Consider the following 72,089-nt stretch of genomic DNA (forward strand, 5'->3'; position numbering starts at 1 on the left):
CCGCATCTCCTGGTGGACTAATATAGACAACAACCAGGGGCTCGTTGAAGTCAAATGTCCAAAAACTATAGAAAAAATGACCAAGCAAGAGGCACCCGAGTTTTTATCAAACTTTTTTTGTAAACTAGAAAATGGGAATTTTTGAAGGATTTTCTTTTAGTAATTGAGGGTTCAATTTCCACCCCTAATCCTTAATAGTGGGAGAGAGTAATGGCACTGTGACGTCTTAGTACCTCACCCATGTTCGCATGCTCCTTCATATTTATAAAAAAAATGCGCCCAAAATGGTGGCCATGACCACAGCTACGGACTGCTACTACTCTATAGGCTGATAGTTTCTACTTTGAAAATATCGTTATTATTATTTAGAAAATAATATAACCGAATTACATTTGGTTCTTCTTGTTTAAATTAATATGGGATATCCGTTTTTCTTCATTTTTTCAGAATTTGGTTCATTAAATTATTTGATTCTGAGCTGCAAGAAGCATTTTTGGGGGGGGGGGGCAATTGCTTAGCGCGCGGGGAAATTTCTAGAGTGACACCTCTTGTGAAGTGACGAAATTTTAACCCGATAACTTTCGGAATCGATCTCTAGAAGGAAGTTTCTCAAGTGACTATAGTAATGTGATTATTTCATCATGTACGATCTGAGATAAATTGAAATAATATAAAACCACTCTTGCGCAGTACAAATGTTTTATTTAAAAACTACTACAGCTGTTTCGGCTCCTTTACCGGAGCCGTCGTCAGGTATCATCTACCTGACGACGGCTCCGGTTCGTGTACAGGACGTCCTCCGATCTGTGCCATATTCATCCTAAAGGTCAATAAATTCAAACTTATAAATATAATTTAATAGTATTTTCAAAATTTTAATTGTTGAGTGGACACAAATAAAAAGTTGAAGACAAATTGACTCGTGTACATTGATATTGCATTCCGTAAATATTAATTTCGACGAGTGGGAGTCTTGATCGGCTTAAGACTAGATGTGGTAATAGTGTATCCTAGCGAAATCATTTCCACTTCTAGCACAAAAATGGAAGCGGCTTCAAATTGTCTAAATATTAAATAAAACCATGACGATAAAATTCCATTTATTTATCTTGAACGTTATTTGGAATAACTGTATAAGTTTCTCAATTTTTTGTGGAATTTGAATATTTATCTAAGTGAAATCTGCATTGTATCGCGTAGATTGGTACATTCGTAATAAGGTTCCAATACGGCTGTTGATATAATAAAAGATAATACGCGTTCATTGTTATTTCCTCTCGGAACACCTTCTCTCGCTATCACGAATAAAGCTTACTCTAAACAATTAAACGTTGGATATCACCACGCAATCCGACGACCCTGAAGTTCTTGATGATCTCCGATTGTTATTTGCCTTTTCTCTTGAATCTCATTCTCTCTTCCATCTTTATATCGGTCTAGAGCGGGTAAACACCTGTTTCAAATTCGTCCGCGCGTTCTTTGGTATTTGTCTCAAAATGTCTTCTACGTCAATCTGGACGAGAATTAAAAATGATAGAATTAGAGTTTTTCGAACCGCTAACTTGTATCTCGGTTTCTTCTGTTTGGTAAGGCATCGTTTAAGAGTGATTTCACTTCGTTATTTTAATATTATTTAATTACAAGGGGCTGACCATGTCCATTCCTGGACCGACTCTGCCCGACCTCGAGACGAAGGTTCGCGGTAACTCCACTCAAATGGGATATGTCCTAGCCGCAAAGTTCGCCGGTTATTTTGCCGGATCAGTTTTAGGTATTTCTGGTTTTAGTCGGGATACCGACTACGGATTTGAAATGGTCTTTCTGATATTGTTTTGATAATGGATTTTCAATAACAGGAGGTATTCTTTTCGGTCGCTACAATCGTCAGTTTTTATTTTTTCTGAGTCTGTTGGGTATGAGTTTATCTAACTTGGCCATACCGTTCCAAACGGATCTTTGGCTTCTGATTTTGATGATGGTCATATGCGGGATTGTCAGTGGGGCCGTTGATACTGGTAATTTTTTTAAAACAATTGGTATTAAGCAACGGTTAAGTGTCTATAATAACTACAGGATCCAACGTGTTTTGCTTGGATCTTTGGTCCTCGAATCCCGGACCTTTTCTTCAGGCGCTACATTTTTCTTACGGCTTGGGAGCCGTGATAGGACCTTTGATTGCCGAACCATTCTTGTCACCGGAGGACGAGAAGCAGACCAATTCGAGCAACGGTACCGCGACGACAATATTCCCCGAAGTTACGACGACAATCTCTCCAAAAGGGTCTAAGGACGAAGGTCACGTGGAAATTTCGTATCTGATCATATCATGCATGGTATTGTTAGTTGCCATCTCGATCATCGTGTCCTTCTTCATTGATCGAAGCGAGGTCAAAAGCAACACTGAGAAGCAACGAGACTCTGACAAAGTACCGGGAACAGTCTTGCCTCGATGCCTAATCGGTTTCGCGATGATGTTTTTGGCCATGTACGCTAGTTTGGAAAACGCGTACGCCCAATTTTTATCCACTTTCGTTATTAAGAGCAAACTGCAGATGACCAAGAGTGACGGGTCATTCATGACCTCCGTCTTCTGGGGAACTTACTGTTTCATCAGGGGCTGTTCCATCTACGGCGCCACCAAGGTCAAGCCACTTCACATGCTATTCTTCAACGTAACGGTCATGGCCATTACAGCGGTTATGTTGGCCATTTGGGGTGATAGCAGTCGCACTCTTATGTGGGTCGGTTCGGCCTTGTTGGGTTTGGGTGCCGCTTCGACCTACCCTTCCGGCATCGCCTGGACCGAAACTTACGTGGGCATCTCGAACTTGGTGTCGGCCCTTTTTCTGGTGTCCACTTCTTCAGCCTCTTTCTTGGTGGCTTTTATCGTGGGTTACTTCATGGATATTGATCCTCACATTTACCCGTACATTATTTGCATTTTGGTGGGCCTTTCGGCCAGCGCTTTTATCGGACAATTGAGGGTTGTATCCTTGATTAAACAGAAAAGGAGAATGGATGTCTCCGCAAGCAGCATACAGTACTTGGATAAAAGTGAACATTTTAATTGAAATTTTAAGACTTACCATTTATGTTTCTGATAATTATTTATTTGCAATTTAATAAAAAAAAATATCGATACAGCTTTTTAATCTCCTGAACCAAATCTCAAATCAAACAACATGGTTTAAATTTATAATAGTTTTCCATTTGACGTAATTGATCTCACTTCGATAGAGCGAGAAATGGAACATATCTTTAGTATTCGAGCGATTTTCATTTTGAACTAAATAGGAATACGCTCCAAGAGCGATTTCGAACTGATAATGATTAATCTGTCGAAATTGGTAGATCGTTTTCGAGCGATTTCAGAGGGGCCGAGAACAATAAATGGAACACGCGAAAATGGTTTCGAGAAGATTCGAGCACGCAAATGTAACGTGAAAAGTTGATCTGGCGATCTGGAGCAGTCAAATGGTAAAAGCTATTACAATCCTGTTTTCACACCAGTAAAACAGACTCTATGTCCAAAAATTGTCTGCTTCTCCGAGCGATGACTCGTTTTTAACGTAACTACAGCCGAGCTTCTGATAAATTTAGTGGAAGAAACAAGGATTAATTAATAAAATAACGAACTTTGAAACCCTTAAATTTTTAATTCACAAATATTGTCAAATTTTAATTAGTATTGTAAGCTAATTTATTACAAAGAAATACGGTATTTGAAATTCATGTTTCCCGCCTTAAAATTCAAGGTGAGACGTGGTAGATGTATATCGTATACAATTTCGTATGTGGGAACGCCGTCAAAGGGAAGACATTTTTGTAGGATTTCCACGTTGTAATGACAAGGATTTGCCGACTCCTGTTTTCATTCTCAGTAAGTTCAGAGATTGCGAGAAATGTCGTGAAAGGTATTGTTTCACCTAATCCTTTCCACAACGTGTATTAAACTCAAATATCGTGGGCGGCGTTTCAGTAAGCCTTGGCTTTACCACAGGTTTCTATATATTTATTATAGTCAAGATAACTCTATACAAAAGGATTTGAAACTTATCTTACGAGTGAAATATGCAATTTTAACTTGAATCGTCATTTAATATTTTATAATTAACCGTGGTAATTATTATATTTAGTTTGTAAGATATCTTAGTATTTCTAAATATTTAATGACTGAATTGGATTTTTAACGGCGAAATATTTATTCCTTCGTGCCTATCGCGGGCGGTATTTATTCAAGGGTAAATATAGATTTTCGAATTTCGGACCGCTTCACGATGCAATATCGCCATCTGTGGTCAAAATTTTATCTCAGTTTAGAAGCGGGAAATTGATTTAGATTTAAATGGGATTAGGCCCTACTATCAAAATATTTATTTAAATATTAAATGGAGTTGACTGTTTTCAACTATTTGCAATTTCTTCAGTTTAGAGGCCACTTATTGACTTAGATGCAAGAGACTGATTCGGAATCGGAAATGCCACCGAACTTTTTCTTAACCAGGATGTTGAATGCGCGGATACGAATTCTGCGTACAGCGAACCTGTACCTGAGTTACTTCAGTTTGGTAAGATGCAAAAGAAAGAAAAAGTGGGAGACACTCAAGGTTTCTAATTACGTCTGAAACGTTAAGGGACTGACCATGTCAATTCCTGGACCAACTTTACCCGACCTCGAGAGGAAGGTACAGGGTAACTCGACCCAAATGGGATACGTCCTAGCCGCAAAGTTCGCCGGGTATTTCATTGGATCAGCTCTAGGTATTCTTGATCCATCTTACTTCCATAGCTGTCGCATTTGATTTTTATGAATGTCGCTTTAACAGGGGGCATTCTCTTTGGTCGTTACAACCGGCAACTTCTTTTCTTTTTGTGTCTGTTGGGCATGAGCTTATCCAACTTGGCCATACCCTACCAGACCGACCTTACCTTTCTGATTTGGATGATGGTAATGTGCGGAATTGCCAGCGGGGCCATTGATACTGGTATTGTCAAATGATCGGTCAATCGATGGTTCGCTTCATTAAATTATAATTCAATAGGAGCCAACGTTATGTGTCTGGATCTATGGTCTTCGAATCCGGGACCATTTCTTCAGGCGCTACATTTCTCCTACGGCGTGGGAGCCGTGGTAGCGCCTCTGATAGCCGAACCATTCCTTTCTCCGGAAGACAACAAAGACGCTCCGCCCAACGTCGGTACCACGACGGACGCGGGTCAAGTGGAGACTTCCTATTTAATCCTTTCCTGCATCGTCTTGCTGGTGGCCATCTCGACCATCGTGTCTTTCTACATCAACCAAAGCGAGGTCAGGAGCAATACGGAGAAGCGGCGAGACTGTGACCAAGTGTCGGGGAGAGCCCTTCCACGGTGTTTACTCGGCTTCGCGATGCTCTTCCTGGCCGCGTACGCCAGTTTGGAAACCACATGTGGTCAGTTTTTAACGACCTTCGTAATCAAGAGCAGACTAAAGATGACCAACAGTGAAGGGTCATTCATCACCTCCGTCTTCTGGGGGACGTTCTGTTTCGTCAGAGGCTGCTCCATTTACGGCGCTACTAGGGTTAAACCCATTCGTATGTTGTACTTTAACTTATCGGTTCTCGCTGTTACCTCCACCATCTTGGCCATTTGGGCTGATGCCAATTCCGCCTTGATGTGGTTCGGCTCGGCCATGTTGGGGCTGGGTTGCTCTTCTACCTACCCTTCTGTTATGGCCTGGACCGAAATCTACGTGGGCATCTCGAATTTAGTGTCCGCCCTAATCCTACTGTCCACCTCGTCGGCGGCCTTCGTCACGGCCCTGATTGTCGGTTATTTCATGGACCTTGATCCGCACGCCTTTTTGTACGTTATTTGCGTCTTAGTTGCCATTTCGACCGCCGCCTTTGGCGGACAGTTGAAAGTGGTGTCCTTGATAAGGAGAGAGTTTCGTAGGGACTCGTTGATAAATACTAGACTTATTGATTAATAAGAATACGTTCAAGTCGAACGTTTAAATTGTTCGAAAAATTGGCGGGTTGTATCATTACTTCTGGCAGGAATCTATATGGCTACTAGGAATGAGTCAACGCGCGCGGCACAAATTTTAAATTTAGGAATAGTGGAAAATTCCTGTCTATAGGTAGTTCCTACCGATCCCAAAACCTTCTATTTAAGAGATATTTTTTAATGAACTTTTTTACTTTTCAAACAGTACTATCTAGATAGAAGATTCTAAATTCTGGAAGGAATTCGGTGAACAAACGAATCGGGGTTTCTTAAAGGGCCTCAGAATCATTTCAAAAATTTGGCCCGAATTTTAGCTAGCTCCTCCCCTTGATCGTTATAGCAGATTCGACCAATCATAATCTGGCATTTTTCCTGCCCTATTTCTGGAGACTAGCACGCGAATCAAGTAAAATTTCAACGATTTTGAACCCCTTTAAATCCCTTTTCTGTTATGTTTATTTTTAGAGTCAGCTAGACGAAATCGGTACTCTATTAACAGACAGTCAAAATTTAATAACATCTACGTCACCAGCGTTGCCAGACGTACCATAATTATGTTATAATTCAATAATTCTAGCTAGGAATTTGGAACGTATTATAGTTTCACCAGCGTGCCATATTGTACGCCTTTTTGCAATAATTTTAACAGACAGTACCATATTTTCAATAATTCTGATAGGCCTTACCATATTGTAAATAATTTTCAGCCCAAAAAGGTTACTAGCCGCCTTTGTTTAAATTCAATCTTGAGGTCGATAACGGCAATTTTTGGTTTGATCTTTAAAATAAACTTTTAATTTTTCAAAATTATCGAAACTATAAGCCTACATAATTATAGGAAATAATTTGGTCAATAATTCAATAACTTTTGAGTTCGTATACCATAATTTCATTTTTTACATCAGGCAACGCTGTATGTCACATTTTTACAACAATTATCGCAATCCACGGCGAAAAAATACCATAATCTATTTGTGCAGATGATCATTCCAAGTCGCATTATGAATTTCTTTTACTGGTGATAATAAAATATTTATACATGCTAGTTAGACTATTCTTATCAGGAAATTATATATACACTGGGAATGCCTAAGGAAGACTGTGGTGGCTCTGATGATTCCATAGAAACCGATGGTGGTTTATAGCCAAGATGCTCGGTAGTTTCGTGGACTCGTATTACGCTAAACTCGTACAAGCGCCGAGTTTAAAATTAAGCCTTAGCTCAAATATAAACTCAGCAGCTATTCGACTTGGCTTGTGGGCCATCTAAATACGAGGTTTTATACGTAACTAAACCAATTTCGCAAACATTTATAAATTGTTCAAAAACTTCTTTGTGAGCACGAATCGTGGTTTCTTGTATACATTTTCTGATGAATTTATTTTCCGAGTAAACGCCTTCCATTTTTTTTCTGAAAATACTTGTTATTCCCTAATTTTAACGTGGTTTAAACCCGTCCGTTTCTCTGAGTGGAAATGAGCCTTAAACATACCAAGTGCACGCATATATAATTTCCTGGCCTTACTTGAAATTCCACAAATATATTTGAACTAGCTAGTATGATAAGGATGCTTAAAGATAAAGAGCGATAGTTCAATTGTTAAGTTCCATAATTATTTTTGTTATTACTAAATTAAAGAAAATCATTTTAAAATTTTATTTTATTCACTTCTATTATCTTTACTCATTTTAGCCAGGATTTTGTTTCGTGGGGGGGGGGCACGCCATTGAAAAAAAATAAAAATATTTGTACGTACGACCATACGTTTCGGGGGGGGCATGTGCACCCTGTGCCCCCCCTGGCTACACCACTGTATAAGACTGACCCGAAGAAAATGTAAAATATGAATACAATGTGGTCCCCTTTTCTGTCTCAGGGATGGTACACCACTGAAAAAAGTCCTCCCCCCCCTCAATACGCAACTGGCAAGGCCTATTTTGAAGATTTTTCAATACTACCCGAAATTCCCGAATGCGGTTCTGCTTTCGCCCTTCTCCCAGGAAAAAAAAACAAACCTAAGCTTACTTCCAGTGTTGTTAAAAGTAAAGGAATCTGCAATATCACTATTAGCTACTAGATGATGGTGTTACACGTTTCTGCATCTTTAAAATTCGTGATCATAAAATTTTAAAAAGAATAACTTACATGTAAATGTCAAAACTCAATTTTTGAACTACCCAAAATTACTAAAATTCAGAATTATTCACTATAATAGGCCCTGATGCTCAGTCTGCAACAATAACAATGATACTAGACACAGGATTGTTTCCTAAATAACTTGTTCCTATTGCCTGATGATGCAATTTAATACAGGGTTGCACATTTTTTTCACAATTAAATTTCCTGACTTTTCCAGATTATCCCCGACTTATTTTGAGCCAAGGTTTTGTAATTTGTACCCTATATTTCAGTAAATGTTTTTTATTTGCAACCGAAATTAAATTCCCTGATTTTTAGACTAGTTTTTAAAATTCCCTGACTGTCCCCTGATTTTTATACCCATATTCAAATTCCCTGACTTTTCCAGGAATTCTATGTACTGTGGCAACCCTGTAATAAGAAAATGAGCTAATAGCAGATTTGGTTAGTAGCAATAACTGCATCACAAGGGTAAAGTGTCAATTCCTCTCCCTTGAATTAACTATTATTTATTTGCGTTGATTGTGATGAACTCTCCATAATTACTATACTCTCCACACTCTGAAATTTCTGAAAAGTTTTCATCACAGAAATGAGATTGTTTACTTATTGTATGATTCTTATTAAACAGCGTACGGGAAGAAGGTAATAGTATAGCACCAGATTTCTTCAACACATCGTAGCATGATTTTGACTGGTTTTTGATGTAGGAACACCACGTGAGAAACCCTCGATCCCATCACATTCCGTGTTTCGATGTGGTCATCGCTTTGAGCTGCTTTTCTATGAAAGTTGCCATGAAGGAGTTTGTAGGTTCATCCTTTAGTTTCTCTTTTAAAATTGAAGTAAGCGCCTCTTTATCTTGATGGGTCTTCTTGATTTTTGCAAAAGTTTCTTTGACCGTAAGGTTATTTTCCTCGCCTTCAGTTGTACGCCGGGTTTTATTTTTCTTAATGTAGCTCTGTATAATGAGCATTCGGGGCATCTTCTTCTCACTCCATTTAATTTAATCATGGTCTGGCATTTACTACTGTGAACTGAGTTACGTTTCTCACAATAATAGCTCTTTTCAGTCTTGTCATTCCGATTTTTTAATTTATACAATTTAACTAAATCGGCATCAGAATTTCCAGGGCATACAACGAATTCACCAAGTTTCAAGAGGATATCTAATATGTCACCGTTGGACTGTATATCGAAATTTGGAATAACTTGTTCAATTGCAAGATTATTACCTAAAACATCCAATGAAACAACCACCTGAGATGCAGATTCACTCGCGTCTTTTGTAAAAGTACACTTCATGTACATAGAATTTTTCTGAAACTTGTAAAATGATACACCACTTTCAATGATTTCCATGGCCCAACCTTGAGGTGGAATAAGTGCTTTTAATTCGACTGATGTTTCAAGTGCTTTTGGGAGTACCTGGTAATTCAAAATTAATTTTATTAGCTACATCAATTTTTACATTTACAGGTATTAAAAGTGTTACCTTTTCTAAACTGAATTCTCGATGTGTTACCCAACCAGATTTCTTGATTGATGTAGATGAACTAATACTTGGAATATGGAATGACAAGTCTTGGGGGGATAAAACTTCACTTAGCGGTGTAGGGTCCGGGTGTTCCATTGTTGGGCCACAAAACCCTTCAAAGTGTCTTGAACATATGTAACTCCATGGTTTTATATTAGCAATTGTGAAGTTTTTCCGCCCACAAGCCATGACCCATCTTTTACATTTTTCTTCGTCAGTTTTTGGAGAAGGGAACTTTACAAAAAATACTCCACTGGCCCCTTTCACTGATTTCGTTTTTGAGTCCAATTTTGAATTACAAGGCCCATAAAGACATATTTTCCCCATATTTACACTTTAACTCGGTTTCTCCGTAAGACGCGTGAAATCAATTATATACGTATAAACAATCGCTTAGCATTAAAAATTAGTATTCAATATTAAAAGTAAATATCAAATTTTTAATCTTCTTACATGTATCAACACTAACATTGTAAGTTCGAACCGTCACACATGTAATAATAAGCAGACGACTTGTGACCAGTGTTGTCAGGTGGCGAAATTTTCCTTTTAGACTAAAATTTCCCTAGATTTCCAAACACTAAAAACAATGATATTCGCGCCAAACAATTACTTGGGACCTTGTAAAACAAAAATAACAAATATCCTGAAGAAAATAATACTTTTATTTTCATTTCGCAATGAATAAAAACTAGGAACAATTTTACCAGCATACCGTTAGTATTAGGGATAGAGCGGGTAAAAGTCGTTCGGACTCAGACTTGTAAATAGCGGCAGTCCACGCGTCAAAAACCCCTGAAAAAAATCACGGGACTCCTAAAAAAATGTCTTTAGAAGGGGGTAAAGAGTCCACGGGACTCCCTCAAATTATATGTAAAAAGAGGGAAAATTTTGAGAATTAAATAAAAAGTAGAATTATTTTTCTCTTTGAGGCATATGTATAGTGTAAACTGACCGTCACTATTTCAGCTCTCCTCTTTTAACTTAAACAGGTGTGGACTGTGTGGGGAATAATTTTCATACTTCGTTAGTCTTGCTCTGTATTCCATTAGGCACAGTAATTGTAACAGTGCCATTGAAGACGAAAATTTTACTTTATTAATTAATGGTTAAATTAATTATGATAATATTTACGAGCATTTCAGGGCCGGATTAAGACTTTATGGGGCCCTAGGCCCAAGTTAACTTTGGTGCCCCCTTTCAATAGCGAGCGAAGCGAGCTAGGCGCTTCCTCAATTTATAATTGAGAAATGGAAGGAAAATTCATTTTGCTGACCGATTTAGTATGTCGTCAAGGGGTAGACGGCAATCCGTCAGAGAATGTGACAATCAAACGTTTTTGGTTCATAGGGGTGGACGCATTTACTAAAATTACTCTGGAAAATATTTTGTGAAAAGCAAATGATTAAAGTTTTTTACTTTTATTTTTTCGAACCCGCTTGGTGCCCTAGGCCCAGGCCTATTCGGCCTATTGGTTAATCCGGCCCTGGAGCATTTTAAATAACCCGATCACGATTATATATGAAAATATATGTAAACTTTGGTGTTGGGAATATATAATGAAATAATGCTCCAGTTCGATTTCTGACTGTCTCTTTTATAATTACAATAAAAAATTTATAGGCTTAGCCTGGTTAGGTGACATTTATTTTCGAATATAATATGGAGGAATAAAGAGAGATTAAAGAACACATAAATTTGAACGAGGGGGGGGGCAAAGAAAGAGGGACGAGTACTGGACTCGTCGAAAAAATAGATCGGCGGAGGGGTCCGGGTTCAGTGGACTCTCTTAAAAATCTACACTATTTACAAGTCTTCGGACTTGTTTCTGTGGGCCAGTTATTTAGCAAACGGCTTTCCAAATTAATTGACTCTTTCATAATAAGTCAATTTAATGAAGCTATGCCATTTTTTATGCTAACTTGGAATTTCCACTTGATTTTCCCTAGATTTTGCTAATTTTTGGTTGTATTTCCCTTTTCCCTTTTTACCGTTTTTAGGGGTAAAAATTTCCCTAGATGTGGAAAATTTTCCTCAATCTGGCATCACTGCTTATAACAGCTGTAGGATATTGAACAATTTCCCTTTTCTTGATCGACCAATAGAAAGCTAGGAACAAAAACGGAAAAAGTCATTGAGCTGGGAATATAGTACTTTTAGAGCCACAATTTATATCTGCTGTGGCTGGGGTCTTGAGGAAGGCTTACTTGAAATCCCGACCACCTGTAGTTATCATTAGTCGTCACTTATCTTTCAAAGAAAAAATATATAAATGTCGTCTGCTTATACTCGTTTCACGCAAAAGGTAGATTATTACCGTAGATAGCACCACTGACTTAAATTATTCTCACGGTAGATGACGCCACCGACTAATGAACTGCTTGGCTAGGTTCATGATTTCCAGAAAGTGCCCCCAGCCATCAAATACAAATTTTCGCCCTACTCAATGGAAAAAGCTCACTCCATGGCCAACTTCGATCACACATGGTAACGTGTGTGATCGAAGTTGACCCTGCCCTCATGGTTTATAGCGTTTTCCATTTGATTGCTCGAGATTCGCTCCGAATCTCTGACGTCATAGATCTCACCCCGATCGAATAGAGCAAAAACCGCTAATGGAACATTCCATAAACATATTCCGCCGCTTTTTTGTTTTTCGTCTGCTAGTAATTTGAATTCGCGTCTTGGTAGAGTTGAGTCGGGCCGGCTAGTTTTAAAGGCCGACCCGACCCGATTAAAAAACACAAATTTGAAACCCAATTCGAAGCGAACCGGCCCGCCAAAATTATTTACTTCGAAAACCCGAATAGAACTGCTCAGTTTTATGTAAATAACCCGACCCATTTAAAAATATATATCAAATTAAACTCGACAGAACCCGACCCGCCAAAACTTCGATATCGAAAACCTTGGGCTTGGGTCGGGTAAGCCCGCCTTTAGCGGGCCCAAGGCTCATCTCTACGTTTTGGTCTGCCATTTAGCCCAAAAAATCTAAAAGGAACCCACAAAAATTTGCTCCGATTTTGAAATCTCGATCCGTTGATCAGTTGAAATCGGCAGATCGATTTTGGGCACCTCAAATAATGACATTAGAAAGACTACAAGCGTACAAATAACCACGTCACCTTAGCACTCACACCATCAATGACATCTCCATCGTTTAATTTCGGCAATGAGTTTCCAGTCGGTTTAAATGATAAGCTAATGTTTAGCTAGTTTTTATGGGGAGTGTTTTAGCTTTTTGGTAAGTCGTTGGGCATTTCAAGATTTTCACATGCCGTCATCGAGACAGCGTGTTTTTCAGGTTATTGTTACTACATTTTTGGCCTCTTTCAAATGGTAGGGGGTTTGGCTGGAAGCAAATCGATGTGTTTCCCGTTCCCCCATCGTTTTTCTCCATCGGTTTCTTCATCAAACTTATTGGGACTTAATGACTTTCCATTTTATGGGTTATTATTATTTAGTGTATTTTAATGTTTTTCCCCTTCGTTGTCGCGCGGGTTTTTGTTCCGTTTTTCGCCAAGCGCTTTTTAAATTTTCAAGCTGTTTGTAATATCGTTTTTCATTTGACTGCTTTCGAGCGCTCTAGATCGCTCTGATCAACATTTTATGTTTCATTTGCGTGTTCCGCTCCGATCAAGTTTCCCGTGTTCGATTTCCGAGATCATCCAAAACCGATCTGCCAATTTCGACAGATCAACGGATCGAGATCGAGATCGGAGCAAATTTTTGCGTATTCCTTTTAGATTTTTTGGCGAAATGGTAGACCAAGACGTCAAAATTAAAATTACTTGCAGACGAAAAACAACAAACCGCGGGAATATTATAATAATAATAATAATCTTGGCTAATACCCAAGTGTGTCAGAATTTAGAGCCCGGTGTAACAGAGACCATACCACCGGAGGTCTATCTTGATAGTGCCCTACGCCAGCGTCCACAGCCCGGACAGGTGACAAATCCAGCATGGGTAGTAGTACCCTACTACTAATGGTCGCACCGTCGACGCAAGCCTCTCAACCCAGCAGAAGGTGCAGCAATGGGACGACCAGTCCCCACTTCGCACACAACAGTGGGATTAAGAGTGGATGCTGTAGCAACTCCAGCCGACACCCTACCTACGTAGGTAAAGAGTCAAACCCTCTGGAGAGAGCTCCTAAAGGGGAACGACGGGCACACAGCAGTCCAAGTTACAGCTGGCACCGGAGATTCCGGTGTGACCCCAAAAGGCCGGGAAACAGGACCGCCGTGCCCTCATACGGAGGCCCGTCGCCCCACAGCAGGCTACCCAATCCGCCGAGGCGGCCAGTTGGCACGGACCCTCTCCGTTAGCTTGAGCCGAAGCTCAGTTTCCAGCCCAAACCTGACCGAAGTCGGAGGTGGAGATAGGACCATTTGCTCATAGCTAACATTTCCCAGTGCGCCACCGCCTTATGGGTTACAAGAGCCGGACTCTGACTCCCCGGTAAAGCCACCAGTTATTGCACACTCTAACCCATTTAGGGCCGGCTAATATCCAAGGCACCACCTTAGGCCCAAGGCATTCCCTTAGGCCCAAGTCATCTAGCGACTTATAATGCCTTAAAAAGGTGGCCGGGTTACAATGTGTTGGAAGGTGGTGGCAAGCTCTTCATGCCACGCGATCCAACATCTCCCTACACTAACTATTATATCATAATGGCATGTTCCATTTGCGGTTTTACTCAAGTCAATTGGGGCGAGATCTATGACGTCAGAGACAGAATGGAAAACGCTATTAGTCTTCATCTTTTTTTTTTGTATTTGAAGGCCTATCGACCTCGTTTGATTTAATAAATTTTGTTTTTTCCCCCTCCAAATTAGTGTATCTTTTTCAGTTTTTGAGTGGTTTAATGTTCATCTCTACAGATCAACGGTGGCATTCGTCTTTTTTGCTTGTATCCTGATTGACTGTAAAGATCATGGCTGACAGCTTTGCTTATGACAAATATACTATTAGTATCAGAACCGCATTATCGACCATTTTTTACTTTTTGAGTTTGAATGCTCCTTATACTAGTTTTAGGGCGCAGATTCTAAATTTGAAAACCGTATTTTTCTACCTGGTCTAAGTTCCGAGATGTGAAAATGAAAAAAACGCGTTAAAATCGAAAAGTTTTGACAATACGCCACAGAAACGCATTAACTACCGTCGAAAATTTTCAGAAACGCATTATGTCGTTATTAACCAATAAGAGTCTTCATTTCGTATAATTTCGTCTGCTCAAATTTCTTTAGCTGCATTCCCAGGATAACAGTCACAATCATTCTTGGAAATAGCACACGTCCACTGGTCCAAAGCCAGTTTATAAATTGCTTAGACCAGTTTTTCAATTAAAAAACTGGGGGTCACTAGTCTGTAAGACCAGTTTAATAATTCACTTTTTTTATGGAAATTGAGGCGGGACCAGTTTAAAAATTCAAGCTTTCTTCCAATTTCTACACCTACTTTTTTCTTTTTAACACAATAAACATAACTCTAGAGAGTCTAGACTAAGATAAAGGGCTTACAAAGTTACCAGCAATATTGTTTCTAGACCTATACACATTCCACAAAAAAAAATTACAATGGGACCAGTAGAAAAAATTCAAGGTAAGGGTCACTGGTCCTAAGGACTAGTTTATTTTTGTAGACAATAGGGGTCACTTATCCTAAGGACTATAATTAAAAAAAATCCTCATTTCCAAGACTGGTCACAATGGCCGTTACTCAGTATTATTATATAACATAATGCGTTTATGCCGAGAGTTTTAAGCAAATATAAACGTACAAAACGCATTATGTCAAATTATTCTGAGATTTACTGAATTTTGGCGATACTCGTTGTCATATTTAGATTGCGGATAAAGGAAACCCCTAACAACTACTTTTCAGTTACTACTGTAGTATGGTTATTTTTCATAAAGGCTGGTTTACACTAAGGCAAAACCGCCGTGACGGCGGGCGCTAACTTTTGAAATCCTCGTTAGGCCTAATAGAAAATTTTTGCGTTCACGCCCGCCGTCACGACGGTTTTGCGCTAGTGAAAACCAACCCTTAGAATTACAAAAATCGATATATCTCGAAATGTCATTTCTGGGGATAATGCGTTTCTGTAACGAGGGGCCCGCCTCCCCCCATTTACCATAAGCGTACTATACATGCCTTGATCCCGATGAAATCCGAAAGATTTTTGCACAAAAAAAAACAAGAATGGAGCTCGGTGACTGGTCGCATGTGTGAAATATCGTGTGTATTAAAAATTGTTTTAATAAATTAAAAACAGTATTCTCATTTCACATATAAGATGTATCCCCCCCCCCCCTCTTTGGCAGATCCTAGATCCGCGTCTGAAGCTATGGAAATCTGCCTGGGCCTGTGGAAATGAAGTTCTCAGGCTATCTAAGGGGGGTGATCGTGGCTCAAACGGACGTCAGGAACATGGTGAACCAATATCTTGGAGGCTTGATAGTAATGTGGTATTCTATATTTCCGAATCTTAAAATCACTAAGATACGAAACCAACCCGGCCATTTATAAATCCAGCATGGTTAATAGAACCCTACTACTGATGGTCTCAAACTCATCCCTACAAAAGGCGCAGCAATGGGACGACCAGCTCCCACTTCGCGCACAGCTGTGGGTTAGAGAGTGGATGCTATAGCAACTCCAGCCGACCACCTACCTACGTAGGTAAAGATTCAAACCCTTTGGAGAGAGTTCGTAAAGGGGCAGGGCCGTCTTTACATACTGTTGGGCCCCTGGCACTTTTAATTTTGGGGGCCCCTCGAGTGGCGTAAAAAGGGGGGGGGGGGTATTGTACCCGTTAATTTATAGGAATGGCACCAGCCCTCCCGGGTGAATAGTAAAAAGTGGTGGGGGCCGCCAAATTCACCTTCGAAACTGCACCCCATGAATCTAGAACTTTCCTAAAATATTCGCCTCTAGGAAATTTCGGTGTATACAGTGATTTCAGTATCACGTGGCACGACGTCACCTATGCTTTTTCCCATAGAGAAAAAACTCCCGCACAAAATGGCGGCCATAGCCGAAGTTGTGAATAAAATATATTCGTATATTATATACTCTATAAAATTAAACAACATCTTCTAAAACAACTTAATTATCTATAATTTTTACAATAAAAATGTGTTTAGTAATATTTATCTCAGACACTTTATCTGATTTTACTTCTTTAAAGATGTAACAGAAGTTTTCAAATTAATCAGCCTAAGCTCCAGAGAAGGGGAAATGTGTTTAAGATATTCCCAATATCTCTTCTAACTCGGTGCCGAATTATCGTTTACAGAAAATTTTCTGTACTCCGAATTTTGCCACCGGCTATCGGCTTATAACTTACAGCAAATTTTCCAACATCGAGCTTACCTATAGCTATCCCTAGACCCCATTATATGAAATACAGTTTAAGTAAACGCAGGCGGCAGACAGTGAGACTGAAACGATGGCATAGGCCTAACAAGTAACAAAGTCGGCCTAGCACCTAGGAATTGAAATAAATAACTGTAGAAAAGTTAAAAACAAAAATAATTCTTATAAACTTTATATTTAAAAATTAATTACCATTCATGAAACGCATCGGAGAAAAACAATTATCCCTTAGTGCAAAACTATGTGAAAATATTTGTGTATGATAGCAGACGTTACCGACTTAAGTTATTACATTCTTTTGGAAGTTTATAAAAAAAAACAAGCTCTTGAAATCCCACGACCACACAAATCGGTTCCATAATCAGCGTGGGAAATAAGGCGATGGCAGTAAGCAAATGACCAGTTTAATAATTGCCCGGACCAGTTTATTAATTAAATCGGAGCGGGGTTAGTGGTCCACTGGACCACTTAATTAATTCGAGGTAAATATAAATATATAACGGCGGCTGCGGCATGTTAGTACATTCCAATTCGAATTCACTAATGCTGTGCGAGTATTGGTTTTAGGCAATCGAGTCGGGTATCTAGTACGAAATTTTTTTCACCGAGTATTCGAGTCTAGTAATATTGAAGTGGGATATAAAAGACTAGTATACTAGCCTACTAGCCTAATTATAGTAATTAATAGTAAAATAAAAAATATACATTTTTTAAAAATTATTAATGTATCGTCTGTCCGTATATTGCTTAGGAAGTCAAGAGTTCTAAGTTCTAACGCCAGCCGACATCCAAAACTAAAACTTAATAATATTGCTTGGAGAAAAACCGTGCAAGCTCAGTACGTATTAAAAACCGTGATCCATCCACAAGGTCATTCAAAGTATTTGTTGTTTCTACGTCTTGTAGGTACCGTTTATTATTTTAACCCCAAAAAGTTGCAAAAACCATTTTTGAACTTACAGCAGCTTAATCGAGTTATCGGGTACTTGACTATGCAATTTTTGGTAATCGATAATCGACGAGTATTTTCCAATTAATTATTCGAGGTCCAGTTCGAGTACTCGACTTCAAAAAATTCCGAGTACTCGATCATGTTCGAGTACTCGCCCAGCCCTAGAATTCAAGCTATTAAAAACGGTTAATAGTTAAAACACGCTATTCTAATGTAGCAGACGACGTGCACTGCTCGTGGTCCAGTCTATTTATTCTAGGCCAGGTGAGTCACTGGTCACCTGTCTGCTTTAAAAAAAATCCTTATTTCCCACTCTGTCCATAATGCTATTAAACTTACTTAGAGAAACGTTTCAGTTGAACAGGTAATTCAAATCATTTTGGCCTACTAATATATAAAAATAGGCTGTGTCCGCAAAACTGTTGGTGACGGAAAACACATTATCGAGGGTAGAAATCAGCTTAGACTAAAAATGTGGCGACGTTGTCCGCCCGTCGTCATAAAACGTCTGAGTGAAATATAAAAATAGGGCACAGATATACCTTCGTTTAGTCGTTATTTCAAAGAAAAATTTTTAATATTGAATGGTTTTTTATTGGGCCTGAGGGGGCCCCTCTTGATCTCGGGGCCCTGGGCCAGGGCCCAACGGGCCCAATGGGAAAGACGGCACTGTAAAGGGGAACGACGGGCACACAGCTGGCACCGGATATCTCGGTGGACTCCAAAAGGCTGGGAGATGGGACCACCGTTTCCAGTCCAAACCTGACCGAAGTCGGAGGTGGAGAAAGGACATTAAAACATCAGAAAGTCTTAGGTGCCGTGTGGTGAAATCTAAATCAACTCTCTTTTTGTTCTTTGGAAAATATCGTCTGCTTCCCCAATTTTATTCTACAACTTGCAAAATCCACCTCTTGAAGGAAATAGGAATAACGTCCATTGTATGATAGCTTGCGCAGAGTACAATCGTTGCGTAGCTCACACCTTTCGCAACAAGTGCAAACTACAGAATTGATTGTTATACATTCTCATTAAGGACATAATTTTTGTGCCTATGTTTATTATGCTTTCTTCGCCTATAAGCTCAAACTCTTGTCTTTTCACCAACGTTAACTAATCCTTCTCTTCTCGAATTTCACTAATTAAACTAACTCTCCTCACATTCCAATTAACTTTCTTGAAAAATCTTGCCATTTCGAACTCTATTCCTGTGACAAAACAACAATCTTAATTACCTCTCACTTAAATTCATATTTTATCAATCTCATCTCATGCTCCTCTAAATTTGCATAATTTTAACTCTCATTAGGTGTAAAAAGCTTTAAAATGTATATTCGGCGCTTAGTTAAAATTTGTAGAGTAATTAATTAGTATGTATATATGGTGTAAATTTGTATTTAATATTGTAATTAATTTTGTATATTTGTATTCAACATATTTTAAAATAATAATTTATAACCTTCTTAAACGTAAAAATATTTCTAGTTTAGATGTAAATGTACAATTTCCGTTTTATTGTATTGTATATTTCGCGTAGCCCGGGAAAACAGTCTCCTTGGAAAAGTGGAAAATGTCTCAACTCGCTTTCAATATTTTCGGCTTCATCTCGACTGGGACGGGCCGGAAACAATCCCAAAACTTTCCAACGGCCAATAGGCTTCGAGCTTAGGAAATATAGCTCCATCTGCCTTAATAACCGCCAACTAAATATGTGAAGAAATAGCAGACGACTTTTGAATTTCTAGGTTTTTCGGTTGAACTTTCAGCTGTTGCGCAGATATAATTTTGAACGAGCAGACAGCTTTCATATATTCAATTTAAAACTCGGTCGGTAGGCGGCGATACTTATGACCAAAATTTAAACTACGCACGAAGGCCGTAGTGGGGTTTTGCCCAGCTTAAAAGTGGACTACCGAGCCCAAAAGATTAGATTCATTATCTCTCCAGTGCGATTTTAATTTTATTTTAATACGAGTAGGTGATAGTCACATCCGCTAGCTTGCTACTGTTTCAGTCCGGTAGACAAGTTAAAATTCGCTTTCCCCTAAAAAGAACCCAATTCTTCACCAGGAGATTATATACTTAGACTGAGTTCTTTATAGTAGTAGTAGCTACTGCTAACAATTGGCTTAAATATTCGGCCTACCGGACATAGTAGACGTCAACTATCAAACATTGTTAAAACATTTTTCACGTTCTTCAAACACACTTATCTATTTAATTAGTTGTCTAGCGACTTGCACAAAAGTATGAGAATAAAAAATAAAAACAATGAAATCTAAAAGTGCACAAGATAATTATCTTGTGCACTTTTAGATTTCGTAGTCGCTAGACAACTAATTAAATAGATAAGTGTGTTTGAAGAACGTGAAAAATGTTTTAACAATGTTTGATAGCTGACGTCTACTATGTTCGGTAGGCCGAATATTTAAGCCAATTGTTAGCAGTAGCTACTACTACTATAACCAAGAACGTATATATGTATAAGAACGTTGAACAAAAGGCATCGCTTGGGCCATGATTTAATCGATTTCAGAATAACTCCGCCCTAAAATCCGCGTCCAGCTAGTTCAAGCGCGCGCTGCACGCGGATTTTAGGACGGAGTTATTCTGAAACCGATTAAATCATGGCCCAAGCGATGCCTTTTGTTTAACGTTCTTATACATATGCTAGCCGAGAAGCCCGCCTTACAGGCGGGCCCTCAGCTAGTTGTGTGTTTCGAGGCACTCCACCCCAGTACGGCCCCCAACCCCTTTTTCCCATGGGATAATTTCCGTGCGACCCTTTCCCGCATAGTCAAACAACCGCAGTAAGGCGCCCTCCCCCTTTCCCCATGCGAGATTTTCCATGGTGCCCTTTTCCCTAAAGTAGAACCACTCCAGTAAGGCTCTTCCTCCCCCTTTTCCCCATGTGATAATAACTGGGGTACCCACCTTCCCCTTTTTCCCATGTGATAATTACAGTGGTACCCACCTTCCCCTTTTTCCCATGTGATAATAACCGTGGTACCCACCTCCCCATTTTTCCCATGTGATAATTACCGTGGTACCCCCCTTCCCCTTTTTCCCATGTGATAATAACCGTGGTACCCACCTCCCCCTTTTTCCCATGTGATAATTACCGTGGTACCCCCCTTCCCCTTTTTCCCATGTGATAATAACCGTGGTACCCACCTTCCCCTTTTTCCCATGTGATAATTACAGTGGTACCCAACTTCCCCTTTTCCCATGTGATAATTACAGTGGTACCCACCTTCCCCTTTTCCCCATGTGATAATTACAGTGGTACCCACCTTCCCCTTTTTCCCATGTGATAATAACCGTGGTACCCACCTCCCCCTTTTTCCCATGTGATAATTACCATGGTACCCCCTCCCCTTTTTCCCATTTGATAATAACCGTGGTACCCACCTCCCCCTTTTTCCCATGTGATAATTACCGTGGTACCCCCCTTCCCCTTTTTCCCATGTTATAATAACCGTGGTACCCACCTCCCCTTTTTTCCCATGTGATAATTACCGTGGTACCCCCTTCCCCTTTTCCCCATGTGATAATAACCGTGGTACCCACCTCCCCCTTTTTCCCATGTGATAATTACCGTGGTACCCCCCTTCCCCTTTTTCGCATGTGATAATAACCGTGGTACCCACCTCCCCCTTTTTCCCATGTGATAATTACCGTGGTACCCCCCTTCCCCTTTTTCCCATGTGATAATAACCGTGGTACCCACGTCCCCCCTTTTCCCATGTGATAATTACCGTGGTACCCCCCTTCCCCTTTTTCCCATGTGATAATAACCGTGGTACCCACCTCCCCCTTTTTCCCATGTGATAATTACCGTGGTACCCCCCTTCCCCTTTTTCCCATGTGATAATAACCGTGGTACCCACCTCCCCCTTTTCCCCATGTGATAATTACCGTGGTACCCCCCTTCCCCTTTTTCCCATGTGATAATAACCGTGGTACCCACCTCCCCCTTTTACCCATGTGATAATTACCGTGGAACCCTTTTCTCAATAGTCGAACCACCGCAGTAAGGCTCACTCCCTTTGGTCCCATGCGATAATTTCCATTTTCGGTGTCCTATAATTTTAACAGTGTATTATATAGGACGTTTTTTCCGACTTTTCGATATTGGAAGGGGCCCTCCAGTGACCGTAATTACTGTATTCAAAGGCATAAATCTACAATATCAATCGTAATTTATATTGGAGAAATTCCTAGGTAGAAGATTTTGTTTTAAAATTACCAAAATTTCTGCCTGGCAGTTTACGGACGCAGCCTTAAATCGCAATGTTGCATAATTATCGCATATTTAGTCGACGAATGTTAAGAGCTGTTATTTTGTAATATAACCGTAGAGCTCAGACTTCTACGCTGAATCAGGGAATTTCAGGCACAGCCTAGTTCCAGGGATAAGAGTAAATGCAGCGCGTGAAACGGGGGCCCAGACTCCTTATCTGCCTATGGGCCCAGGATCTCTAAGTCCGGCCCTGACTCAATCGATAACCGACGATATTTCTGACCAAGGTTTAAAGTTTACACGAAGCCTATTAAAGAGGACACGTAATTTTTGGAAATTCGGAAATTGAGCTGCTATAAAACAAAAAAAAATGTTTGTGAACTTCTCGCGCTATGTAAAATGAAAAGGCTTATTCTTACATTAACAATGGAATTTTTTTTAACAAACTTCAACGTTAATAGCTACCCTGTCCTTCTCACCTCTACGTTGGGTCAAAGCCGGCATCGCGTGCTAGTCAGGACTGCCCTTCCTCGCTCACGCGTGATTCCGGAAATGACCACTACCGGCACTTCCGATTTTCCCAGGTCACTTTCTCTCCGTTTCGGAAAGTTGCTAAGCGACCACGACCGTTACGATAATCCCCGCGGTCCTAATTCGATAGTGGTCTTTCGGGCTCTCCGTATTATACAAACTAGGTAACGATGGGACCTCGACGCGAAAAATTTTCGCGACTTTTATTTATCCCGTTAGTAGTTTCCTTAGTTTATGGTCGCAAAGTCCCGACCAGATCCGAATACTTTTTCGCCCTGTCACCTGTCGACAATGGTCAGCCGCTGAATTTCGCCGACAATCAGCCCTTAATTCCGTGGCACTGCGCGGGCCAATGTCTCAACAACCCGGACACCTGCAAAGGATGGCGAATTGTGAACGGGAAATGCGAAATGTCCGACGATTCCGATTCCCGAGAAAACACGCCAGGCCTGTACGTTCGCTCCGTAAGTAGCTAATTTCAGATATCGGTTTCTAAGATAGTGAGTAAGTATTATTTATACCATACGTTTATGATACCCCCCACATAGGAAAAATACCCGTTTTTTTTCTATTGGTACTCTTTTTAACCTAAAACGTTTTATTTGCCTATTCCGATGCTTCTCTTTTTACTCCTTTTGAAAAGGACGTGTAAAGAGATTAAATGGGATTTGGTCGTCTGGCTAGCAAGAACTTATCTGTAGCAGCCATTTTTATTCCGACTCAAACTATTCGCCACCACAGAATCGTAATGACGTCATAGCGTTACTCTTCTTACCCTACTTCAAATTCCCAGAACAAGCGAAAAGAAACCACCTATTATGTTACAACCCTCGCATAGGTAGTAGCAGGAGACATGACTAGGAGTTGACAGCGGTTGCCGCGGAGAATGGACCACGGCATCGTGAACACAAAAACCCGTTTTTCCAAATAACCCCCGCTTTCTATCCACCCCTCGAATTTTCTCTCAGCCGGTCCTTTTTTTCTCGGCCGTCGCGTGAGATACTTTACTCTCAACATTGCGCCCTCTGGGAGAAAAAACCCTTCTCGCGGGCTCACGCTGAGGCGGCTCTACAACCCAGTCAGAACTGGTTTTATCTTCTCGGTAGTTCCCACAATCCTCGCTAGAGAGCGTCACTAAAATATTTCTTCTCGGGTCCGTCTCCGAGACTGGAGATACCAGGGTTTGGGGGGTAAAAGTTAGAGAAGGGAAAGACACGTTTTCCGTTCACAGTGCGCGTTGGGAAAAGCGCCTGGCTGTGAACTCCTAGTCATGTCTCCTGGTAGTAGCGAAAGTTCATCTTGATCACAAAGCGCTGAATGGTCTCAAAGATTTTGGGGGCCCTGTCCACAATGTAATTTGGTGCCCGTCATCAACAGTAACATTAGCTGGATACTTTTTAATTGTTCTTGGATTTCGGAGCAAGGTAAGAAGAGTAACCCTATGACGTCATTTTACTCCGATTCTCTGGTGGCCAATAGTTCGAGTCGGGGTAAAATGTGGTCCCAAAATTGCTGCCTGTGGCCATTTTAATTGATAAGTGGACGATTTTATCAAAGGTTAACGGTAATAGTTAGTGTAGGAAGCTGTTGGATCACGTGGCGTGAAAGGCTTTCCACCACCCTCCTACGCATTGTAACCGGCCACCTGTTTAAGGCATTAAAAGTCGCTCGATGACTTTGGCCTAAGGTGGTGCCATACTGTATCGAAAATACAAGGAGTTGGATTTCAGGAATAACATGGCAAATTGATACTAAAACAAGTTGGCAAGCCAAAATATACCTCTCCTCGGAACAGTTTCTAATTTTCAGTGAAGCGTTGCATGTATCCGAGGTTCTGTGGTAGAACGCTCACCTGTTGTGCAGGAGGGTTTCGTGTTCGAATCCCGCCCGATACTAACGCAAAATGAAATATTTAATAATACACCCAATGACCAAAAGAGGGCTCTTTTGGAAAAAGCTTTCCCTAATTCCAGGAAACTGCGAACGCGGTGATTACCCTTTGCCCCGAAAATGCGTACGTGTTCGTAGCCTAGACAGACAGACAGACAGACACGGTGTAACAAAATTGTATCATTCATACAAAAATAAATATTCCACTGGCTCTGGTTCTCCTTATTATGGCTCTGGTCTTTCCCCTTTTGGGTATCTCCATGTGACGTCAAGACTTCTCCAAATATTCCACTCTTTTGGACACAATTATCCACCCCGTAGCGAATGCTGATCAGCGCTATACAGTGAGGCACGTGAAATTAGTGGTCAGAACGGTTGATCAACAAAACGCGGACGCCACTCTGTTTGTAGCCAGATTTCTGGTGGCAGTGGTGGGCTGAAAAGCCGAAGTTTAAAGTATGTTCGCCGAGAGCAATAAACGAGTGACCTCCATCATTAAAAAGTGCAGTGCGGACTCACGTCGTTAGTCATCAAGAAACCAAGAGTTTGCCTTCGAAGGAAATGAACCTTCTCTTCGAAACCGTAAGACTCATTGCTAATTAGTTAAGAGACCAGAGCCAGATCCTCCCATTATCAGTTGTTGTAAATGTACGTACGTCTTAATATTCATCTTTAATTAATCGACCAAATAAATCTACGGAACCTTTACCGAAATCATTCTTTATTTACCAATGTGACACCAATTTGTTAGTCTATAAAATTGTCCCCTAGACAACAAACCCTTAATTAATTATTTCCCACCTTTTTATAAAAATTGTCACAACGGTCATTGCAAAACCCCTCCTAGGGGCTCGGAGAGGTAAAAATTAATAAACACCACCTAGGAGGATTCAAGTGTACCTGGAGAAGAAATTTGTATTCGCGGCTCGGCTACAGCTGTCACCTGGTGTGTCAAATACTTGGACATAACGTTTCTAGCACCACCTACAAAGCTTCAAAGTAACCTAGGAGTTACCAAAACATTCGTCTGCTAGACAGTATTTCGAACTTTAACGGTTTTTAGCTTAGGCCACGTCGAAGAATTTATGCCCGAAAACTATATAATTTCAAAGAAAGTTGCAATGAATGTTAAGTTTTAAATTTAATTATGGGGAAATATTGTTGCTTTGACAACTGTCGTAGCGATTCTAGGTGCCATAAAAATATAATTTTTTATCCAGTTCCTAAACCAAACAAGTGATCATAGTTCACATTTTCCCCACTAGATGGCTCCGTTGTAGTTTTATGTCCAAGGGTTTGAGGTTTTGAGCAGCCTCTCCCGTGGCCCCCCGAATTCTTCTCCAGGTACACTTGAATCCTCCTAGACACCACAAAGGTTCCTCCAAAAATGAACCATTTCGCGGAATTTGCCCGGAAGCAGCAACATATTATATTAATAAATAATAACAAACAATCTGCGTATCCGAAAAACAAATACACCTACTGACAATTAAGGCTTAGGAGGTTTGATAATTAAAGAGTTACGAAAATATCGTTGATGAATATATTACAGATTTATTATACAGCGTAACAGGGATCATAGGCTCAGCGGCAGCATATCAAAGTCCTTTCACCGCGCTCCCGGTTTCATTCCAGACCAATTCAATATTTTTAACTAAAATAAAAGCTTGATCTAAATAAAAATAGATCTTACAAAAAAAGTGAACGAGAATGTAAGACTTTATTAACTACTCTTCCGCTTCAGCTGAGTTTCTAAGAAAATCTTGAGTGAAGCGTAACACGTATCAGTGGTTCTGTGGTAGAACGCACACCGGTCACGCCGGAGGGCTCGGGTTCGAATCCCGGCCGATACTAACGCAAATTGATAATGAGACGTATACCGTGAACATTTGGATGTTGAGACGTTTACCGTGCCAAACTTCAAAGATTCGAAACATACAATCATAATTTGCAATAGAAAATTGTACTACACCCTGACCCAATGACAAAAAGAAGGCTCGTTTGCAAAAACCTTTTCCAAGAAACTGCGAACGCAGCGATTTCTAGAAACTGCGTACGCAGTGTTTAACCTTTACCCCGAAAATGCTTACGCGTTCGCAGCGCGGACAGACCGACAGACACGGCGATTGTAAAACCCTAGGAGACATAGTTATTATATAACTGTTATTTGGGGAACAAAATAAATTAATAGGAATATATCACTACGGGTTTAATGAAATCTTAAATTACGTTTTTCGCAATAATTGCTATAAATTAGTAAAAAAAAACAACTAATTTATGACTCGCTGATTAAAAAGTTAATGAACCGAAGTTATCAGACTGGTATACTTCCCATGTTGGAGGCGTTTTCCTTATGAAGTTACATTTTGACCTTGAATTGGAAATTTTGCACTCTCCTAGGCCGAAAAACAACACGGTTTTCTTTTAATGAAACCATTTTTTATACATAATCCCCATAGAGTTATTCATTGATAAGGCGTCAGCAGACGTCAGTTTCAGGGAACCAATGAGACACCGGGCTGATTTCATTTTCTTTAAAGGGAGTATAACCCCTCTTTTTTGGTAGGGTGTGTTAGACTATACCGAGTAGCTTCCACAAGCCTTAATAGCGAGGGGCGGCAAGGAGTTAGTTTGATCGGGTTAAGGGGGAAGAATACAGTAAAAGGTTATACTTAAGGGGGAAGACTACAGTGGCCATTGTCTACTTTCGCGCTATTTCAAGCTGAACTCGTTTAATTTTGTATTTTAACTTATAAAATTAATATTTAAGTGTAGAACAGCCTCTTGTTTAGTGACTAAAATAATTTTGACAATTTTAAATTTAAAAGTAATAAAGTTAAATTACGTTTTAATTTGTACCCCGGGAGCTAAACAAGACGGGCAAGCGTCCAAACTACCCTTTAGTTAGGAACTTATATTTCGTCAACTATTAATATTATAATTATCAAAATTATTTTAAGCACTAGAGGAATGTTCAGCCTAATAAGAAAAATATAATACAATTATGTAATTGTTAAAACAGAAACGTGCAGCTTGAACGAAAAAGAGGCTTTTACTGTATTCTTCCCCCTTAACCCGATCAAACTAACTCCTTGCCGCCCCTCGCTAGGAAGGCTTTTGGAAGCTACTCGGTATAGTCTAAGCGCACCCTACCAAAGAAGAGGGGTTATACTCCCTTTAAGAGGAAGGATCTTACTGTTAGAGCCTGAGGGAATTTTGAGCAACGTTAAAAATCGTCTCCAAATTTCCATTTTCCCGAAGTGTCTAACTATAAATAAATACATTCTTGACTAAACGATTTTTTTAAATACTTAAAGCAACTGTCGGCTCTATCATTGCCACCTGTATTATGAAAAGGCCCCTGTTATTAGAGATGGCCATGAATCTATCCGAATCTTCGAAAAAAATGACTTTCGTGGAGAGCGTGGAGCCATCTATTAATGGGAACGGAAGCTAAAATTCAAAATAGCGAAACAATAACGTCGTCAGAGAGTCATTATAGAGTGTTATATTTAGACCACTTTTACTCTGCTTAGTGAACTTTAACCTAAATTATATATCCCATATAAAATATATAGTAAACAATTACTATAATTGAAGTTATTGACAAATTTACAAACGAGCCAATCAACGCGAAGCATACTTTAATGTCCCGCCTTTTGAGTCAAAATGTAGCTTCAGCATCTTGTTTTGATTTCGACGCTAGCGACATCTGTTGAAAAAAGAGCTACTTCACCTAGAGCCGACACTTGCTTTAAATTTATACAGCAGATGCGAGGGCACCAGGGGTTTAGAATCTTCGCAGTCTCGTATTATTAGGTGCCTGAAATAATTCTTGGTAATAATTATGGATGCACACGCTTCTAGGATGGTTGCGACACTGTGACGTGCCAGAACGGAGGAACCTGCGAATCGACCTTACCGACGATTCGAACCAAACGGGGATTCCGATGTTCTTGCAAATGCGGCACTTGTGGAACACTTTGCGAACGAAGTGAGACCTCCACATTTCCTACCTCGTTTTTAGATTGTAAATTTCATGTAGAATCCATTGAATTGGGAATAGTACTGCTAGGATGACATAGGTGCGTTCGGGAGTCGTGGTTTCGCGAAACAAATTCTGAAATTTTGATTCGGTGGACTCAGCAGTCAACTCTATCATTTAACCGTGGCGCCATCTATCACTTTCAAAGTGGAATATTGGATATAGTTCCCACCGCTAACAGCGGATGGCACCACCGATAAATGATAGAGTTCCCAATTTTTAAAAATTTGTTTCGCGGAACTCGGATTGAAATTGTAATTCTACCGGTACTATTCCCAGTTCAATGGTAGAATCTAGCTGAATTAGCCTTTTCAAGTAGCGGCTTACAAAGCTGATGGATTTTCAGCTTCTCGATTTGACCGCTACGTAGCTCTATAGCCAAGGTCACACTAGAGCTTAAAACACAGTTTAGGTCGGTTTGAATGCCAGTTTTGACCGCCGACGATAATTCTTGGTTCACGCGTGCGAAATCGCTTCACCCCGGTTCGCTAATAGATTGACTTTATAAACGAAGATGACACTATATTTTCTACGGAATGTTAAGTTAAAAGGAACCACGGCTATGGACTGCATTGCAAAGGAGGACAAAATTAGCGAATAAGTAAGTAGATTAGTCCATTATGAAAAGGGATAAAAACGATACACCCTAAACAAATTTGAAGAAATTTAAAAACATACAAATAGCTCGTACCGATGTAGATAGATTTTCGAGTGACAAACTAAATAAAATAAAATAAAATAGGCAGAAATTCCAACGGTAGACCGGTTTCGTACCGTGCGGGAAATCTGGCTCGCGACTATTACACCGAAAAGAGAAACTAATCTCTTTTTAAATTTCTTCAAATTTGTTTAGGTTGTAGCTTTTTATCCCTTTTCACAATGGATTAATCTACTTTTACTATATTATCTTCGCCCGAGGCAGTAGCGGCGCTAAGGTTTTTTCACAGGTGGGCTAATTATTTTGTGGCCCTTAGCGGGAACCTTGGATTGACCATATTTCGCAAAAGTGGTAAAATCGAAAAAACCCAAAATTTTCCAGGAAGCGAGAAGAGCAAGTTCGTTTTATTGTTGCGGCTCTCGTCGCGTTTTCTAGACCCCCTACTGACCTTTGTATCTGACCTGGAGGGGACACGTGCATGCCTGGGAAATTTCCCTAAATTCCCATAAGCCCCTTTCTATTCAACTTTCTCTCAATTTCCGCTACCTTCCTCCCGAATCTATATGTTTATGGTCTACTACCTTTTTGAGTAAACAAATTGATTTTGAAAGATTTTTTCCAGAAAAACTTTTTTTGGTAATAAAACAAATTTCTAGAGATAATGAAAATTCATAAATTAAAATATGTGGCCTCTTAATTATAAATATGTGGCCCTTTTAATATAAATATGTGGCCCCTCTCAGAAATGCAGGGGGGCTAAAGCCCACTTCAGCCCACCCTTAGCGCCGCTACTGGCCCGAGGCCGAATTCATTTTCCAAGAAACAAAAGCTTAACCACACGATCATATTTAATATTGATATAATTTCAGTGAACTTCGTGAAGATTCCGAACAAAGGCATATCTCAAAACAATATCGCCGAGAAGAAACTGGACAACGAAGAAGAGTGCATGAAAGAGTGCCTACAAGACAGCGAGTGCAAATCCGTCGACTTCAGCACCAAGGACAAGATCTGTTTCATCAACGCTGCCAACCACCTTTCCCCGGGGGTTACACTCCTGCCCTACCGTCACGTTCATTTCTTCTACGCCAATTGCTCAGGAATATGCTAGAGACAGCGCGCGAGCAGTGGCGTGGGCTTGAGCTTTATTAGGTCCCTAACCCCGTTCCTTGACCTCTGTCTCGTCTAGGACCCTCACTCATTTTGGATAGGTCCCTAGCTAGACTTAAGCCTACTCAGTCTATTGACGAAACCAGCACCGCGTGCGAGGCGAAAATAAACACATTTCTATGTTAAAAGCGTTATTATATACATTTTATTTCGCCAAACTATACACTAATAAATATTACAAAATGCCACGAATTGGTTTCGCGGACGTGTATTGAGAATAAAATAAACATATTTAGTCCATTTTTCGAAGTTTTACCGAGAAACCCGACTTGGGCACCACCCTAATTATGCTATTCTTAGTTGGAATGTCCTTTGAAATATCGTCATCCGTATCCAAACGGAACCTTCCAAATATTCTGTAGACCACCAGTTTCATCGTTGTCATCGCGAAATGGGCCGCCACGCAGTTGCGACGGCCAGCTCCGAACGGAACGAAGTACTGGGACTGGCTGGACGCCTCCTTGTCTAGGAACCTTTTCGAATTGAACTGTTGGGGGTTTTCCCATTGCTGGGGATTCTTGTGCAAGACTGCCATTGGAATTTGTACCACCGTACCCTTTTCGAGTTTGGTACCATCGTCGAGCACGCAATCTTTGGTTGATTGTCGTCGTATGAAACTGTAAATATTACACTGTCTATAGATACCCTTTCAAATAAAAGAAGCTAACCACGGGTTGTCCTTACCCAGGGACTGGGTTGTACAGTCTAAGTACTTCCTTAAACAGGGCATCCAAGTACTTGATCCGTCCCAATTGTTGATAATCCAACTGATCCTAATTAGATAAAATTTTAGAATGATAATGTCTCGCGTAATATCTTTTGTTACGAAAAGATGAATTACTTCGCGTCCATTTTCCTGATTTTTAATTTGGTGTCGTAACTTTTCTTGGCATTCCATTTCCTTGACCAGAATCCGCGTTGCGTGCAATAAAGTGATGCTGATGGTTTCGAAGCTGTCAATGAATGTAACCATACTTAGTCGTATTCGGGGCGTTTACTCTGTGGAGAACTAAACGAGCACTCACCCTCCAAACAAGGTAGCGAAACAATCCGCGGTAAGAATGTCCTTATCGTTCTGAAGAAGTGACATCTTAGTCAAGAAATCTGTTGAATTGTTGTTCTATATGAGAAAGAAAATTATCAAGATGAATTTTGGATCCCAGAAAAGCCAAAGGGCCACAGAATCATTTGAAAATTTCGGCCCGAATTTCAGGTAGCTCCTCCCCTTCGTGAAAGTGGATTCGACCAGCCTAGCATTAAATTCTTCATGTCTTGTACTCTTGTTCAACATGTTCAAATGTTTCACGCGCTCTTTAATATTTTCGCGTAAAAGGTTCCCGCATTTTTTATTTTATTTCAGGGAGCACGCGCAAAATTGTTCGAGCCCGTTTACGCTAAAACATCAAGACGCGCGTGGAACTTTTTAACAAGTTAAATAAGACAGAAATAGAGTTAATGCTAGCTAGGAGCAACAAACACAGCACCCCACACAAGGAGAACGCAACCCGTCAGAAGTCGTACATTTTCTTGCGTACAGTTTTCATTGGTTAGACGCTTTAGCGCCTGCTGCCGTCGGAAGGGGAAAATTCGGAAATTGTCTTAACCCCGCCCGTAAAACGTTCAGCGTAAAGGCTCGTCCAATGAAATTTGTACACAACACTGCCTTAGCGTGTTTAAAGGCTAGCTGCGTTCTCCTTGTATTTGTTGCTCCTAGCTCTGCTAGCGTCTATTCCTAAGTGCGCATTCAGATAATTGTATTTCGCGTGATAAATATTTACTGATAATCATTTTATAATGACCAGACATTTTTGGTGGACTTCAGTCTTAGCAATTAGGTCGAATACGTGCTAGTCGTCACTGCATAAGTTACATAATGACTATAAGTATGCCACTTCAGATAGTTTGAATTTTCATACCGAATCTTTTTTCGACACTAACACTTTCGGCCAGCTCCGACTGGGACCTGCAAACTAACTGACGAGGAGACTACCCGAGGTGATAATCACCGATTTTGTTGAAACTAGGTGGGTATGTAGAACTTATGGTAACATGAAATTTCACCAAGGGAAAAGTTGAGGGAAAAGTTGCAATGGGTATTAGTTTTGCCATGGCAACCGAAAATGTATGTATATTATAACATGGGAATCTGAGCACTTCTAAGGGTCCCCCCTATAAAAAATAATAATAATAATTCAAACTAAATTCCATTTTATTCATTTTGATAAAATTCATTTATTATCTTCGATTTGGCGATTAGTTGGCAAATACAACTTTTTTATCTTTATATTTCGCTTTTCTCCATTTTTACCGATTCTGATCAATTTTTACATATTTTGATCAAATTGATCAAAATTCATCAAAATATCATAAAATTAATTTCATTTGTCAATTTTGATAATTTTTCAAATTCCCATGTTATTGTCATTGGGAAAATATACATACTGTGTTTTCAAAAACATTTTCGGTTGCCATGGCAACTTTTCCCTTGGTTAAATTTCATGTTACCATAAGGTCTACATACCCACCTAGTTTCAACAAAATCGGTGATTATCACCTCGGGTAGTCTCCTCGTGAGTAGTATATTATCGTCCTTGGGCATATTTAGAGACATAATGGAACTAGCAGTAGTTATTCGACTAACTAACACACTTATGGAACATAATTGTAAACTGATGATTTCATTCTTACGTTGATTCCTCCACGTCGTTGATTGATCAGGGCTTGAAAATCGGACACGAAATTGTACATCTTGGATTTGTGAAAGCTCTTCCGGACCAGTTCGACGAAACGCATGACGGGTATTACCACAAAATCGAACTCCGGAAAGCAAGCTGGAATAGAAAGCGTGAATGCGTTCTTTAAACCACTTGTGGCTAAAGCAGAGTTGTTAGAGTGTAACAGATAGCCCTAGAGTAACGTGTTGTTTTATCCACTACTAGATGGCGTTAGCGGCTATTACCATTGCAATATTTTAAGGAAATTATCCTGCTTAGCCCCGGTTAAATTCCTGGCTTTGGCAGTCCAATGTTTAATAAGGAAAGTTTTTGTAATCTTATTAATTTTAATTAAGAAATATTTAATTTATTTATTGTTTAAAAGATCCTTTTCTAATTTAAAACCTTTAAATTAGTGATTAAAAATTGTTACGTATAGAAATATATATCTATTTTATTAAGATTAAGCAGTTGTACTAAAATTTTAGTAATACAAATTTTGACTAATTAATTTAAAATCAGATGTATCAATGTCCGAAAATCGATATTGTAGTTTTCGATACACAAATCAAAACGATTCTATCAAAGTGCAAACGCTCCCTACAAAGAAGCAAATGTTGCAGAAAACGTCTTTTACTTTGCAAAACGCGCGATTTCGTCCAGTTGACGATTTTTTAATAAAATAACTAGCGGGTTAATCCGAAAACGAACAGCACAGACTTCGATAACTCATAACGTGCGTTAAGCCACAAAATCATAACGACTATAGTACAGCAAATAATTTAAAATCGCAAAAAAAACGTCGTTTCAGAATAACTTTAACGAACGAAGGAACCACCTACCATCCGTCACTTATTATTTCGACGAGTTTTTTTTTGTACATGGAGCTATCTAACCATTCGCACTTTAATAACTTGGATGAAAGATTTACCAATGGAGACGGGCCACTTTCTGGATCCTTTGTTGAGAATAGCTCGGAAAGTGGATATCACTTTGGGCGTTTTTCCAAAAGCGACGGACTCTTCCAAACCCAAGATCACCTTCCCGATAATGACCATCGTTAAGTCCTGGTACAGCTGGTAAATGTCCACACTTTCATCCGGTGACAACGTCTGTTCGAAGTCAGATAGAAATTGGATGACCACGGAATCCAGGTATGGGAAAAACTGAAAGAGATACCGTTTAACCCCAACCTCTTAATACCTTGAGAAATATGATTAAAAAATTCACTTGTTCGATATTCTTAGGATTGAAGAAGGATTTCCAATTCGTTCTTTGCGATTTCCATTGATCTCCCGATTGAAATATCAGCTGTTTCTTTTCCAAACCAACTGGCACCATAAAACCGTTGCTAGAAACCTAAAATGCACTGCAATTATAGCGCTGCTTTTGTATACAGATCTACAGAGTAGTACCACGTGACACGACGTCATCGTGTGTTAGTTTTAAAATCAGGTATCTCAAAAAAATTAATTTCCATAAACACTTAAAATATCATTACGCAATGCGTTTCTAGAACGCTTAACTATCGATAATTTTGAAAATGTATGGGCGCTATTTTTCATAATTTTAGTATATAAGAAGTTTGAAATACTATTTCGAAAAACGCCAAAAGAGCGAATTAACGTAAGTCAAAGTTACCTGCTTTTAGAACTAATGTAACGACGTGTTCCTAATAATTAGTTTTTAAGTTTCCAATTTTTAACGTTAGAGGCGCTTATCGTTTATGGGTATGACGTAAATTCAACGTCACTATACAAAGGGCTATCAAAAACTATTTCGACTACGCGACACACTTATGGAAAATAATTATTGACTTGTGGTACAATTCTATATTGCCATATGTTATCATACTGACTGGTCTATTGGGAAAAGCTTCAAACTGAGTGGTCAATATTTTCTTCGCCATGTCTACGTCACCGAGCACGAAGTACGGAGTACCACCAATGTAGTATCTTCAATTTAAAGGTAATTTTTTTTTAATTATTAAGCGTCAGAGAAAATTTTTAAAAACACGTACCCAAAATTGTTTCCAAATTTTTCGGTCCATTCCAAATGACATTGTGGTAATCCCTGTGAAAACCAAAAAAAAAGGTTCGTAATTTTAAAAGTAATTTCACTTTAATTAAATATACCTTTTCTCTAATTTGCAAGCAATTTCCGTGTAAAAAGTGCGGTTTGGGTCCAGGTATCCCCAATCGATACCAAGTTGACATGGTACGAACGCGATAGCTGAAATCAATCCACGTTAAGTTAGCATCGCAATACGTTAATTGCTTAAGAAAAATTAAAACAAGCAAATATTTATAACAATCTTATATTCATTAATACTTACAACAACCAAGAAAAAAAGAGTGTCAAAAGCAGCCCCAATGATATTAAGTTTTCCAACATGATTTCAATTTCTAACGAGTGATCAACACCCGTGTCGGGAAAAATTCTAAATATTAACTTTATATTAATTAAACGTTGTACTTTCGAAAAAGTAATAAAATATGCAAATGAACGGAGCCGATTCGAAAGAACTTTGATTTAATATCTAAGGTTCGCTTCGTAATTCGCGGTAATGAGTTGGACCAATTCCACCGAAGTCTTAATCGTAATGTTTACTACGCTCGTCAGCAGAGTAGCTTTTATATCTCGACTACAATCGATAAACGGTGTATTCCCGCCGCGAAAGTACTTCCAAAAGCGAAACTAAAACTTTGTTCATTCAAAACCGAGCCAATTATAAACCAGCTTAACGATGACATAAGTAACACACGTGCCCGTGTTGATTGAGAAAGTTTATAGGGTTGAGATTAAGTACGATTTCAATGTACGAGTCGAATGTTATAATTAATTTAGAAATTTTGACGTCTGTTTGAAAAACTATGAAAAACTGTAGTTTTGTTTCGTCGTAGATTTGTCAATATAAAATGCGCGCTGAAGTAATGAAGTATTGCAATTATGTTTATGCCGCGGTTTCTACTAGACGTTTTATAGAGCGTCACTTAAGCGCTGTTTCGAGAAAAAGGTAAAACACCGGGATTCGATAAATATTTTGAGGCCTGAGACCGGAAAGAACGTAACTATTTTTTCGGGGATTTTTGGAAAATATTGATTTAAATATTTGAAAGGAACGGGTATTGCAGGGGTGCTCTAGTTTACCATTCTAAACATCGCCTTTTTGAAGGTCATGACCACCATTTTCAAGGTCAGATCGACCAAATTATAGTACTTATTTTATTTTATTTTATTTTATTTTATTTTATTTTATTTTATTTTATTTTATTTTATTTTATTTTATTTTATTTTATTTTATTTTATTTTATTTTATTTTATTTTACTTTATTTTATTATAATATTATAATATTATAATATTATAATATTATAATATTATAATATTATCAAGAATATATTTATTTATACCTAGGGAGAATGTCTATGTCGAGACGGTTTTTAGCCTTTCTCTCAATCCACCCGTTGGTCCCCCCAGTACGCTCCTCCGTTTAAAATAAAACGAATAGTCCCGGTATTTCATTGGCTGCTTAAAATTTACGTCACCTAACGCGATGGAAATCAAACGCCGGTGACGTTTTGTCTCTCCCCCCCCCCCCCGCGCGAGACGGGGGAAAGGCGTTCAACGTGCCCGGCGATTATCGCAACATTATCATTCTTCCTAAATATAAATAAATATATTCTTGATATTAGATAATAAGTAGTTGAGTATTCGGTGATTGCTCGACATAAACTCATTACTATGGCAACGAATATATTCGAAGGTCAACGTCACCAAATTTCAACGTCAAGATCACGCGCTTCCATAAAATCCCCATTATAAAGCATGAAGTCGAATTTAAAGAAGTCCTTAAACCAAATTCCACCTAATTCGTGTTACGTGGCTTTTGCTTTCTGGTTACGGTTTGTTTCTAGACTTATCGAAATTTATGCAAGATACCCGTTATCTTAAGTATAATATTAATTTCCCTAATTGCGTCAGTCAGTCGAAATAATTAAACGATAATAGCTAGTGACGTAGCGCTGACGTAATACTGAAAAAGATCAGCACCTCTAGTGGTAGAAAAACGCGACTTGACACGGCTCATTAGCATAATCGGAATAACTCTTTATATAAAGTAACGTGATGAACTTCTGGTTTAAAATGTAGCTCTGACGTCTCTTATTTTAGCGCGTGCTAAGGATAATAAATCTTCTTTGTGGACCCATGGATTAAATAACCTTATTAAGGTTATTTAATCCATGGTGGACCACATTTATTATTCATATTTTTATTCTTTTACCGAGGTGAAAATTCGATCATAGTGTAAGAATCTAAAGAATTTCCACCTATTTTTATTAATAATAATCATTATTAATTTTTGAAAGTTATTTGTCACATGAGCCTAAATTATCCACATTTGTTGAAAACTCAAAATCAACCTGACCAAATTTAAAGTGCAACACCGGCGTTTGAAAAACCTGTGTGAAAATCGGCCTTGGTGAAGCAAATGAATAACGACCCCATCGCGAGAGGGGGGAGGAAAAACGTCACTGGGTGGCGCTTCAATAGCGACTGAAGACGTGATCCTTCGAGATCCAATAAGATACAGGGCTGATTTAATTTTTTAGGTGGAAGGAGCGGCCCTTAATGGGCCACGGCTTTATCGGGGAGTCGGGGTCCGGCTCTTGTAACCCTTAAGGGCGGTGACGCACTGGGAGATGTTAGCCCAAGGATCCTATATGTTAGAAGGATATGAGGCGAGGGACGAAAAATGGCAGCGCCATCGGGGGGTCATGCGCGATAGAGAATCCGTCTTTAGATTCCGTCAAGGACGAGACACGGAGGAAGCACCGCCAAAATTTGTCCTAGAGGGAATAGAAACAAGACGTCCCACGGTTAGAGGCTCTCTTAATATCGACGGCGCTGCCGGCGTTTTGAAACCACGGGCTGGCCGGAGGGCTACCTATCCTTCTAACGTATAGGATCCTTGGTTAGCCATGATCAAATGGTTATCTCCACCTCCGCCTTCGGTCAGGTTGGAGCCGGAAACTGGGTTTTAGCTCAGGCTAACGGAGAGGGTCCGGTGAAACTGGCCTCTTCGGAGGAATAGGCGAAACTGTAAAGTAAATTTGGTTTTAACCAACTTGTTAAAATGGGAAAACAAAATCACGTGACTACCATTTCACAGCCAAATTCGATTCGGTAACTCGTGTTCATAGTTGGCCGTGCGACGGTAAAGAAAAAAATATTCGTTCTAGATGCGGCAGACAGATAATTATCTTATACCTTTCTATTACAAGATGTTTTAAAAAATAATAATAATAATTAGATAATTTAGATGAACTGCCATTAGTAAAATAAAATGAATAATAATTCGTATTTCTTAAGATAGATGGCGCTGCAATTCTCCACAAAGTCACGTGACTACCATCTTTTCTGCCCCCCCCCCCCTGGACTTTATGGTTTCGCCTATTGGTAGCTTGTTGTGTGGGCGGTGGGTCCCCGTATGAAGCGCTGTGACTCTGTTTCCCGGCCTTTTGGAGCCGCAACGTGATTTCCGGTGCGGGTTACGTGGGTTGCAGCGTCACTGCATTTTAGTCACTTCGTCCAGACTAGATTTTAAGAATAATATTTGTACAGACTACTGCATCACTGCATTTTAGTCACTTCGTCCAGAATATTAAACACCGTTTAGCATTTGTGAACTTCTCCCCGTGGCATAGTAATTTTACGTTTAGTAGGAAAGTAGAATCCTACCATACACTGCAGTCCAGACTGTCCAGACTCAACTGCGTTTTAGTCACACCCCTTCTCAACTCACCCCCTACAACTCCTTCGAATTTTTGCATAACCTTTTGAAACACCCTGTATAATGATTAACGGGGCTTGGAACCTACGATGCATATTTGAATTTATCGGTGCGATAATTATGCTAATCATTCCCTCGTCATATAAAAAAAAATTATTTCCTCGGCCGGCCGAAGTTTCAAATCTTCACCTGAAAACGGAATCTCGAAAATATTATCATAATCTGATTACGGCTAATACGAAAGTTTTACAACGAATACAATGTGATTACACAGCGACTACAGCGATTACAGGGAGTACAATTATGTTATTACGTAGCGATTAGAATGGTTTTTGCGATTACATAGTGATTACAACGGTTAAAGCGATTAAGGAGTTAGTACAAAGCGATTTCAGGGCGATTACAGCGAGTACTTGATGATTAGAGCGAGTACTTGATGATTACAGCGAGTACTTGATGATTACAGCGAGTACTTGATGATTACAGAGCGAGTACAAAGCGATTACAGCGACTACGTAATGATTGCGCATACCAAAACTTGAGTATAAAGTGATTAGAATTTTAGAAATTTTGAATACCGATTACAAGAAGTGGTTAGCCCGTCGTCGGCTCTCTATAAGTGGGTGATGGTCGATCCATTGCTGAGCCTTTGGTCGGGATGAGTGGCTCTCGTCGAGGGTGTGACCGCCAGTAGTGGGGTTCTACTGCCCATGGCTATTTTGTCACCTGTCCGGGCTTGTGGACGCTGGCTTAGGGCAGAATGATGAGACCACCGGTGTAGTAAGCCGTCTTGATTACGCTTGGAGCATTGGAATATACATTTCTGACAACAATACTGTTATAGGTGTTGTGAAATATTGAATATTGGGAAAAATAACTATATGCATATAATATAAAGAAAATGATTGTATAAATGTAATAACACAAATCTGTTTTTATGGAGACTATCCCTTGTCGCGAGTGGGAACGCGCCTCGTGATTTTTAAAAAGAAAAACAGTTATTTGACTGCTCTCAAGCTCTCTAGACCGCTCTGATCTACATTTTATGTTCCATTTGCGTGCTCGGATCTGCTCCGATCAAGTTTCGCGTGTTCCATTTCCCGCTCTGGAGTGCTCCGAGATCTCCCAAAACCGATCTGCTAATTTCCACGGATCAACGGATCGAGGTCGAGATCGGAATAAATTTTCGCGTGTTCCTTTTAGATTTTTTGGCAAAATGGTGGACCAACACGCGAAAATTCAAATAACAAGCAGACGAAAAACCACAAAGCGCGGGAATATGATAATGTATGTTCCATTTGCGGTTTTACTCTATAGTCGAATGGGGTGAGATCTTCAGAGAAATATTCGGAGCAAATCTCGAGCAATCAAATGGAAAACGCTATAAGTCTCGATGTCATTTTGTTTGAAAAAGGTTGATTAAAAAAATAGGCTTAACGAAATTAAACAAACGGTTAATAATCATATCGTATTTTTTTTTGAATTATTTCAGTCTATATTTAGCTCTCCCAAATTAAATAGATATTTATTAATATAAAGACATTGTTGATTAAAGTTCAACTTGTGATTGAACAAGGTGCCCGTTAAAAAGTGACCATGCAGACCTTTTAGTTACCGGTTAATTGAATTGAGATGCATACATATGGCAATAATAAAAATAATTATATAACTAAAGAAACAGTTTCCAGCCAAAATCAGCCATTTTCAAAAATATTACTTTACATCACAAGTAGAAAAATGTATCTTATTCTGAAAGGGGGTTGGTTGTCGTCAAGACCAGTAGATGAGATATTTTACAGCCGTGTAAAAGTAATTAAAAACTCTAGAACCACCAATTAATGTAAATAACAGTTTGAAATGCTGGGAAATAAATAAATTACTTTATTTGTTTGGTTAAATAGTTGTTAATTTTACTACTTAGATACAGGAAAATTATAAAAGTTCATAAAATGTCTGGTGTCTTTTCTAGTTACATCCGTTACAGAGGTTAGTAACCTGATTACTACCTTACAATTTAGATAAACTGGAAATAAAAAATCCAACGGAAAAAACATTCCACAACAGAAAAAAGCAATCATTTTTAAAACGTAAATAAAAAATGTTTGTATTAAACTAAAAGTAAAATTTAACTGATGGAAAATGACACATCAATGGCAATTGAGTTCAGCTCATTTAATGCCTAGAGATCGTGTTACAAAAAATTAAAACGCAGGTAGACCAGAAGGTTGCAAATGTAAAATAATATTTACAGCAATAAGAAAAACGATATCAAACGAATACAAAATGTACTGTTAAATATACAACGTAATTTATGGTTCAGTTTACCTGCCGGTTGAGTTTTGTCTAAGTGGGGCATGGTTTTATTTTAACGTGGTACATGGTTGTTTTGAAACGTGCTTAAAACCATCAGCCTGAGTATCATAAAAAAATTTCCATGGCGCGCGCTCCACTCAAGTCTTTAGCCGCGTTCACACCTACCCTCTGAAACGTTGCGAGTGGCCGGGAGTAGTGGCTCACTCCTGTAATCCCAGGCGTCAGGGAGGCAGAGTTTGTGGATGGTCGTGTGAGGACGACTACCAATTCCCCAACGGGTGGTCGGAATACTTCCGCCACGGGTGTCCCCACCCCTGTCCCCACGTATCCCCCCGTTGGCGTGGCCGTTACACATATCTCGCCCTGATTAATCAGATGGTGTTTCGCCGGGCTCGCGGTCTTCTCAGACTCAATCAGACTCCCAGCGTTGCAGATCGCTTCGGCTGAACCGCTTCGTCGACCATTTTGGCAGCGATTCGTGACGTCATCGAGTCAGTTTTTTGCGAACTATAAGCCTTATTTTTGCAAAAATCGACAATATTGTATTGTTTGGCGCCTAATAAAATGTTTATGCCTTTTTTTGAAGAAAATGTCTCGCAACTGTTTGTCTATTTGTTTAAAAAATATAACAAAATTCTTCTGGGTACATTAATTTTTTTTTATTCGTGATTGTAACGTGTGGGACAAATTTAGTCCGCTCGTCCACCTGATTAATCAGGGCGAGATATGTGTAACGGCCACGCCAACGGGGGGATACGTGGGGACAGGTACCCGTGGCGGAAGTGTTCCGACCACCCGTTGGTGGATTGGTGGTCGTCCTCACACGGCCATCCACAAACCTTGCCCCTCAGACGCTTGGGATTACAGGAGTACGCCACTACCCCCGGCACATTCATTTATAATTAAAATGTTTTGGAACGTCACTCAAATGCGTGAGCAGACGAACTCCTAATTGAACGACTACACTACGCGCGCGCAATTTTCTTCAAATCTCACTGGAAATCAAACGTGTGGACAAACAGTTTTCAAAACGCTAAGAACCGCAGCGAGATCGAAACGAGGAAAAACGTTTGCGAGGGTACGTGTGAACGTGGCTTATGTCACTAATTCCGGTTCCGGCTTTAATGACTACCTCGTTTAATACCGTTTCAACAATTCTAAACACGCAATAACTTTAATTTATTTGTTTGCTTAATTTTCGGAGATCTGAATGAAATTGTCGCCTCTAACTACAATTGTTAGAGACTATTTATTTCTGTTTTAATCTACGGGAGTCCTAACCCCATCTGGTGGCAAAAACTTTACTTAAATATTCACAAGGTTTCCCATTACCAAATACATTTCGGTATACCCAAAACGACTGACTTAAAACAAAAAATTTCCATTTAAAAATACATGGGATTTTCTCGGTTTTACGAAATTTAAAAAAAAAAAAAATCACGAAATGGGTAATTTGGACCACATTTAGGTAAATTTCATCAAGTTTTGGTAAATTGGAACATTTTTAGTTTAAAATTGTAACAATGTTTGTGTAAAATAAGGAAAAAAAATAATTTTTGTTTTTATTGGTCAAAAACATTTTCGGTTGCCATGGCAAATCGAATGGGTAGTGCATTGGGAAATTTCATATCTCATATAGGTCTACCAAGAATGTATTTATTTATATTTCGGTAGAATGATTATGTTGCGACAATCGCCGGGCACGTTGAACGCCTTTCGCCCGTCTCGCGCGGGGGGAAAGACAAAACGTCACCGGCGTTTGATTTCCATAGCGTTAGGTGACGTAAATTTTAAGCAGCCAATGAAATACCGGGACTATTCGTTTTATATTAAGCGGAGGAGCGTACTGAGGGGACGGGTGGATTGAGAGAAAGGCTAAAAACCGTCTCGACATAGACATTCTCCCTAGGTATAAATAAATACATTCTTGGGTCTACATTACGCCCGACTTTGAATAAAATCGGCAATAAACACCTTGGGTACTCTCCTGGTTAGTCATGCAGCTTCCTTTTATCGCCAGTGTGCAGGTCCGGACTGGCCCTAGTGGCTGGTTGGCGATCGCCGAGGGCCCCCGGGCTCAAGGGGGCCCCAATTTGTTTATAATAAATTTTAATAATAAATAGATTTTTATTCCATACCCCCCCCCCCCCCCACCACCCAGTAAGGGGGCCCCTCTTCAGTCTCTAGCCGGGGGCCACCAAACGAGCCATTGGCCTGCAGTGGCGCCACACACACACAAATAGCATGTATTAAAAACCTAAGCAAAATCCCCGGTTCCACAATTTGCATCGCCCGTCCGCGCTCCTACCGAGAGAATCGCGAAATATTTCTATCCAAATACAAAACACGAGCGTAAAAATGTCAGATGATCCGCATTCCGTCGTCTGCTCCGCTGCTTTTAATAGAAATAGAAGTGAGGCTTTTGGAATTTTAATAGGCTTTAGATTATTCAGTAGTAATTGTATTGGAATTAAAAATGAAAGGGTTATGATTTAATTAATTTAAATATGAAGTTAACTTTAAGGTTTTTGCATATATAGTTTGTGTGAAGGTTTAAATAGATTATAAATTTAAAAATGCTTAGTCAAAATGGAAATAAAGGTGTAAGCTTTGACGACAGTGACGAGCTAAGAACGCTAGGCCTAACGTCGTCCACTAATATTGGGCACGTGTTTAGTATTTTGGGGGGGGGGGGGGGAGCTATTTTTAAAATTTTGAACCGAGCAACATATACCATCGGTACGACTCTGGGCCCTTAAAAGGATTTTGGCGATTAACGCTTGCAAATTCACATTCAAAATTAAAATTTTTATGCTCCCTGTAATAATTTTCTGTAGATTTTTGCGGAATTGAAAAAAATTGGGTGTCCTTGATAGGATTTGGGGGCTAATTTGAAATGCAGGTAGGCATGACACCTAGAAGATTTGTTTGGTAGATTTTATAAATTTGATTTGCTACTGAATAAAATGAAGAACACAATGATAGTTAAAAGTGCACAAGAAAAATTTTTATCATTAAAAGTTAAGCCCGACTAGTTTCGGCCGAGTTATTACTAGTCGGGCTTAACTTTTAATAATAAAAAAAATGTGCATTTTTAAGTATCGTTGCTTTCTTCATTTTATTCAGTATTTTTGTACAAGTAGCTAATAAATTTTAATTTTGATTTTCTAGATTTTGAGGTTTCAAAGATGCCGATCAATCTTAGCAGTTTTGTTTCATAAGCTACTTTTAAGAACTACGACACCACTGAAACTCTTGAAAGAATTTATATAAAGAAATCAAATGAAATTTTGTTTCCTTTTTTAAGTTAATTGGTTTTTCTTGACAAAAAATAAACATAACTTTTCATTGAAAAATTATTACATTTTTTTTTAAAATGTGTAGTTCCCCTAATGGCAATCTCCCCACACTAAATACAAACCTGCGAAAGTGTTAACATTAGTTTTATTTTTTGTTGATAATCCATATTTAAACGACATACTAGAATCGACTCTAATTAGTTATACAGCAGATTTTAGCAAGCGGAAGAATAGGGAACTAAAATACTTTTGTTAATTATTATTATATATTATACCGTTAAGAATGGCACCATAATACAAAGCCTGCGTCGGATTTATAACCTTAAATTTCGCGCCAATTTTATATTCACCTTAAAGCGACTTCTAGGAATAAACTATTAATTTTTAAGTTTTAATTTAAATTAAGTTTGGTAACTAAGAGTAAAATAATATTAAAGTAGGACTACTGCTTTTATGCTCGATTTTTAAAAAATTAATAAATTAACGTAAAATACGATATTCGAGTTTCTAAAGCGATGCATAGATGGCGCCATAATACGGTTAAGAAAGAATCAAAAACGGAAACCTTGCTCTATATCAATAGATATTTTATTGTATTACATTACATTACATTTCATTTCATTGCATTAAAATATATATTATTTTATTACATTTCATTGTATTACAATATATTTTATTGTATTGTAATACATTACAATACACCTTTCCAGCCCTTAGCCACAATATGATTTGTGTAGTATTTAGCGAAACAGAATATCATTAAACCAATTAGCGTTGGGAGAATAGGAAGTGTGATTCTTTAGGTTGGATTATGTTGCTTATGATCTTAGATATCAGAAACTTACATATCTTAAGCGAATATTAGATTTATATAGTGTATACTTTAGACGTATATCAGAAGTGTAATAAATCTTAAATGTATATCAGAAGTGTAATATATCTTAGACGTACATCAGAAGTGTAATAAATCTTAGACGTATATATCAGAAATATAATATATAGAAGTGTAATATATCTTAGACGTACATAACAAGTGTAATATATCTTAGACGTACATAACAAGTGTAATAAATCTTAGACCTATATCATAATTATATAATAATCAATTTTTGTTAATTACCGTAATTCTAACAGACATTATATCAAAATATAACAATAAGCCTTGGCATAATTACAGCGCCAGTTGGGTGACTTCGTACCGTGTCGTCTGCTTCTTCTAAGATACCATGTAGGACACTTATCTCGTAAGAGATGTATAATGTACTTCTGATAATATTTATTAAATTAAAATTTAAAAATTTACCCCGTCAAATTAACCGAAATTACACAATTATATATAAAACAATTTGTAGATAATGAACCATATCAAAGCCATCACCCTTTCAACTTTAAAATTACCCATATTTATTTGATCAATTTTAGCATAATAATAAGATTATAATAGATTATAATGGGTTAAAACTTGTTCGGCTTCATTTAGGGAGCGGTTTTTTTGGGAAGCTTTGAAGATTGAAGATTCTTAACAGGAGGCCAAAAATGTTGGGTTAAGTTGTTTATATTAGCGCCATCTATAATCGGCGGATGAAACAGACGCCGCACCGCGTTTATTAAAACTGAACTTGAGCGAAACTGTAATTACCTTCAACTAACTTACATCATTTACGAATGAACAAAAAATATCCATCGAAAAATTAGCAAAAAATCCGACTTATTAAAATCTCTAATTTCGTCAGTCCGAAAATTCCACCAAATAAGGAAAAGTTTAAAAGGGTTAGCAAATACAACGCGACGACGTGTTTCCATTTAAACCCTTTTTTCGGCTCGTAATTAATATTCCGGAAAATAGATGGCACAACCTTCGCGGAGATAAGATACTAGACTGAATCGAGAGGTTTACGACAAAATTATGCAAGAATTCTCGGCGATATAAATATATGTACGATAAAGAATTTTCTTTTTTTTTATTGCCAAATTCTTTATCGGGGCTTACGAGTTTCACGAGGAATTTGGTCAAGATGGCGTCCATGGATCAAAAGCGGGACGTAATGGGCGACACCAGCCTTCCATTATAGAGACGGTGACGTTACGCGAAAGTTACCTATATGCCTAGACTGTTTAGGGTTAGTTAATAGTCAATTTTCATTCGATACTAAAGCCAAGGAGGATATGACTTAAGTACTAGAAAAAACGGTTGGAAATGATATAAATTTACATAAATACCGCACAAAATAAAGAAAATAACAATTTTTAACGGTAGATACATGAATTGTCAATTTTAATTTCACGTCGAAATATAAATTTGAATTTTAACTATTGCTCTGAAGAACTGATGTAGTGGCTAGTTGTTACTGTTGTTGTGGGCATAATTTGTGAGAAATAGGCAAATAGGCTTCAAATCCAGTTTGGGAAATTAGGGTCGAAGAGAATTAGGCATTTGATAACTTCGAAACCGGAGAATTGGACATTTGATAACTTCGAAACCGGATAATTGGGAATTTGATAACTTCGAAACCGGAGAATTGGACATTTGATAACTTGGAAACCGGAGAATTGGGAATTTGATAACTTCGAAACCGGAGAATTGGGAATTTGATAACTTCGAAACCGGAGAATTGGGAATTTGATAACTTCGAAACCGGAGAATTGGTCATTTGATAACTTCGAAACCGGAGAATTGGACATTTGATAACTTCGAAACCGGATAATTGGGAATTTGATAACTTCGAAACCGGAGAATTGGGAATTTTATAACTTCGAAACCGGAGAATTGGGTATTTGATAACTTCGAAACCGTTAGATCAAGAAATGCGACTGTTACATCAATCAATTGCTCGTTAAAGGTCCGCCTATTTTGGTTATCGATGAGCTTAGGTAAATAACTAAACATATTCGATGTGAAACTTTTATTAAGGTCGAGTTAGTTGTTCTTAGTAGTTCTATTTGGTTTCTAATGAGCTGAGCTTTTTTAACTGGAGATTTTAATAGGCCATTTAAAGATATTTCATCGCTACAAGAAAAAGAGACTAAAGTCGTACCCACAACATCTTACAAAAAATCACCCCTGAAGGCAATGACTGGCGGCTCTGCAAAAAAAACATCTGAATTTTTCAGCTCGGTCGTGCTGGTTTATTGTACACGCATGAAGGGGTAATCTTGTTCCCGCGATTATGCTTTCGGATGAGGGTTTTTCTATTTTATTTCAGCTTCGTCTGCTACCCGGAGACGGTGCGTAGCCTCCAAAAAAAGAGTTTAATGGTATTTATCCCAAATGGGCCGCTGTAGATCGTATATATGCAAGTGTCGGCTACACGATCTGCATTCTCCAAACCAAAACACTCGTCTACAGATGAAAGATTTTCCTTCCAAGATTTATCGGGAATGATTTATAAAGAACAAATTCCGGTATTGGGCATCAATTTAATAGTTTCTTAATATTAAATAGTATTAGTGTAGCATTGCTAGTTTCATTCCGAGTGCAAAATTGTTAATTTCATTCCGAGTGTAAAATTAGTAATTTCATTCCGAGTGCCAAATTAGTAATTTCAAATTGGTAATTTCATTCCGAGTGCCAAATTAGTATTTTTTTTTAAATAGAGCTAATACCCAAGGCACCACCTTCGACCACATAAGCAAATGTTGCTTGTGCGTGATCAAGTAACAGGTGGCCGGGTTACAATGCGTAGGAGGGTGGTGGCAAGCCCTTCATGCCACGCGAGCCAACAGCTCCCTACACTAACTATTACCGTTAACCTCAGCAAGTTTTTATGGGAAGGGGAAACCGAAGATCTCGGTGGAAAACCCCTTTCATTCCGAGTGTAAAATTAGTAATTTCATTCCGAGTGCCAAATTAGTAATTTCATTCCGATTGCCAAATTAGTAATTTCATTCCGATTGCCAAATTAGTAATTTCCAATTGGTAATTTAATTTCGAGTGCCAAAGGGGCTGTTCACAAATTACGTAACGCAGAAAAACCACTTTTTTGACTCCCCCCCTCCCCCTCGTAACAAAGAGTAACAAATGGAAAGACCCCTCTTCTTAAATTACGTAACAAATATCGAACCCCCCCCCCCTTAAATTATTATAGTACGTAACAACTAATATGCTGGTAATAAAGTACAATAAGATCTGGTACTAAATATTATTGTTTGTAATTTACATTTGAAATTACAACTGTAATTTTACGCAACACTTTATACCCATGGGTATGAAATTCATTAAACTTGTGTAAACCAATGAAGATGCTTATGTTTTTAATAATTACGACTGTTTCTGAAAGTGATGAAAATTTTATTCTACGATAGTAAAGATAAGATGTGTTACGTAACATTTTAGTGAACCACCCCCCCCACGTAACAATTCGTAACGCTTGCCAAAACCCCCCTCCCCCCTACCACGTTACGTAATTTGTGAACAGCCCCAAATTAGTAATTTCATTCCGAGTGCCAAATTAGTAATTTCAAATTGGTAATTCCATTCCGAGTGTAAAATTGGTAATTCATTCCGAGTGTAAAATTGGTAATTCATTCCGAGTGTAATATTGGTAAGACAATTCCGAGTGTAATATTGGAAAGACAATTCTGACTGTAATATTGGTAAGACAATTCTGTAAAATTAAAGTGTAAAATTAGTAATTTCCAGTTAAATATTGGTATTTTAATTCTAAGTGAAAAAGTTTTATTTTAATTCTAAGTGAAAAAGTTTTATTTTAATTCCCAGTGAAAAAGTTTTATTTTAATTCCCAGTGAAAAAGTTATACTTTAATTAATCGTGAAAAAGTTTTACTTAAATTCCTAGTGAAAACGTTTTACTTAAATTCCTAGTGAAAAAGTTTAACTTTAATTCCGAATGTTAAATTGTTAATTTAATTCCGAATTTTAAATTGGTAATTTATTTTCGTTTATAAAATTGATAATTTAGTTACGGTTATAAAATTGCTAATTTAGTTACGGTTATAAAATTGCTTATTTAGCTCCGATTGTAAAATTGCTAATTTAATTACGTTCATACAATTTTTAAATATATTTTAACAAGGAGAGTACCCGAGGTGTTTATGGCCGATTTTGTTCAAAGTCGGGCGTAATGTAGACCTATATGAGATATGAAATTTCCCAAAAGGAGACGTTGCACTACCCATTCGTTTTGCTATAGCAACCGAAAATGTTTTTGATCACTTAAAACAATAAAATCTCCATTTAAAAAAGCATGCGATTTTAAAAATCACGAAATGTGTAATTTGGACCACATTTAGGTAAATTTCATCAAGTTTGGGTAATTTGAAACATTTTTAGGGTAAATTTGTAACAAATTTTGGGTAAAATAAGGGAAAAATCTTATTTTGGTTGTAAGTGGTCAAAAACATTTTCGGTTGCCATGGCAAATCGAATGGGTAGTGCAACGTCTCCTTTTGGGAAATTTCATATCTCATATAGGTCCACATTACGGCCGACTTTGAACTAAATCGGCCATAAACACCTCGGGTACTCTCCTTGTAAGTGTACGATTATTGTAATAATAATAATAAAATAAATTGTTATATGTTAAAAAAAGTATTTTAACAATTTAAAAAAAAAAACACCATTTCTATTAGTATTTTTTCAAATTTTTAAAATAAAAATTAAATTCCTAATGAACTATCGACTGCTCGGAGAATCCGGATGCAATATAATCAACTGGAGCGGATTTCCAATCTTTGCACCCGAAGAACGTCACCGCCCAAGCAAATTCAAAATTAATAAAACTCAATCGCCAAAAAATAGGTAACCAATTAATTTTTTCACGCGACAAAATGCCAAAATTCTAACACGCCGCAAAGTTTCTAGATAAACCCACACGCGTAAAACAAACCCCTTTTTTAAACTAAAAGATAAACCCGTAATATTTAACGCGAATCCTAGTTAATTACGTAGATAAAAATCACCAGGCAAAAAAATCTCAACTTTTTAAAGATGTACCCAACCCATCCCATTTAATTCTAGTACTAGAAACCTCTCATTAACAAATATCCTTCAAATAATTTCCACGTCAAAATCAAACGAAAAATTAAAGAACAGTTTTGAGAATATAGAAAAAAAAAGTAGATTTTTTTTGAAAGTGACCTTTAAAAGGCACCGCTGGTTATTGGCATTTAAATTTTAATGACAGAGAAGAGCGGGGTCCCGAATTTCAAGGGTGGGGTGTTCCAAGGAGCCTCTCCCAGATTAGGAATGCCGTTGAGTGACCATCAAAATCAGGTTTCGAGATACTGATCGCGAGGAAAAATCTTCCACAACCCTTCCCTCACCATCCCCTCTTCCACCAGAAGACTACAATGAAGTTACGGATTAAATTCTATCCTCTAGATGGGAAGTGGTGCAATCAAATTAAAAAAAGGTACGCGTAGGAGAAGCGATAGTGCATCGACTTCGTGGTGTCATAAATTAATATTCTGTTGGAGTACGGCCGACAGATCACTTTTCAATAGGTAACAAAGGGCGTATTCCCATCGTTTCCTTATTTTGATGACACTCGCGTCAACCGTGCAAAGTTTTAGCAATATTTCGGGGAATAGATCGTAGATGGCGTTGTTAATCTGTGCATAATGGTGGAATATTTTGGTCTACCGTTTCCCTTATGGGTTAACTTTCAAATTTAGAAGTTGCAAAACAATTACCATTAAATCGACTTAATTATGATTAAATGCGATTAAGTCATGATTAAATGGGATGATTAAGTCATGATTAAATGGGATTAAGTCATGAATAAATGGGATTAAGATATGATTAAATTTGAATGTTTAAATTCTAACTCAAGTGATTAAATGATATTAAGTCATGATTAAACGATATTAAGTCATGATTAAATGGGATTAAGACATGAATAAATGGGATTAAGATATGATTAAATGGGATTAAGATATGATTAAATTTGATTTTTTAAATCATAACTCAAGTGATTAAATGGGATTAAGTCATGATTAAATGGGATTAAGATATGATTAAATTTGAATGATTAAATCATGATTCAAGTTATTAAATCATAAATCAAGTGACTAAATCATAAATCAAGTGATTAAATCATAAATCAAGTGACTAAATCATAATTCCAGTGATTAAATCATAATTCAAGTTATTAAATCATAAGTCAAGTGACTAAATCATAATTCAAGTTATTAAATCATAAATCAAGTGATTAAATCATAATTCCAGTGATTAAATCCTAATTCAAATTATTAAATCATAATTCAAGTGACTAAATCATAAATCAAGTGACTAAATCATAAATCAAGTGATTAAATCATATTTCAACTGATTAAATCATAATTCAAATTATTAAATCATAATTCAAGTTATTAAATCATAATTCAAGTTATTAAATCATAATTCAAGTTATTAAATCATAATTCAAGTTATTAAATCATAATTCAAGTTATTAAATCATAATTCAAGTTATTAAATCATAATTCAAGTTATTAAATCATAATTCAAGTTATTAAATCATAATTCAAGTTATTAAATCATAATTCAAGTTATTAAATCATAATTCAAGTTATTAAATCCAAATTTGAATGATTGAATCGATATCGAAATTATTTAATCGCAAATAAATGACTAAATCGAGATTTTAATGATGAAACCGAAAGAGCGAAATTGAGATTTTAATGATAAAATGGAACTAGAAACGATTAAATCGAGTTGGAAATGGTCGGATCCTGATTAAAATTATTAATTTATGATTGAAATTATTAAATAATTATCAAGAAATCTTAATTATTTAGAAACTGAATTGCTTTTCGGACACACGTTTTCAGAGGAGTCTTATAAAATCGAGTTAAGACTCCGTGCACTAGTAAATTAAAGGATATTGAACGTAATAAAGAATGGGAAAATTTTAATAATCTGAAAAGCGCGATTGCATAGAAGTAGAGGTCGGTAACGGTTAATCTTTATCCATGTTTAAATTGATTTGTTTCGGGATAAAATGTAAACAAAGAAATTTACCGGTTAATATTTTGGAAAATGATTAAAAAACATGTATTATTCGTAAAATATGAGCTTTTTATCGAAAAAAACGTCGTTTTTCCGATTAATTTTACAATTTTATCAAAAATTTAATCGGATAATACAGAAATATAAATTACTTGATCAAAACGTTTTACGAATAATTTTGAGAGCTTTATCTATTGAATAAAAATTAACCATCCCCGACCTCTACATAGAAGAAGTTCAAACAATTTTATCAATCAATAAATCGATTTGTTATTGCGCAAAGGTAGAATTAAGTTTCGATTGAAGAGGGTTTTGCACAGAGCTACGTTTTTCCTACGTGAGCTTAAACATGGTTATACCTTCGCACGTATTGTAAATGACGACTAAAAGGAACTTAAACCCTAACTAACCAAAAACCTATAAATAATCAATATTTGTTTCGCGATTCGATCCAAATACGTGACATGTATAACAGCAAATAAATCAATGGAGGTATGCTATTAAGACAAACTTTGTTACCTCATTTGGTAACGTCGTATAGCTATTGGACAACTTTTGTGGTAAATATTTAAAAAGCGCTTAAACCCGAAACAACGAAAAATTACTAAATATTTGGGATTAATGTCATCAGAAGTAAATGGTATATATTCGAAGGCACAAAGTCTTGTTCAGTGGCCGAGATTTTATCGGTAAGACACTTAATATCGAGTGCGTAGTCGTTAGTTTATTCTTTAAGAGTTATTGTTCATTTAAAGGGTGTAATTGCTAATTTATTTTCAAATTAATTTAAAGTGATAAATTGCTTATTTATTTTCGAATTAATTTGAAGTGATAAATTGGTGATTTATTTTCGAATTAATTTAAAGTGATAAATTGGTGATTTATTTTCGAATTAATTTAAAGTGATAAATTGGTGATTTATTTTCGAATTAATTTAAAGTGATAAATTGCTAATTTTTTTCTGAATTATTTTTTAATTTAATTTAAAGTGATAAATTGCTAATTTATTTCCGAATTAATTTTTTTATTTAATTTAAAGTGATAAATTGCTAATTTATTTCCGAATTAATTTTGTTATTTAATTTAAAGTGATAAATTGCTAATTTATTTCCGAATTAATTTTTTTATTTAATTTAAAGTGATAAATTGTTAATTTATTTCCGAATTAATTTTTTTAAATGATTTATTACTAATTTCACTCCGAGTGTAAAAACGCTAACTTAATTCCAAATGGTATATTACTAATTCCACTCCGAGTTCAAAATTGTTATTTTAAGTGGTTCATTTAATTTTGCAGTGTAAAGTTGTTCATTTAATTTCCAGTGTAAAGTTGTTCATGGAATTTCCAGTGTACAGTTGTTCATGGCATTTCCAGTGTAAAGTTGTTCATGGAATTTCCAGTGTACAGCTGTTCATGGAATTTCCAGTGTAAAGTTGTTCATGGAATTTCATGGATAAATTGTTAATTTATTTCCGAATTAATTTTTTTAAATGATTTATTACTAATTTCACTCCGAGTGAAAAATCGTTAATATAATTTCCAATGATATATATTACTAATTTCACTCCGAGTGTAAAAACGCTAACTTAATTCCAAATGGTATATTACTAATTCCACTCCGAGTTCAAAATTGTTATTTTAAGTGGTTCATTTAATTTTGCAGTGTAAAGTTGTTCATTTAATTTCCAGTGTAAAGTTGTTCATGGAATTTCCAGTGTACAGTTGTTCATGGCATTTCCAGTGTAAAGTTGTTCATGGAATTTCCAGTGTACAGCTGTTCATGGAATTTCCAGTGTAAAGTTGTTCATGGAATTTCATGGATAAATTGTTAATTTATTTCCGAATTAATTTTTTTAAATGATTTATTACTAATTTCACTCCGAGTGAAAAATCGTTAATATAATTTCCAATGATATATATTACTAATTTCACTCCGAGTGTAAAAACGCTAACTTAATTCCAAATGGTATATTACTAATTCCACTCCGAGTTCAAAATTGTTATTTTAAGTGGTTCATTTAATTTTGCAGTGTAAAGTTGTTCATTTAATTTCCAGTGTAAAGTTGTTCATGGAATTTCCAGTGTACAGTTGTTCATGGCATTTCCAGTGTAAAGTTGTTCATGGAATTTCCAGTTTATAGCTGTTCATGGAATTTCCAGTGTACAGCTGTTCATGCAATTTCCAGTGTAAAGCTGATCATGGAATTTCCAATGTAAATTTGTTCATGGAATTTCCAGTGTAAAGCTGATCATGGAATTTCCAGTGTATAGTTGTTCATGGAATTTCCAGTGTACAGTTGTTCATGGAATTTCCAGTGTACAGCTGTTCGTGGAATTTCCAGTGTAAAGTTGTTCATGGAATTTCCAGTGTACAGCTGTTCATGGAATTTCCAGTGTACAGTTGTTCATGGAATTTCCAGTGTAAAGTTGTTCATGGAATTTCCAGTGTAAAGTTGTTCATGGAATTTCCAGTGTAAATTTGTTCATGGAATTTCCAGTGTAAAGTTATTTATGGAATTTCCAATGTAAAATTGTTCATGGAATTTCCAGTGTACAGTTGTTCATGGCATTTCCAGTGTAAAGTTGTTCATGGAATTTCCAGTGTAAAATTGTTCATGGAATTTCCAGTGTACAGTTGTTCATGGCATTTCCAGTGTAAAGTTGTTCATGGAATTTCCAGTGTAAAGCTGATCATGGGATTTCCAGTGTACAGTTGTTCATGGAATTTCCAGTGCTAAATGTTGTATTTAATGTTCCGTGATAAATTGCTAACTTAATTAAGAGTGTCAAATTTATAATTTAATTCCAATGACACATAACTAATTTAATTCCAATGATACATAGCTAATTTAATTTCAAATGATACATAACTAATTTAATTTCAAATGATACATAACTAATTTAATTTCAAATGATACATAACTAATTTAATTCGGAGTGTTAAATTGTTAATTTAATTTCCAATAATACATTTTAATTTCAACTTCCATTAATAAATTTCTAAATTTCAAATGAATTTCACGACCCAAAATTTCTAGTTTTCATAGTATTATTCCGTTTAACTTTAAGGCCAACAAATCAAAAATTAACTATAATGACTAATTTGTTCTTCCTAAACGTGTTTTTCACAAGCTTCGACAACTTGAGAAGTTACACGTTTCGAGTGAATAACATCAGCAGTATAGAAATAAGAATACTTCTCCTTTAATAGATATATTATTTACTTTTGATATCAGCCAATATAAACCAACGAATGAAGAGATAATGATATCATTGAGGCCAAAATAGGTTAGTACGTGAACCATTTCAAAATGACTCGGCAAAGATTCGGCGCTATCAAAATTTACCTGTTCCTAAATCTGAGAACGCGTGCGGTCGTAGACGCGGCGTCGGTCTTCGACTGTACGCCACCGAAATAGATTCAATACAAAAAAAAACCCTTTCACTTCCGAAATAAAATTCCCAGGGCCCACGGGAGTACGTAAACTTATACAAAAAAGAAGCTCAGCTACTTCCTGGTTATTTCGCGCTAGCGTCTGAAGCGATAAAAGCAAATTTCTTGGCAAGATTTCAGTATCATCGCGTACGAACATAAAGGGACATTGGAGCCATATCAAGATTACTAAGTAATTTGCATACTGGGACGACGAACAGACGGAGTTAAACCCGGCGACCAGCGCGACTACTTCACGTCCAAGTTTTAGCTTCCGCGAGGTCTTTCTTTGCGTTTGAAGTTTTTGAAGTTTTAACGTTGAGTCGAGACAGTCTAGAAGCTAGGAGCGAAAAACACAGCACTCCACACAAGGATAACGCAACCCGTCCAAAGTTGCGCATTTTCTGGCGTACATGTTTCATTGGTTAGACGCTTTAGCGCCTGCTGCCGTCGGAAGGGGGAAATTCGGAAATTGTCTTCCCCCCGCCTGTAAAACGTTCAGCGTAAAGGTTCGTCCAATGGAATTTGTACGCAACACTGCGTTAGCGTGTTTAAAGGCTAGCTGCGTTCTCCTTGTGTTTGTTGCTCCTAGCTGGAAGGGTTCAGACGTTTGCCACAGTTGTTTTAAAACGAAAAAAAAAACGATTTCGACGTGAGTGTCTGAGATATTCTTAATTTGGCCTATGAAACCGTTTCAAATGCAGCTACGGTTGGGTTTCGTCATTACTTGTTCGTGCTTTTTTTTCTAACGAGTGTATTTACGTAATTTAGGGCGAAATAATAAAGCTGATTAATTAAAGATTTGAATTAGTTTGTAAGAAATAATTTGGATATTGCTTCCAAAACAATTCATTGAAGCGAATCGACGGTGACGTTTTTCCTTCCCCTACTCGGGCCGATTGAAAATTCGACCATGATGGCTGCTGATCGACTCAGCCTAGTCATGGTCACGACAGCATAAATTAATACATTCTTGACATATCTATTACGATAAAGAATCACAACCGTCTTTTTTTTTTGAGATACACACACATCGGTGTCGACCCGAGGCCTTAGACACCACCACACACACAATAACTGATTAATCAGGGCGAGATATGTGTAACGGCCACGCCAACGGGGGGATACGTGGGGACAGGGGTGGGGACACCCTTGGCGGAAGTATTCCGACCATCCACAAACTCTGCCTCCCGGACGCCTGGGATTACAGGAGTGAGCCACTACTCCCGGCAATCACAACCGTCTTAGCGGGGAAATAAACATTTAAGAGGAATACATTAGCTCTAGGTTCAATTTTAATGCCATTTATTTCTACTAGATGGCTCCAGTTTCAACTTTTTGTCGGAAACAGTATAAATACTGATTTACTAGCACTTTCACCTCGCAGCAAGAGGAACCGGGTTCGATCCCAGCTGGTGGCACTGGGTGAAAACTTGGAACAACTCCTTCCGCGTTGAGTTTGCAAGTTCTCTCCCCACTGGTTTAAGGGGTTTTCCCCCGAGCTCTTGTCGAGGTTAAAGGTAATAATGAGTGTAGGGAGCTGTTAGCTCGCGTGGCTTGCAGGGCTTGCCACCACCCTCCTGCGTATTGTAACCCGGCCACCTGAATTAAAGGCTTTAAAAGTAGTTCGACGACTTAGGCCTAAGGTGGTGCCTTGGGTATTAGCCTATCTGATTATTATTGTTATTATTAAAAACCGCCTTTATCACTATTTTACAAGAGAAAATCGATTAATTTGATTGAAATCGGATTTCTTTATTTTAATCGATTTAATTATTTTTTAAATATTTTATGCCTGTTTTTTCTTGAAAAAGTTATAAACAATTTGTATGTAGCGGTAATGTAAACTAAAATTTAAATTAGTCTTAGTTTAATATCATTATTATTTGTTTTTTGGTTTCCTCTGAATTGGTATTGTTAGATAACCTAATTTGGTTCGTTTTCATAAATGCATTGAAGTATAATAGGCTATTACATCAATTATTTAAAAATTACTTTATTTCAATCGCTTTTGTATGCTTTTTTTTCTTGACAAATCGATCAATAATTTTATTGAAGAGGTAATGTAAACTATAATCTAAATTTAATCTTGATCTCAATTAAATTTAAATTTATTTTATTTAAAAGTACTTTTAAATAAAATATTTTAGTTTCACTACGTAAAAGTGGTTTTAATTTCTATGATGATTACTAATTTTAATACGTAGGGTTAGTATCCTATTTTAATGTATAAATTTAATGAATATTTAAAAACAAAATTCATTTTACTGTGTTCTGAACTGACATTGCTAGATAACTTATTTTTGTACGTTTTTATATTTTTTAAAATGTACAAAAATAGGCTAAACAAAATACATGATTGAAATCAAATTTATTTAAATCAGAAAACCCTAAGTATAATATATTATATAATTGTAATTTTATCAATCGTAATGGATTTAAATTTCGATTTAAATCAAATTTATATATATTAAACTTATTATTTACCATGGTGAATATTAGTAGAAATTATGTTTAATTCAGAGAAAACGGCATGGTATTAGAAGATAAAACTTATTTTATACAAGACGTTTCGAGCCGAGGCTCTTCTTCAGTCGTTCGTTAGTTTTAATTTGATTTAAAATTTTACCACGCGCCATATTCAAGTTCTAATATCACGCGAGCAGAAGGTCAGCGTGTTGAATATGGCGCGTGGTAAAATTTTAAATCAAATTAAAACTAACGAACGACTGAAGAAGAGCCTCGGCTCGAAACGTCTTGTATAAAATAAGTTTTATCTTCTAATACCATGCCGTTTTCTCTGAATTAAACATAATTTCTACTAATATTCACCATGGTAAATAATAAGTTTAATATATACGATTATATACATGATCAGAGACATGTATCATCATTTTATCGGACTCGTCATGTTGGCAATACTTTGGCAAGAGTATCGAATCAACTAACCTTCTTGAGTAAATGTAAGTCATGGAATTTGATACCTAATGGATTACGAATTAGATCATCCTATACACCCACGTCGGGTGGGAATGTAAGAATTCAACGCGACACTTATACTCTGGAGAGTAGCATCCTTCATGATAGTATTCTAGCCCTAAGACGAAAGAAAGCGGACCTTCAAAAAGAATTTAAATTTCTCTCTAACCGCCTCTCCAACACCCTTGATACTCAGATTTTATCAATTTTACTTGACGTTATCTCACGTTCTAACTCTAAAGAGTTCCAAGAAGCTAAATCTAAACATATCCGAAAATTCAACGAACTGTGCCTCAGACACGCTACAAGTAATCCGAAATCGAGACATCACATTGATCATCCATCTAACCCTTCTATAATCACCAACCTTTCTAATCGACAATTGACAACCGGCGAAACTTCGCTACTAGAAAAGGGTCTTAACTTCAAACCAACACAAACCAATCCCAATATCAATGATATCTATGCTACAACTGAAAATTTCTTACGCACTTCAAAACAATCCGATCAAGATAAACAGGAAATAAGGAGTCTAATCAAAAATTCGTTCAAACACGAGAAACAAGTGAAAAACTTAACTCCATCAAATCTAACCAAAATTGAAAGAACAGCTCTCAAATTCTTTAAAGAAAATAAGGACATTATTGTTTTAGAAGCGGATAAGGGTAAAAAAGTAGTTGTTATGGATAGACTTGATTATGTTCACAAGATGGCTGAGTCTTTAGATAAGAACAATTACTTAAAGCTAAAAAATGACTGTACTCAGGACATTGATAGGAAACTTAGGATTATTATAAATCAAGCGGTGAAATCAAAAGAAATTACGGAAAAGGAGAGATTTAGATTCTATAATGACAATGTTCAGACCCCTCATATTTATGGGAAACCCAAAATTCATAAGCCGAATAACCCACTACGAACTATAGTAGCTTCATATGGAAACCCAACGTACAACACGGGAAAAATTTTATGTAATATAATTTCCCCTTTAATTGGAAACAATATTTCTTGTTTAAAAAACTCTGAAGATTGTATTAAAAAACTAAAATCCCATTGCCCTGTCTTATCCCAGAATGACGTCTTAGGGAGTTTTGATATAACCGATATGTATGGTAGTATCCCTATAAATGAAGCCCTTAAATTATTGGAATCTAAATTGAGAAATGACCCTAATTTATTACAAAGATCTCCTCTTAAAATCAATACAATTCTTAAGCTTTCGGAATTATGTTTAAATAGTACTTATTTTGACTTTAATTCCCAAATTTATAAACAAAAAGACGGCCTAGCAATGGGGAATCCATTATCACCGGTTATAGCAAATCTCTTCGTGGAAAATCTAGAGGATACCATTTTTGGGTCGGACATGGACAAAAATCATTTGGCTTGCTGGCTTCGTTTTATGGATGATATATTTTTTGTATGGAAGGGAGACTTGGATTCATTAACGACTTTTCACAATGATTTAAATAATTTACATAACTCTATTCACTTCACTCTTGAACTAGAAGTTAACCACGAAATTCCTTTTTTAGACCTATTTATTAAAAATGTTAATGGTAAACTAACCTTTTCATTATTCCAAAAGCCTACTCATTCAAAAACCTTTTTAAACTTTAATTCAAACCACCCCAACCATGTAAAAACATCAGTCGTAAAAGGTTTAAAACACCATATTGAATCCATATCTGATAACCCAATTGCGGATAAATTAAAAATTAAAAATCAGTTAATTGAATCAGATTATCCAAAAACACTTATAGAAACCATATTTGACAGAAACTTAATCAGCATGCCTTCTGATATGAAAAGTAAACCTAAAGAGGAGGTTTTAGTTTTACCCTATATACCTAAAACCACAGAGAAACTTAAACGTATTTTGAAAAATTATAAAATAAACTTAGTATCAAAAACCACTAATATACTAAAAAATCAAATTTCTCATTTAAAACCTAAAATAGAAGATTCCGCCATTCGAGGCGTTATTTATGAAATCCCTTGCTCATGTGGAAAAACGTATATTGGTGAAACAAAACGTTCCATTTTAGACAGGATACGTGAACATAAATCCTGCGTGGCTAAGGGCGATATGAATAACGGAATTTCAAAACATATTTGGTCTACGTTAAACCACTCTATTAAATGGGATGATTACAAAATTTTAAAACGGGAAACCAATTGGTACAAAAGAAAATTCTATGAAGGATTGTATATTCGTAAACTAGGTAATTTAAATTTAGATAAAGGATGTCAAGAAGTAACTAATTGGGGTAATATTGTGATTTAAAATTTTATTTTATTTTATATTTATATTTTAATAATTCACACTGACTTACATATACTTTGGATTTATCGGTTACATTGATTCTATTACACACGTAAATTGTTAAAATCAGTAAAACTTTTGTTTATTTTTTAACACGCTGACCTTCTGCTCGCGTGATATTAGAACTTGAATATGGCGCGTGGTAAAATTTTAAATCAAATTAAAACTAACGAACGACTGAAGAAGAGCCTCGGCTCGAAACGTCTTGTATAAAATAAGTTTTATCTTCTAATACCATGCCGTTTTCTCTGAATTAAACATAATTTCTACAAATTTATATACTTATAATTTAACGAATCGTACATTCAAATCTGTTGGAGGAAAAAAGGTGAAATAATTTTGTCTATTTAAATATTCGAACTATTAATAAAAATTGCTTGGTGGGCCAACCCTTCCGATTTGGAAAAACCAAATAGCGAATGTAGATAAATATATAAATTGAACGCCAGTTTGGTCGATTCTCCAATTTATTAAAATTTTAAATGATACACGTCGCGATGAACAAGAACGGCCCCACCCCACGGATCAACCCTCACCCATCGAAATATTTCCACCCAAGCGAGATACCGCATCCCAAATTATCTCGAATCCAAATCTACCTCTCTTTCTCTCGGAGACTCCGATCATATTTATAGTGCGAGAGGGATTATAAGAGCTTCCACAGACAGAAACTCTTACGTATAAAAAGAATCTTGTATAAAAACCGGCGATCTGACTGAGAGGTGGCTGACGGCGGGTTCTTTGGCCCCTGGGACTTCTCTTATTTTTTGGCACCACACCCCAAATATTTCGGCAATACGAAATTCTAAGAAGCCCCGAAACTAGGATTACAATGTTGAATGTTGCGAGAGCGAAAAAAACTATAAAAAATAAAATACTAAATCCGTGAACAGGCAAAAAATCAAATCTTTAATATATTCGTGAAAGAAAAATGAAGTTTGAAGTATTCGCAATCACGAATGGTTCTTTCAAACACGCTACATGATTGAATTAAATCCTCATATGACGCTTATTGAGTGACTGACGTATCGAATTACTCGAAGATTATCGCGGTTCCCTAACCCGTCAGATAGACGTTACGAAGTTCTCAAGCACGCGAGTATCTCAATGTAGATACGGGTGAGGGCAGAGCCGCGCAAGAAATCTAGTGCTCGAGAAATACGAATAATTATTATTCTAGAAATCTAGAAATCCAAAATGATCATAAGAAATATGAGAAATCTAGATAAATAATACAAATCTCTGGAAATCCGAAGAAATTCAATATTTATTCTGATAAATATTGGAAATATTGAAAATGATCGGAAATATTTGAGAAATATCGAAAATACTTCAGGAATATCATCCATATTTGGGAAAAATCGGTAATTTTTAAGAGATACCGATAATATTTAAGAGAAACCGATAATATTTACGATATATCGATAATATTAATGAAATATCGATTATTTTAGAGAAATATCGGCCATATTTGGGAAAAATCGGTAATATTTAAGAGATACCGATAATATTTAAGAGAAATCGATAATTTTTACGATATATCGATAATATTTAAGAGATATCGATAATATTAATGAAATATCGATGATTTTAGAGAAATAACGATAATATTGAAGAAATATCGATAATATTACAGAAATATCGATAATATATTAAAGAGATATCGATAATATTGAAGAAATATCGGTAATATTGAAGAATTGTCGTCCATATATGAGAAATATCGGTAACATTTAAAAAAAATTGGCAATAATTGAGAAATCTCAGGAAATATTGGGAAATCCAAAAATACAGAAATACAACGAAAATATTCGAAATATAAATTTTTAAATGATAAATGTGGAGTACATTATTGCGCGAAGTGGCTCTCGCTTCATCGTGCGGGGCTCGGACTGAATACGTTCTCCAAAATATATTAATGAACGGCCAGGCTTCTGTTTCTGCCTCGTGTCGAAAGGATTCTCTGGCGTTTAAATTCTAATCCATCAACTTCAAACGGATGATCTCAGCCGCAGTAGGTTGCGGTGATGGGATGTGGCCACTCGAAACTCCATACGCGAAGCTCTTGACACTCGCAGATTGAAATGGATTATTGATATCGGAAACGTTTAAAATGATCGGGCGTGGTTGGGATGTTCAATTTAATGCTATTCAGTCTTGATTCGCTCTCTGCGCCGACTGAATCGGCAGCTTCAGGGCCCACAACAAATCAATTTCAGCTCCCTTTTGACTGCTGCAGAATTTATCGCTAAAGGGCTGCGGAATGAATAAAAAGATTTTACAATTTTAGTATTTCAATTTAGATTAACTACCCCCACGTACGTCAATGAAAAAAATTATATTATCTACTAGAACTGATGGTGTTCTGCTAAGTGGATCAAATCGTCTTAGATCCCTAGCTTTTAATCCAAAAATTATTTAAATTAATTAATTGAGAAAATATGGTTATGCGTTTTTAACGAATTCATGTACTTAACTTAATATACTAGAAAAAGTTTACATATTTATATATTAGATATAGTCTAGCTGATAATTATTATTATTATTATATATTTATATATTTATATATTTATATATTTATATATTTATATATTTATATATTTATATATTTATATATTTATATATTTATATATTTATATATTTATATATTTATATATTTATATATTTATATATTTATATATTTATATATTTATATATTTATATATTTATATATTTATATATTTATATATTTATATATTTATATATTTATATATTTATATATTTATATATTTATATATTTATATATTTATATATTTATATATTTATATATTTATATATTTATATATTTATATATTTATATATTTATATATTTATATATTTATATATTTATATATTTATATATTTATATATTTATATATTTATATATTTATATATTTATATATTTATATATTTATATATTTATATATTTATATATTTATATATTTATATATTTATATATTTATATATTTATATATTTATATATTTATATATTTATATATTTATATATTTATATATTTATATATTTATATATTTATATATTTATATATTTATATATTTATATATTTATATATTTATATATTTATATATTTATATATTTATATATTTATATATTTATATATTTATATATTTATATATTTATTTATATATTTATATATTTATATATTTATATATTTATATATTTATATATTTATATATTTATATATTTATATATTTATATATTTATATATTTATATATTTATATATTTATATATTTATATATTTATATATTTATATATTTATATATTTATATATTTATATATTTATATATTTATATATTTATATATTTATATATTTATATATTTATATATTTATATATTTATATATTTATATATTTATATATTTATATATTTATATATTTATATATTTATATATTTATATATTTATATATTTATATATTTATATATTTATATATTTATATATTTATATATTTATATATTTATATATTTATATATTTATATATTTATATATTTATATATTTATATATTTATATATTTATATATTTATATATTTATATATTTATATATTTATATATTTATATATTTATATATTTATATATTTATATATTTATATATTTATATATTTATATATTTATATATTTATATATTTATATATTTATATATTTATATATTTATATATTTATATATTTATATATTTATATATTTATATATTTATATATTTATATATTTATATATTTATATATTTATATATTTATATATTTATATATTTATATATTTATATATTTATATATTTATATATTTATATATTTATATATTTATATATTTATATATTTATATATTTATATATTTATATATTTATATATTTATATATTTATATATTTATATATTTATATATTTATATATTTATATATTTATGTATTTATATATTTATATATTTATATATTTATATATTTATGTATTATTTATTTATTTATTTGTGTATTTTATTTTTTTATATAACCATAGAGAAAATTGTTTAAAGCGAGAATTTTCAATCAAATTTATTGTCTTCTACTTCGTCATCATTTCCCTCTGACATAAGTCTCCTGGTACAAACTTATGTAACATAACCACTCATAAGTATGCCATAAATGTAATTTATTTAATGAAATATTGTTCCCGGGATATGACTTGAAAACGCGGAGAATTCCTGGCTTTGACCAATTCTGTAATTTAGCTCTCGATCATGAGATTTGTTTCTACGGTAACGTTTTCAATAGCACAAAGATTATAAAAACTTACTTTTTTGAGTGCGTGAAACAAGGTTTCATTGAAATATTTTCTATTAAAATGTTTCATATTGCATAGACATTAGGAAAACAGAGACTAGGATTTAAATCAAACTAAACAATTTATTCAAGGCGTCACATTTTCGAAAAATTGTTTTTTCTCGGAAACTAGACTTGTCATACCAAGAAAGTATTTAGGTTTACAGAGAACATGTAGCAGCAACTTTAACCTTTTTTTATGATCCCCAGAAGGTATTATCCACCTTCAAGGAGAGACAGAACCAAGAAAAGGGGAAAGATTACTCGAGAAAGGATGTGGTTTATCTCTACTCACCCCAATGAATTCTTGAGCATACTTAAAGGGGAACGGCCAAGCTTTTTCAAATATCGCCTTATTTGCATATCAAAAGATCAACAAGACGTTCAATATACTTACACGTACCTTATTTTGTCTTGAAAAAATTGTTTTTGGCCTAAAATGTTGAAACGCCAAGTATTTGGGTTTCAATTTTAGCCGCCATCTGAACGTATATCGCCAGCGCCAGCAGCACCTTAGTGAGCGATTTGCGAACTATTCTAACTTTTAAAATCGCGCAATTTAGGCTTAGGTCTCGTATAACTGGAACGCGCCGCGCGTGCAAAACAAATCTTTCGCGTCTTCAGCAGCGCGTGCTTTTATGTTGTTTTTCTGTCTCACCAATTTCTCACCAGGTGTCGCGGGGGACGCGCGCTTTTCAATTTCCCGAAATTTCTTTATTTTATTAAAAATTAACCACTTAATATTTTATGCGAGGGGCTGATCACTCCGCGTAATCGGTGTACAGAGCCATTCCTTTGACTGTACTAATGGGATTACGCGTAATCTTTGAAGTCCCTGCCTTTGGCAGTGGTAATCTAAGCTCAATCCGGTGTACAGATTTTCTAAGAGTGGTTAGCCCCTCGATTGATGCGGTTTTCGCTATAAATTTTTGTTTTTAACGGGCTATAGGTCTATCTAACTGGTTAAAGCTTGACCGTTCCCATTTAATATTAAAAAGGACGCGTAGAAGTAACTAAGAATTATGAAAATACTGGAAACATGAAGTAATACTTCTCAAACTCAGTGAATTGACTGGCGCAATCTAGTGCCTACTTTTTCATACAGTCGCGGAAAATAAAGTATACCAATTATAATTTATTATTATTATTATTATTTATTGTTATTATTATTTATGGTTATTATTATTATATATTGTTATTATTATTATTTATTGTTATTATTATTTATGGTTATTATTATTATATATTGTTATTATTATTATTATTATTATTATTTATTGTTATTATTATTATTTTATATTTATAATTAAAAATAATTCAGCTAGCGATTACAAATGAAAACAATATCTTCCCATTTTTTAATCTTCTTTCAAAGATAGGGCAATATATTCCACTTTTGCAATATCCAGATGGAGCCACAGACACATTTTGAGGGGCGTTTCCATTCTGAGAAGTATAACATCATGGCAGCGAGGGACAATGTTATCGTACATATTTCTTAGTTACTTCTGTGTATTCTTGATATGATTATGTTACTCGCGCTAATGCCAAAATAGGATCGCCCACGGTCAATGTAATACAACCGCTATCTTAACTTTGAACGCCGCTAACATCTGACGTAAAAAGCGCTTTCCGAAGCTGACGATAGACGGCAGCACGCAACAATCGAGCGAGTGCCCCTGAGAGAGTCGATTACCTTTTTAACTCTGACGGATCGGTCTATTTAGAAACCGGTGCGCCTCGCGAGCAAACACGACGCGAAAAAATACGCGAATTACTTAACGATACAGGTAGAAGAAGAACGGTTATTGCTCAAGAACGTCAATGGCTTTGCCCTCCTCCCTCCTAGTTCCGGGGTACCGGACCGTCTTTCCAAAAGGAATCGGCCCGGGACGCGAGAGTACCCCGCTCCTCCAAAAAAATGCCGCGGCCCCGACCCCATTCATAAGTATTAGGCAACGTTTAAACATACTTCAGGGCGACAATGTAACCCAGAGAGCGGAACAATTACGCCAGGGAGACTCGTCTCCATTTTTCGTCACTAGATGGGGCCCCTTTTCAAACGGCTTCTTCGCTGCGGGGGAAAGAACGCACCCGGCCAAAACGTCATCGTAAAATGTCCCCGTCCGCTCGAGATACTTCTTAACTTAGCATCTACTTCGGGCGCGACGGAACGCGGAAATGCACGCTGGAACCGGGGAATGGTACGTTTCGAAGTGGCGGACTGAGGCGACAGCGAAGACGATATCCTTGGGCACGGTTAAAGTCTACTTCTTAACAACTTCTAGTAATGGGCGGGTTTGAAATATCAAGCGAAGAAAAAATCGCGGGGTTCTTTATGGTAAGGTTAAGATTGTTCCTTTCGAAGCCGGTGAGATGGTAAGGTCGGCGTCGTCCGCTACTGGGCGAGATGGCAGTTAACCCCGGGTTGCCCCCTAAAGACCGTTACGCACTGTGACGCAACGGGTATCTAGTTTCTTTGACGCGAAATCTTTCTCACTGTGGGCCATCGTTTTCTTTACATTCTGCAGTTAAGCAATTCTTCCCATGGCGGCTTTCTTAGACGAAGCCCAGTTCCTTACCGACCTTAAAAGCTAACCGAATTTCAATACGGTTATCACAGGGGGTTTTCCAAATCGTTGAAGCATCTACCAATACCTCTTCTTCTTTGTACCCCAGACGATGTACAAACCAGAAAGTGGTAATGTTCGGAAGAAACTAAATTGTTCCGAGTACCCTGTGGTTTTCATTCAAGGTTAAGTGAAAATTAGCGAAAACAAACATAATTAAAACGCGTAAAAACACGTTCGGAATTAATAAACGTAAACAAATGACGCCCCCAATGTTTACGTAATACTCCCCAAAAGGGGCGTATTGTATTTCGAATCCTTTCATCTTGGCGAGGAGGAAATTACAGGCTTTAACTTCGGAGTATAATTACTATGTTTTGGGAGAGCTCTTCTTCACGGAATCTAAAATTGTTGCTTTCATCCCAGGTCATCCCTAGGAATGTAGACTTAGATAAGAGCTTAGGATCAGTGGCGTTGTTAGATTATTCTTGGGGGTAGGTTTTAGCCCCAAAATTTTAAAATTAAACTGTCGCAGCCCAATGAAAATTTACATAAAATCTAATATATTTCTTTGTACAAGTAAAATAGGTGTTTCTATAAAATAAAACAATAAAAATTAGAATTATAAAATGTTTTCATCCGCGTCACGAGCGCCAGTTATTTAAGTGTTTTACATCGTCACATGACCTCCCGTATTTTATAGAAACACCTATTCGAATCTGTGTTCGAATTAAAAACATTCTATTGTCATATACTACAAACCTTTACCAATTAAAGTGTGACTGATTTCGACAATACTTATTAATAATAATAGTCCTTCTTATATCTATCAGCTGAACTTGTGAAACCTATTACACAGAGTAGTTAACCCTTATAGGACTAGCAAACTCTTAATATCATTTCTCTGTTTGCAAAAAAAATTAAAAAAGGTTTTTAAAGAAAGACTTTTTTAAAATGAAGATAATTAATTAACTATAATTATTTACCGTCCTTTGATATACCGTGATGCTATTTCAAAATTTGTAAGTGTAACATGGACAAAGAAATTAACGATTTCATACAGTGGGCGTTGTAATAAATTTTTGGTCTCCTTGGAGTGAGAAAAATAAAACCATAAAAGGTATACAACAAAAATTCAGAAGGTCAATCCCCCTCCCAAAATAGTGACCCCAAATTCAAAAAACAATCTTTGCCACTGCTTCCAATCAAAGGGAGACAGTCGATCTTAACGACGGGGATTTTCAAAATCGGGAGGTCTCAGATCGTAGAAATTCCTCGGCGGCTATTGTAAAAATAATTATCTTTTCGTTAATGGTAAATTAATTAAAGCGGTCGTTTCCTTAATTGTTTCCAAACAGATTTAGCGGCCAGAGTCGTCAGCGTAATCGAGCGACTAATGAAACGAAGAGAGTAAATCTTTTTCAAAACGTTTAAATCAAAAAACCTTTTATTCGGGGTATCAGATATCCGGGTATCTGAATTCAACAAATTTAAATTGTGGTTTATTCTTAAAATTTTTGAGTGTTTATACTTCAATATTATGTTTATCGTATTATTTTATTTATTTTTAATAGTTATTAAAGATATACTTAACTTTGACAAATGTTTCAGCAATTGCCCACGGCAATGTAATATTATTTAGATATTTTTTATAATTTTTCCTTTTGTATTTTTAATTTTTCTTATTTACATTTTCGCGATATAAACCCAGTATAAGGCTTCCCCGGGCCCCGATAAAAACCATAATGCCGGGCCCCACGACTGCCGTTATGTTATTACTGGAGATAGCTCTACATTTTCGTGAGTTAAACCCAGTAGAAGGCTACCTCGGGCCCCCCAGGCTGCACGGGCCCCGATAAAAACCATAAATCCGGGCCCCACGACAGCCGTTATGTTATTACTGGAGATAGCTCTACATTTTCGTTAGATAAACACAGTAGAAGGCTACCCCGGGCCCCCCAGGCTGCACGGGCCCCGATAAAAACCATAATGCAGGGCCCCACGACAGCCGTTATGTTATTACTGGAGATAGCTCTACATTTTCGTGAGTGAAACCCAGTAGAAGGCTACCCCGGGCCCCCCAGGCTGCATGGGCCCCGGTATCGGTTCCTCCTTCTCCGACAACACGGGATGGTAGTACTTTAAATAGGCATTAAACGTCCGTAAACGCTGTTATTTCGCACACGAAAACGCGGCGATTTCGATCGTGTCGCTTTGGCTGGCATCCCAATCGAAGCGGGCGTCAGAGGCGGCGGATAATTTGGCAGAAGAGAAAGTCGAAACTCCGATCCGCGGCGCTGGTTGGATCTAACATTACCAGCTTGTCTGACGGTTCCAGACATACCTCCGCTCGGAGAGCCGACGTTGGAGAGCGAGGTAAACGACCTGGATCTCTCTGTGCTAGGAACAGCGCGCCGCTAGATTTAAAATAGATTCTTTCCCTTTTAGATCTCGATCGACTCTTCGGCAACAGACCCTCCGCGCAGGTGTATCCGCACCACCTCCTCTTCGTCCAAAGTGCCCTTTTTCACCCCCCCCCCCCCGGGAGAAGCTTTATGGATACGTTAATCCCCCCCCTCACTTACTCCGTTTGCCAAATATTTTCACTACATTTTCGAAAACCTCAAAATAGCGATCTGAACTATAGGATTTCATTATTTCTAGGTCTAGAATATGTAATTCTTCTTCTTCATTGATCAGGCTAGTCTAATCATAATTCTCAGATATCTGAAGATAATCAGTTAGTCGGATCGAGTTAATCTTTTATATTTCCCCTCAGTCACCAATCTGATTTCCAATTGTATCTGATTCATTCTCCCAAGTAACCGATCTGAACAGATCCGCTATAATTACCAGTTAGCGGAATGGTTATCTTGCTTAAACGTTTGGTTTATATAATCTTGTGGAGAGCAAATTAAAATAAACAGTAAATAAATTTTTTAAAGGAATTTAATCCGGGGATATATAAAAATATATAATTGACATCTACTGGTCCTCTTACAGTCATTTTACAAAGAGTTTGGGTTAGTTTCAGGTTTAAACTATCTATTCGGAATTTTAACCAAAGTCAACGAATTTGAAAATACATATAATCTGAACTATCTGAATTATTTAATCGGCTCAGACACAGACAACCTACCCCAAAAACTTCAGGTTAAAGGTAATAATTAGTGCAGGGAGCTGTTGGCTCACGTCGAATGAGGGGCTTGCCACCACCCTCCTACACATTGTAACCCGGCCACATGAATTAATGGCTTTAAATGCCGCTTGATGACTTAGGCTAGGGTATTAGCCTAGCTGATTATTATTATTATTATTACATGTATCGCTGGTAGTAATTAAAAAAAATATATGACTCGAATGTGATACGGCTTTTTGAAGACCGCGCCATCTCACGGCAAGTAGAGTCAGGTTTGAAGGTACAAAATATATCGTAGAAGCTGGTTCGCGTAGGACCTTTAATTTTAATTTCGTAAAATAAAGAATTTACTTGCGCTATTTTATGTTTGCTGTAAAAAAGGCCACATAACTTTTGATACACCTTTTTTCTTGGGATAGGTGGTCTGTTGTTCAAATAACGCTACTAGTCCAGTTATCAGAACATCGGTATTTACGCCCAGATATTATCAAATCAATGGATATTGGTCAAAATTCAAACCAGATATTATCAAATCAATGGATATTGGTCAAAATTCAAACCAGATATTATCAAATCAATGGATATTGGTGAAAATTCAAACCAGATATTATCAAATCAATGGATATTGGTCAAAATTCAAATTAGATATTATAAAATCAATGGATATTGGTCAAAATTCAAACCAGATATTATCAA

The 72,089-nt window shown here is 36.6% G+C and overlaps 4 protein-coding genes across 5 annotated transcripts; 2 read left to right on the plus strand and 2 right to left on the minus strand.

Moving 5' to 3' along the window:
* The first annotated feature begins 1,334 nt into the window (after positions 1 to 1,334).
* LOC149948709 (sodium-dependent glucose transporter 1A-like) lies at positions 1,335 to 3,127 on the plus strand. Its single transcript, XM_090172438.1, has 4 exons — positions 1,335 to 1,586; positions 1,645 to 1,771; positions 1,857 to 2,015; positions 2,074 to 3,127. Exons 1-4 carry the CDS (start codon positions 1,497 to 1,499, stop codon positions 3,069 to 3,071), a joined length of 1,374 nt encoding a protein of 457 aa, XP_090028564.1. The 5' UTR covers positions 1,335 to 1,496; the 3' UTR covers positions 3,072 to 3,127.
* Positions 3,128 to 3,788: 661 nt separating this feature from the next.
* Positions 3,789 to 7,596, plus strand: LOC149948710 (solute carrier family 60 member 1-like). 2 transcript variants are annotated; one of them, XM_090173824.1, is made up of 5 exons: positions 3,789 to 3,914; positions 4,428 to 4,568; positions 4,635 to 4,761; positions 4,827 to 4,985; positions 5,043 to 7,596. In XM_090173824.1, exons 2-5 carry the CDS (start codon positions 4,452 to 4,454, stop codon positions 5,969 to 5,971), a joined length of 1,332 nt encoding a protein of 443 aa, XP_090029950.1. In that variant the 5' UTR covers positions 3,789 to 3,914; positions 4,428 to 4,451; the 3' UTR covers positions 5,972 to 7,596. The 2 variants fall into 2 exon arrangements, with proteins under 2 accessions (XP_090029950.1, XP_090029949.1); XM_090173823.1 differs by having other exon boundaries at positions 3,789 to 3,880.
* A 992-nt stretch (positions 7,597 to 8,588) lies between these two features.
* On the minus strand, positions 8,589 to 10,129 carry LOC149948711 (uncharacterized). Its single transcript, XM_090172442.1, has 2 exons — positions 9,628 to 10,129; positions 8,589 to 9,560 (listed from the first exon to the last, which is right to left on the minus strand). The coding sequence occupies exons 1-2, from the start codon at positions 9,994 to 9,996 to the stop codon at positions 8,967 to 8,969; spliced, it is 963 nt and encodes a 320-aa protein (XP_090028568.1). The 5' UTR covers positions 9,997 to 10,129; the 3' UTR covers positions 8,589 to 8,966.
* Positions 10,130 to 30,674: 20,545 nt separating this feature from the next.
* On the minus strand, positions 30,675 to 35,875 carry LOC149948712 (cytochrome P450 3A6-like). The gene is made up of 11 exons (XM_090172444.1): positions 35,591 to 35,875; positions 35,391 to 35,487; positions 35,276 to 35,328; positions 35,114 to 35,210; positions 34,486 to 34,614; positions 34,187 to 34,421; positions 33,230 to 33,372; positions 31,567 to 31,661; positions 31,383 to 31,494; positions 31,226 to 31,314; positions 30,675 to 31,158 (listed from the first exon to the last, which is right to left on the minus strand). The coding sequence occupies exons 1-11, from the start codon at positions 35,647 to 35,649 to the stop codon at positions 30,774 to 30,776; spliced, it is 1,494 nt and encodes a 497-aa protein (XP_090028570.1). The 5' UTR covers positions 35,650 to 35,875; the 3' UTR covers positions 30,675 to 30,773.
* Positions 35,876 to 72,089: the final 36,214 nt, after the last annotated feature.

The sequence above is a fragment of the Leiobunum rupestre genome, chromosome 4 (assembly GCF_980474605.1).
Source record: "Leiobunum rupestre chromosome 4, qqLeiRupe1.1.hap1, whole genome shotgun sequence".
In the NCBI taxonomy this organism is placed as follows: Eukaryota; Metazoa; Arthropoda; class Arachnida; order Opiliones; family Sclerosomatidae; genus Leiobunum; species Leiobunum rupestre.

Excerpts from the sequence above, each read along its gene's own strand:
- LOC149948710 (XM_090173824.1), top strand. The coding sequence starts at position 4,452 with ATGCAAGAGACTGATTCGGAATCGGAAATGCCACCGAACTTTTTCTTA. Across the intron at positions 4,569-4,634 it reads ACCTGAGTTACTTCAGTTTG|GGACTGACCATGTCAATTCC; the intron begins GTAAGATGCAAA and ends TGAAACGTTAAG. Across the intron at positions 4,986-5,042 it reads CAGCGGGGCCATTGATACTG|GAGCCAACGTTATGTGTCTG; the intron begins GTATTGTCAAAT and ends ATAATTCAATAG.
- LOC149948711 (XM_090172442.1), bottom strand. The coding sequence starts at position 9,996 with ATGGGGAAAATATGTCTTTATGGGCCTTGTAATTCAAAATTGGACTCA. Across the intron at positions 9,561-9,627 it reads GAGAATTCAGTTTAGAAAAG|GTACTCCCAAAAGCACTTGA; the intron begins GTAACACTTTTA and ends TTGAATTACCAG.
- LOC149948709 (XM_090172438.1), top strand. The coding sequence starts at position 1,497 with ATGTCTTCTACGTCAATCTGGACGAGAATTAAAAATGATAGAATTAGA. Across the intron at positions 1,587-1,644 it reads ATCTCGGTTTCTTCTGTTTG|GGGCTGACCATGTCCATTCC; the intron begins GTAAGGCATCGT and ends TTTAATTACAAG. Across the intron at positions 2,016-2,073 it reads CAGTGGGGCCGTTGATACTG|GATCCAACGTGTTTTGCTTG; the intron begins GTAATTTTTTTA and ends TAATAACTACAG.
- LOC149948712 (XM_090172444.1), bottom strand. The coding sequence starts at position 35,649 with ATGTTGGAAAACTTAATATCATTGGGGCTGCTTTTGACACTCTTTTTT. Across the intron at positions 34,615-35,113 it reads AAGCTTTTCCCAATAGACCA|GTTTCTAGCAACGGTTTTAT; the intron begins GTCAGTATGATA and ends AGTGCATTTTAG. Across the intron at positions 33,373-34,186 it reads AAAGTGGCCCGTCTCCATTG|CTTGCTTTCCGGAGTTCGAT; the intron begins GTAAATCTTTCA and ends TTTCTATTCCAG.